The sequence below is a fragment of the Oryza brachyantha genome, chromosome 11, assembly GCF_000231095.2.
Source record: "Oryza brachyantha chromosome 11, ObraRS2, whole genome shotgun sequence".
Taxonomy (NCBI): Eukaryota; Viridiplantae; Streptophyta; class Magnoliopsida; order Poales; family Poaceae; genus Oryza; species Oryza brachyantha.
In genome coordinates, this window is record NC_023173.2 from 554,874 (window position 1) to 610,404 (window position 55,531).

Here is a 55,531-nt window from a genome sequence, read left to right on the forward strand (position 1 = left end):
GAACTGCAGGAGGGTAAACTGAGTAGTAATTAAGAGGCTCTTCAAGATATGTTTGCAAAGCTTTTACTGCGTACCTTTCTTCCTGTGTTGATGTATGCCATACATATATATTGTTCGTTTAAAGTAATGAAAGTATGTGATTTGTTTAATGCAGAATATCTTCTTAATTAGTCTATGTGATGATAAATGATGGAGATTAGGTTTGGACAAAAGCAGGATGGAACTTGTGTGAAAGACTGAAAAGGAGTTTGTAACTAAACAATGAATGGCAGGAGTAACATGAAAGGGAAAAGTACATTAATTAAAAGGAAACATGAAAGGCAAAGTCAATATCAGTGGAAATGCAGTGTACGTTTAACTGGAGTAGGAATTGACAAGCTAACAAAGAGTTTGGACCTTTTCATCATAGATCATATCATCAGATGCGCGTGTGATACTCCATGATGGTCGCAGTCGGGTCATCAAGCTGGGGGAAATTTAATTTACCTACGTAATAAGTAAAACAATGTAGAATTTGACAACAAAAAGGGTCGATATGTCCGAGTGGTTAAGGAGACAGACTTGAAATCTGTTGGGCTTCGCCCGCGCAGGTTCGAACCCTGCTGTCGACGGCTTTTTTTTTTTTTTTTTTGCTTTTTTTCTCTCTTTGAGACTTTACTGTCCTCTATATTGAGATGCTTTATTTGTAAGGGGGCGGTGAAGGGTGGCCGGCTGGGTCACGTCGCCGTCGACCTCCGCTGTTTGGATGGCCCTAACGGCCAAATGCGAGCAGGGAGTGTTAGATCTGGCCGGCTTTGACTGCTCCGCTCGACAACTAGTATGAGCCCGTCCTAGGTGACGTCGACGTTGCGGTGGTGGGGGTGCCAGTAGCGGACGGCGCAGCTGCGGGTTTGGTTGTTGGTTGGTGAAGTAGAAAGTTTGTTTGGGGAGGTTCGTTTTGGGTTTGATGATGTCCGGCAGGTGCACAGGTCAGGTCCGTTGTGTGGGGTTAGGCAGACGATAACGCTAATGCTCTTTAGTTTATTGATAGGGGTGTGGGATCTCTCTAGGTATAGTTTGGAGATCGATAGCTTGGGTTGAAGCATCTCGTAGGAAATCGGTGTTGGTTTTATTTGTCTTGGAGACACCTTGGTAAAGAGGAGGCACATGACGTGGAGTTGGAGCTGCGGTGTCGTGAGGCGACATGCTTGGCAACGATAACATGGGTTGGCGTTCTCAGTTCCTTGGTACCGCCTTACGATGATGTTAGTATCGGTGTCCTACGTTATGCTCTGCCTTGCTGCTCTCAGTTGGCGGTGGAGAGATGGATTGTGTGTGTTGGTCCAGTCATGGGTTTTTTTCTTTTTCCCGTAACCCTTCTAGGACTTCTGTAACCCTTTTAGTTTTTTTTCTCCTTCTTATATGAATATGCATCCCGATGGGGGCTTCAAAAAAGATGTTTTATTTGTATCCCTTATTTATGGGTCAAGTTTCAGGTACAAAACGTTCTCCAGCTAAACACACCAGCCCAAAGTGCGCCCTTAGTGGTTTGGACAATAAATTCCTGCTATATGGCATATACGTGTCATGTTGACTTAATTTTCATCCAATGCGGTGATTACATGGCATCAAAGCCAACAAAAATATTATATGGGCCACACCTTCTCTTCTTCTTCTCTCCTTCGGTCTCTCAAAGATGGCTACGACAAAGGAGTCATCGGTGTAGCGCCCCCTCACTCCAAAGCAGAGCTAATGGCCTCAACCACCGGTGCCAGCAAAAGGTGTGATCACAAATGGCGGAGAGCGATGTAAAAGCCCACATGGTGGCCAGGGTCATGGAGAAGATGCATAGGAGTAGAGCTGGAGTAGGAAGTGTGAGGTTCGAGGTGTCCCCAAGCCTTACCACCACTATGGACGCAACGACGCATGCGAGCGAAGCAAAAGGGTCAGGTTTTATCGGTAGAGAAGACCCTGCATGCATTACTTCGACGAGCTCTGCACTCTAGATTTGGTGCGACGCCAATATGTTCCTGAAGCTTGCGTAGATCAGCCACCTCATCCTCGACTTTCCCCGCCACCACAAAAGAAGGGCGATGTTGTCCATCGAGTTGTGTGAGATTACACTATTAAGCAGATGGTGGGACAGGGTGGAAAGAAGTCGTCGGACTATCGGAGGTGACTACTTATTAAAGGACGGTGGTCCTTGCCAAAAAAAATAGTAAAGGATATGGGTGACCCTCTATAGTCGCGTTCGGCCGTGGCTACGAGGTAACTTATCTCTATCATTTTCCATGCACGCGCTTCCCGAACTGCTAAATGGTATATTTTTTACAAAAAAAAATTCTATAGGAAAGTTGTTTTAAAAAATCATATTAATCTATTTTATTTTTTTAATAATTAATAATCAATTAATCATGTATTAATCTATTATTACGTTTTTTGAACATGCAAGTAGACAGGAGGTTGGGAAAATTTCTGGGCGTTAGGTACGGTGCGAACGCTGACAAGCTACGACTGTCCGTCTCAACTCCCTCCTCTTTGTATCCCTTCCCATGTCCGCTTTTGCCTCCGTGTCTGGTTGTCCCTCTTTCCCGCCAGCCTACTCATCTATCTTGCTCCTCAGTCCCCGCGGGTGATGGGCCATAGGAAGGGGAAACACGTGAAGGCTTAGCCCAGTGAGAAGACGATCGGCCTCCTACTCTTAGCATATGCAATGATTGATTTCTTGCTCCTAGCAAGAACAGCCACCTCGAGCTCAAGCTCGCCGGACGATGTGTTTGCTATGTAGGGTAGAAAGGAGAGAAGGAGAGGTTGGGATTGAGGGGTGATGACATGACAAATGATTCCCGCTAAATTATTTTGGTTATATTTTTAATAGACGTATTGGCATGCGAGCGTCCACATATTTGTTTCTTTTTATTTGTTTAAATTTGTGGTTTCAATGACATAAACACCACGTGAATGTAATATGATAGAAAATCTGAGAAATATCCACTTAGATGCCGCACGAGGTAACACTATTCTAATACCACCAAGACTCGAGTTACACCGTTTTTAGAAGTTAGAGCATCCCCAGATATTTGATCATCCAAACGTCTATATGGATGGTCATCCATAAAAGATTCCTCATTCATATCTCTTTTTACTCCAACAAATCATCTATATTATATCCTTCATATTACACCATCCTATATTCTAGTAATATTTTCCAACTAATCATATTATTAAGGGATATTTTTTGAACAACTAAATTTTAATGCTATTATATATCGCGATAATAATTAGAAATGAGTGAATTTTAACGGATACATGTCTAATGGTTAAAAATGTACTAACATAAATATAATAATGAGCATAAAGTACACCAAAAATTATAGCAACGAAAGAAATCAACAGAAATACAGCCACATGTGTATCTACTCTCCTTTTGTCTGCTCTAACTAAACAAACACCAGGCTCTGCTGGTTTTGGTTGCTGGCGCTGGCAGCCAACAAGCACGGTGGCAGGTCGCAGGCAAGCTAGCAGGAGCGGTGGCGAACGAGCCAGCGGGTGCGACGGCGACCGTGCGGCGTGGAGGCCGTGCGGTGGAGCGACTGGATTTGGGTGGGTGTGCGCCAGAGCGGCGACGACGCGGGGATGAGCCAGGAGACGGCGAGCGGGCGCAGGGCGACGCCGGCAGGGGCGGACGCCGTCCTTCCAGATCTGGTACGCCTCGCACTCTCCACTCTCTCCACGGCTGCACCCTCCTCTACTCACCTTCGCCGGCCGATCACGACGAGACAAAGCCGACCACGACACTTTAGTGGGCTGCATCGTATTTGATTGAGCTGAGCTCAAGCCGAGTTAAGTCCAAATCCGGTTCCAACCGTAGCATCAAACTAAATCAATCACGTAATTAACAAATTTATCCATCCCAATTATTGTCGGCGGGCGGGCGTGCGTGTGTGCTTGAGTTATTAATCTGTTTCTTGTTTCCTCTCCCTCCACGAATCCCAAACCCTCCACGCAACTCACGAATTCCTCTCGTCTCTGCCTCCATCCCTTCTACCCTTACCTTACTATAAACTCAGCAGCAAGATTGTTACTACAAAACAAATCAGAGTAGGAGGAGGAGGGATTGACCGCCCTTGCTCTTACCCGCCGGCTGCCCCCTTGTCGATTGGTGAGTTCTTCCTTCCCTTGATTTCGATTTATGTGGATTGGATTCCCCGTCTTCTCAATTCGCACCCGATTCCCCCATCTCTCGATTCGATTTGGCCGGTCTGTTGTCTGTTAGGAGCTATTAATCCCCAATTGCACATGTCCCCTTTTCTTTCCCTATAAAATTTCTACTACTATGATTTCTGATGAATGATTATTCTCGCGCGCGTCCTAATTTGCTTTGTGACAGGTCGGTCGGTCGATTGCTATTGCTCCGATGCCACGCGCGATGGCCTTCAAAGTTGCTTCCTTTCTCCTACTCTTGCTATTCGTCACCTGCGGAGCTGCTCAACACAATGATTTTGGTACGCCCTCGAATCAACATCTTTCCTTCTATGCTCCTATTCCTGCAGATTGGAACGAACATGTCAAACCATATTCTCAAGAGGGAAAGAAAAAGGGACAGATTTTAATTGTGCATGGCAAACTACTACCGTCATTCTAAAATTTATATGAGCAGCTCCTACTGGAGGGTATTTTATTTGGTCGAAAACTTGTGGTTCAACTGTTACTCATCCTCTTAGCCTGGTTAAGATTGCCTGCAAAATCAATTCCTTCATGCTTGTTCTCCCATTTTGTTGCCATCTCAATGACAAACCATTATGATCACAATAAATTATTGAGGATAGTTATTTTTTTAAAAAAAGAGAGAAACAGGACAAGAAGCATCTCTGATTTCTCTCATATGTTAAAGCTAGGTTTGTTTACTATTTGTTTATGCTAGTTATATGGTATGCATTGAACACCATTACTGCTTTTTTATGCAACACCGAGTACTGATTATGGGTAGCAAGGCTAGAATTGCAATGTCACATAATATGGTGGTAACTTGCTATTTCATCCTCACAGATAGGAGAATGCAAATCCCTATTAGCAAATGTTTTCTTCTTGCCTTTTGAATCTGGACTACAACTTATTTAGACAAACTTGGTTATGTAGCACCAGAAAGTTCACGATTTTAATTTCATTCTATTTTTTTTTATTATTAATTGTTTATTTCTTCCCAGTTGTCCTTGATCTAGAAACAACTGAGGCTGGGGATGCTAGCCCACTGTACAATGAGCGGATTCCTATGATCAAGATACCTGTAAATCTTCTGAGGCAAAGCCCACTATGTTCGGCTTGTGAAAACATGACAAGTGAAGCTATCAACTTTCTTAGTGAGAAACAAATACAAGATAAGATAATGGCAATCCTTCATGACACTTGCTCTCAGACTTTCTCCTTTGAGCAGAAGGTAATCCTTTTGAGCATTTTGACTTGGCTTGTTAGATTTTATATATTGTCTCATATTTTAAAAATATAACCAGTTTGATCAGAAGGTATGACACGTTGGAATTTGATATTTTGATTCCCTTACTAAAATGCCAAGTAGGAAAGATACTCCCGGAACAATAGTAGTTCAACATGGTCACTTTGTATCTCTGCAGTCTCTTGAGATTCTGGACTCCTATGCAACTATTCTCTTTACAAAAATTGCTGAGATCAAGCCAGATGAGTTCTGCAAACAGTATGGTCTCTGCAGGAACATGGCTCTTTTATCCGCTGTGAAAAGTGAAAGCACGTGTGTATTCTGCCATCACATCGTCGATGAAATTGTGTCTAAACTGAAAGACCCTGACGCAGAGGTGATTGCTTTTGCCTTACTTACGCATAATCATTTTGCCCCTAATATATTGTGTGCAATGTTTGCAGTTTGAGATAATTCAACTACTACTCAAGGAATGCAACAAGATTGAAGGTCATCAGCAGCAGGTAAAAGCATTTGAAATACTTGTGAAAATGTGCTTTTTTTTTCATCTGAGCTAACAGTGCTTCTTCGTTTGATGTACATGAGTAGTTACATGGGTTGACGAAATCGTTTTTCTTGTTGACAGTGCAAGAGGATGGTTCTGCAGTACGTCCCACTGGTTCTAGTGAACGGTGAGAAGTTCCTGGAGACGAACGATGTGTGCGCAATGATCCAAGCCTGCGATGCAGGCAAAAGGAGGGCATTCAACTTGTTCTCTGCACGGAAGTTGGTGCGTGACGCATGAAGTGTTAGCAGGAAGGTTACACGAATGAAGTTGGTAGGCTTGGAAAAGACAATGAAGTGTTTGCAGCTTGTACATATATATGAATTAATAGGCGCCACCACTCTGTGAAGAGGATAACCCAACGATAATTCATAACTGTGTGCCTTGTACTGCTATCTGGAAGTTAATTGCTACTGAAGTACTGATTGATCAATTACTTCTGTATACTTGCTGCTGGTGGTATAAGTTTTGCATTGAGCGAACTTGCACTCTACCGGGGGAAATTAAATTTATACCGGTGTCGTATAAGTTCTACTACTGAATGTAGGGTGCGATAGTTTGACTTTGCAAGAGAAAAATCAAAACATATTTGTAAATGAGAAATAATTTATAAATAATACTTATATATATATGTTTTTTAATGATCTAAAAGCAAATACCAAAAAATAAACTAGCACGAAAATGCGCTAAAATTAGCTCTAAATTTAATGTGAAAATTTTAAATTTTGGTTTATAAAATATAAGCAGAAATGAAATAACGAGATTGTTATACTACCAGGGGAGAGGGAAGTGCATCTTTATTATTATATTTAAACAAAATTTGATTTGTTTTTGATAAATTTTACATAGTTTGTTTGTGGTTTGGCGTGGCATGACGGTGCGGGTAGCGTTTGGAGAACTTGGTCATTGTGATGGTCGTAGCAAACACTTGGGGGAGAAAAGATAATATGACACTCAGTTCGTGTGGCTTTGATGAAATGCCACTTAATGTTAATGTCACTTCATAGGTTGTTAGCCAGATATTTTGTCATTCCAACTAATTTAAACCATTTTATTTAGTATTTTATTGTTTTCTTCTGGTCTATCGTACACGAAATGGCTCAAAAGGCCCCTGAGGCAAATCAACAGATCGGGCTCCCTCTCGTAGGCGTTCCTCGGTTCCTCCCGGCTTCCATCGTGCTCTCTCTCCCTCAAGGTCGCTGGAGATCGCCGGTGGCCGGCCCGCCGCCCCGCCATCGGGCCCCGGCGCCGCTCAGCGCCGCCGCCGGCCTCACCTGCGCCGCCGCCAGGAGCCTCCATCGGCCGGCCCCGCCGACGCCCGGCGACGCCGCCTCCATCGCCCGGCCGCAGCTGCTGCCTCCACGCTCTTCCCTGTCCTCTCCACCTGCTCTGCTGGCGGCCGGGCACCTCCACCGTCGGCCGCCGCGGCTCCATCGCCGGCCCCGCCGCCACCGTCCGGCGCCTCCACCTCCATTGCCGGCCGCAGCTACTCGCCTCCCCGCTCGCCCTCCCCCTCTCGACCTGCTAACCGAAGGTACTGGGTTGGTCGCTTGATTCTAGTCGGCGACCTGCTAGAAGGTGAGAAATCAGAACTGGAATATGTGGAGATTATATATTGTTTGTATTGACTAATTGCATTAAACCCTAATTGTTTGTACAGACTAATTGCATATGTTGACCTAGATGCAATGAACTGACAGCATGAGTTCAAATTGCAAAGATGTGTCCTTAGGGTAGGGTAAAATACTTCATCGAGTTAGAAGGAGCCAACTTATGGGGTTTTTTTTTGTTCAATTTGTTTAGGTTTGATTTAGATGAACTATCTAGAGTAGATGCTCAATTGGTGGAGTATGGATCGAGTTCAGCTTCAGCAGTTTCAGCTGTAGCTACTGAACATCTAGATAATTGTACAAGTGTGCCTTTATTTCTTGAGTATGGGTGCAGTCCACAGCAACAATCAATTCAATTTGTTGATTGGGATAACTTGGAGATCGAGGAAAGAGAAGATGACGAGGGAAGGATTCAGGTCATAAGTGATGACCAATTATTTGTGCTTCTAGGCTTAACAAATGAAGATGAAAGGGCAAAGAAGTCTGCACAAGTTGATGAATCAAATGGGGCTGCTGAGACAAGTGGTAATGCATTTATTGAGGGCACTGAGGGTGCAGCCATACCTGTTGATGATGCAATCCCAGGTGAACTTGTTATATTGTATGACAAGAATAACCCTTGTATGGCTAAAGGCACCAAGTACCCCTCAATGAAGGAATTTCAGTTGGCTGTGAGGCAGTTTGCAATCAAGCAGGAATTTGAGCTTCTTATAGAGAAATCTGACCAGAAGAGATTTAGAGTAAAATGTGGAGTTGAGGGATGCCCGTGGAGTCTTGTTGGGCATAGGCAGAGTGATAATGAAACAATAATGGTACTAACTGGTTACTATTTACTATACCATTTACTATTTGCATAGTTCTAATTAGTCACTTTGGGTCCACTACTATTAGACTGAAGATTGGAGTTTGGTGCAGCTCTTATTTTTGGAGATTGGAATTATGTGTTGAAACTTTAGGTCCACTACTATTATGTGTTGAAATTTTGGTGAATGCAATCCAAACTTAAGCTATCAAATTTTGTGTTTGCTGCTTATTTTTTTTGCTAATATTTTGGTGCACTCACTGGTGGCTGAAAAATCTGTTAATTTGGTGGCAGTCTGTTGATTTGGTGCACTCACAACAACATATGAAGTGACATTTTATCCGGTTCTATTGTAGGAGTGGTATTTCATCAAAGCCACGCAAACTGAGTGGCATATTGTCCGTTTTCTCAACACCTTGGTGGGAAAGGAACAAGATTTGCCCGCCGGAGGACGGAGTCAACCGCCTCCGCCTCTGCGCAGGAATGACGACGACGACACCTCACCGCCTCCGCCTCCGGGATGCGGCAGTGGCATCTCTGGTTGCCGTCCTCCCCCACGAGATCCCCCCGCTCATCAGCGCCGCCTCCACCTTCTTCTTCGTAAGCCCAGCTCCATTCCCCCCATCACCTGACCTCTCTTCTCGTTTTGCACCACTTCATCTATGGCCTATGGTTCTGCAGATCCTCAGCGCCTACTTCGCCGTGCTGCCGCTGCGGGATGAGGGGGCCATCTCCCTCGGACTCGCCACCCTCCCAGGCCTCTTCGCTGGCTCCCTCCTCCTCACCCTGCTCGCCGCCCCCGTCGCCTCCCTCGCCTTCTCCCTCCCATCCATCCCCAAGCCCAGGGTCCATACCAAGCTTCCCCATGATTTCCTTCCTCACTTGCAATTTTTTGATTAGTGCCTATGAGCCGACCAGTTAGATTTTTCAGATACAAAAAAAAAAAACAATCTTGGTAATACTTGTATGATGATATCTTTGCAAACTCAGTTCTTACACTTATTCTGGTCAATCACAAAAACCTGCATTAGCTTCTCACAAACATGAAAACTTGGTTTTACTCTAGTTCAAATGCAGCCACATTTCTTAAAGGAATGCAATGCTTGCTCAACTCAGTTATGTTAAGGATTGGATTGGTTCTTGGTTTCAGTACCTAAAGTAGTAGATTTAGTTTTCTACATGTGATAAAGGTGCGCTTTGCCTTCTGTATATTTAAGGATTTACCACTTTTACATGTGGCAATTAACCTATGTGTCTATAGACACATAGGGTGGCAAGTCCTTAAACGTGTTACTGTAGCAGTGGAAATACTCTTTAAATGCCAAATGCTTTCTTCAGAAAATCCCTTTAATTTACAATTGTCTAGCTAGCTTTTCCTTGACTAAATTACCATTTAGGTCTCCATTTTAATAATTCAGAACATTCTGAAGAACATTATGGGCTACAAATCTTCTGGCATTTATTTATTATCCACTGACGCAAACTAATTTTTATCGTCTATATTCTTTAATTTCAGGCTTTGGTTTTCATACACAGGTTCTTCAGTTTATCCCTTCTCATCTTTTTTATTCTTTGGTTTGCCTCTACCCCTGGGCATTCCCCATCCATCTCTCAGGTAATATACATTGTAACATAGTGGTTTATTTTGCAGTCATGTACAAGAAAGCTATTACATTTCCATGAAATTGTGAGGGCAAAAAATGATTTTTCACTCAGCTGCTTTGTATGTCCATCTGAATTTCTTAATGAAAGAGCAATCATTTGTCACACAAAACAACTTATTTTTTCTGTTTCTTGGTGTAACAATCAAGTCAAACGAAGATGCTTCAAATAAATCTCCTGGATGGGGAAACCACAGTTGGTTCTACATATTAGTGAGAATAAGCCTGTTTCTTTGGGTACGACCTTCCTACATGGCCATGTTCATTTTTTTTTTCTAATTCTCAAACCTATTGTTGATTTGAGTAACTATCTCTATTTGAAGGTTTCCTTGCTTAATCTCATTGCAATATCATCGACATGGGCAAGAGTAATTGATGTCATGGATAGTGAGGTATCATTTCCAGCTGGACCAAAAATTATTGGTAATTACTGACACTGATTACTTTTGCTTCTAATGTTCTTATTTCCATTTTAATTCAGTCAGGTTCAAGATTGTTTGGATTTATTGGGGCCGGTGCTACCCTTGGGCAACTTTTTGGTTCATTATTTGCTGCAACTATGGCATGGCTAGGTCCCTGTACGTATTATTTATTTGAATTAGAAAACTAATTCTCGAATTAATATTTCTAGAATGCATTTTCACATCTCCGAAATGTGCTTCAGTTCTGCTCCTATTTTCATCCCTCTTGATGGAACTTGCTGCACTGTCATCGAAAGGAATCCATAGTGATGCTACTCAAGGCTCGACAGAATTGTCATCTAGTACAATGTATGTATCCTTATCCTTCTGGACATGGTTAACAATATACTGATTTATCTCTGATGATAATTATGACATGGGCAAACTGTATTGTCTATATGGACTAAATTCTGGATATACTTTCGCTTTTAAACCTAGGCAACAGTATAGTTTGTGAATTCCTTCTTTTATAATCAACCACAAAACTCTTGAATGGATTTTTTTTTTAGTTTGAATGTCTCATAGAAATACAGATAAATTGTCTGCTGCTTATTTGATGCGACATTTTGGTGATCCGATGTTTTGATTATGATTAGAATATAAGATGTATCCCAATCTGTTACTAACTGCAGAGCAAAACACAGCCAAAATACAGAGGCTGATGATGAAATATCTTCGCTAGTCACTTCACAAGGATCACCGTCCCAAGTGTCCCAATCTCAGAAAACCAAACCTGAAAGTTTTGTGATGTTTGAAGGTTTCTGGCTGATTGCACGCTCTTCCTATCTGATGTATATATCTCTATTTTTATGGCTGAGCGCTGTTGTGTCATCCTTTTTTTACTTCCAGGTATGACTCTTCTACATATACTTGTTGGCGTGAATTAGTCTGCATCACTTTGAGCATGTTGCTTCCTTCGTTACATTGTTGGAAAGATCCACCATTTACCAGTTTTACCGATTGCATTCTACCTGATTTCCAGAAAGTGACAATAGTTGCTACAACAATATCAAGCCCCACTGCCAGAAGACGAACCTTTGCACTCATAAATAGCATTATCGCTGTCTTTATTCTTGTGGGGCAGCTCACTTTGACGGTATTTGTCCTTCTCCAGATTATCCTCAACTTTACTATTAAGTACTACTTTTTCCAGTATGAATAAATGTTGACATGGCAAATGGTCCCTGACAGGGCCAATATGACATACGTCATGGTGCAGTACCTTTATACGTTGCAAACCTGAAAATTTTGACTCATTAGACTCTCCTTTTTTTGGTGGGAGTGCTCATTAGGCTCAATGATAAAGCTCAGCTTCATGTCTGACACTCATATGTAGTTATTATTTTGTGATATCCTATTCTTTTGAAGACAAGAATTTTAAAGATTTCAATAGTTTTCCCTTCTGAATTCTGATGTAATTCTCATGCACTCATATGTTCTTCAGTTTGACATTTTAGAGCTAATTTGCATTGTAGTCAAAGAAGGGAACAATTCATTACATTGTAGTCAAAATGAGATATTGAGTGTCTACAGCACTACATGTCAAATACTGAAGAACTTATTAACATTGACCCAAAAAAAGAGAGAAAAATATGTCCTAGTCAACTCGTTAGAAATCTGCAATGACTGAGGAAGTTGTGCTAATTTTGTTTTCTTTCATTTTGGGATTAGAGCGTTCTCGAAAATTCTTTACTGATTCCTGTTATGAATTAAACAACTATTTCAGGGCCGTATCCTTACTATAGCCGGTGTAACAGTTGCTATCTGTGCATCCCCACTCATTTCGACGTTAAATATGGTTGCCCTTGCTCAATGGCCAACTTGGCTTGCTGTTGCAGTCACTGAAACAATTCGAAAGGTACATACGGACTAGGGAGCTCTAATTGAACTATTTTTTTTTTTAGTGAAAGACTGCTCTAATTGAACTATTATTGTAAAAATTGTTTTTAACCATTAAATGGTAAAGTCACATTCAGATAAATACTGCATATCTAGATGTTAACATTCGTTGCCACCTTGGTATTTATATGTGAGAGTCGAGACACGTAATTTGAATTTAATAGAGTACTTTGCACATGAAGGATATCTAATGTGAGAAATCAGCACCTATAATATATTTTTATGTAAATTTGGATTTTAGTTCTGCTTCATTCATTTAATTTGCTGTTTTGCCAACCTTCTATTCTTTGCAGGTAACTACTTATGTTTTGACAAGACCTGGAAGGGAATTGTTATTCACAGTTGTCTCACAAGATGAGAAGTACAAAGCCAAGGTAAAAGATTATTATGTCCTTACCTAATTTGAGTCTAGTGAAAAATAAGAAACGAAAGAAGACCTTTGTTTGCACGTCATAGATGCAGTTGTATCAGTAGCACACATCATCATGCATCACCAAGAACTAAAAAATTTACTAATCCATGGGTTGCTCGCCAGCTTTCATCAATTTGCATTGATTTGTAGTGTCGTTTATTCTATCTTTCATTCTGTTAACACACATACTGCATAGGTCAGCAAACTTGTATTTCTTGGAAATATAACACCTGGTGCCAAGTGAGCCATGTGAGTGTTCAACGTTGGCTTCATTTGAATTCACTGATGCATGTCAGAGTTAGCCTTGTCTCATAAAATGGAGAGTGGGTGATTAACAGCAAAATTTGAAGTGGAGTTTCCCAAAAAAAACAGTCTCTCATATAAAGAGTCAGTTTTGCAGTTTCCTTCTTAAATCTTACCGTGAATACAAGATTATAATTAAAATCATCTTAAGTACAATTTCAAGAATTTCTGAGTTATTTCTGTTTCAAACTTGATTTTGTAGACTAGTTAACTAATGAATATACTTTCGTATAGGTCTGTATAGATGTTATTGTTCAAAGGCTCGGTGATGCAACTGCCGCTGGAATATACAGTTTGTTGTTCAACAGCTTTGAGAAGAAGACATCCATGGTCACCCTCTATGCATTGCCGGTACAAGTCATGGTTTGAATCATTGTAATTGTATTTTTTAACGACATAGGATTGCTTAGAAAAATGTTTGCTGTCAAGCGTGTTCTTTGCATTTGCTAGATCGGTGGATATATCACTGAAGAATTATCTGTATCCCTTTTGATAACAGCTCTGCTTCATCTGGCTTCTCACAGCACTTCATTTGGGCCGGCTCCAGACAAACCTTGCAAAGGTTCAGGTTACTTCTTTTGCATATTAAATTCCTAGAGGTATCTGATTACCTATAGTAAAGGTCGCTGTAGCTTACATTTTCCCTTGTAGTGTTCTTGAGACAAATGCTCAATATGGCGTACCGCTGCACGTACCCACAGAAATGCATACTGTAACAAGAGTTTAGAAAGAAATATGGCACATCGACTAGTCAGGTTGCCGACATTGCTGATATTCTTTTTGCCTTCTGTAAGTAACAGAAGATTCATGGAGAAATATTTTTGCTTTCAATATAGCATTAGGATTACTACAGGAAGGATACAAGCATATACAGAGAAAGAGGGAATGTTATGTAAATAGATTTAGCAGACGAGTATGTGATCTCTGCATCTATTGTTAGGAAGAGTAGTCCTGCAAACAGCAATGTATGTAACTCGTTTTAGTACTAATGAGAAAACAAGGCTGGATTTGTAATGGGCATTTTGCTTCTTTTGATAACTCAATATATCTGCAGGCAAGTACACTTTACTTTCTTGACTCAAGCATGTACAATTTACTGTTAAATTGATGCTACAACAATGGTCGCAGGGCACCTTCTGATCACTTATTGATCATGTTTACGTTTGTTGTGCTGGAGCTGGACCTGCTTCTAGCTTCATAGTGTGTGCAGCTTAGTTTCTGGAACATACACAATGCAAACTCCTTTTTTTTTTCTTTTGTCTTTTGTATTTGTTTGCAAATTGAACCCAAGATTGAATGGTGAAGAGTAGAGCAGTGTCCTATATGATGAGCATGATCTTTGTGCTATTTCTTTTAAAATTGCGCGCGAAGAATCACCGCGCGTGTTATAAAAATGAAACGCGCACGCCGGATCATCAACTGAGCTTCTCGTCTCGTGCTTGTCTGAAAATACTACTCCTAAGAGATTTTGACAGCAGTAACACTAGCTAGCTTAGCTGATCGCTGATCCTTCGTCAACGAGAAGACGATGAAGCGCGCCCTCGTCGTCGTCTTGCTCGTCATGGCCGCTTCCGTGGCGACGCCGTCGGAAGCGAGGAGGCCGAGGAAGACAGCCATGGCCTCGTCGCTCCGCTTCCCCGGCTTCCCTGGCAGCCGCCAGCGTTTCCCGGGGTTCCCCGGAGCCAGGCCGTCGCCGCGCGCGGCAGCGCCGAAGCCGTCGCCGTCATCGTCGGTCGTCCCCGGGTTGCCATTATCTCCCCCCGCGGCAACCGGCACGCTGCCGCCGCCGTGCGGGAGGTCATCGCAGACGATGCCCGGCAACTTCATCCCTGGCCTGCCGGGCAGCGGCGGCAGCGGCGGCGCGGGGTCGTCGTCGCTGTCGTCGCCGACGGACTGCGTGACGTCGCTGGCGGGGCTGACGACGTGCGCGTCGTTCCTGACGGGGGCGGAGGCGGACACCCCGACGCCGACGAGCGAGTGCTGCGGCGGGCTGGGGATGTTCCTGAACAGCACGGCGGCGGCGGCGGAGGGTGACCGGACGTTGAGGTGCCTGTGCCCGGTGATCCTCGGCGACGTGAACCGGATGCTGCCGAAGCCGGTGGACCCCGTGCGGATGATGTACCTCCCCATCGCCTGCGGCCTCGTCCTCCCGCCTCAAGTCCTCTTCATCTGCTTCAGTGAGTGATGCGATCTGATCGATTAGCTTCTTCTTCACTTGCATGATCATGGTCAGTGATCAGATGCACCCGATCGATCGAATTTCTGATGAAAAAAATGCAATCTTTTTGTGATGGAATTGGCAGCCGGGCAGCCAAACCCACCGGTGCTCACGCGTGTTCCTGACTCGTGGTCGACGCTCTCTTCAGGCAGGCACAATTTGCTCTCTTAGTTTTTCCTGTTCATTTACACATTGCTCATCCTGGTTTTTTGGCATTCTAATGCTGTTGTTTTTCCATGCAGCACTGTCGCCCTGATGTTTCACGATAATCGGATCAAATACTCAAAGGTTACGGATGATTCAGTACTGTCTCAGTTTAAGCTTTCAAAGCTGACATCTGTGTCTACTTCAGAAAAACCAGTTAGCCAGTTACCATACATACTGCTTTATAACTACATAAGGATTGGTTGGTACGTCATGTGTGGTGTAAGAGCATATTTCTTATTTATAGAGAAAAAAATATGTAAGTGCAAGTGTACGTCATTTCATCAAGTATTCTTTCTCCACAAATAAAGAGTGTGAAATCTGGTACAGAATGAAAATTGAGGGATGCAAAAAATAGAGGTCAACCGCACAGCAAACTTCCAGGAGGAATGGGATTTTGCTTTATCTAGACCATTTAATTGCTATAAAGAATCAGGTTATTAGGCAAACATAAATTGCAGGCTGCAGCAGTCTCAAACATTGAAATCCAACTATCCGAACATGCATATAAAACACATCGGGCGATGATATGATGTATTTTCATTTTCAGCAATAGTATCCGACAACAATACTGAAATTACAAGGTACTATGTATGTGTGGGTTTCCCATTTACAGAATTGGTCACCAATAAGAATAAGCAATCTGCAACCAAGAAGCAAGATCATCCAGAGCAATGCCATCTTCTGGCACCTTATTTTACTTATTATTACCAGACACAAACTACATTAGATGTTGTTATTCCGAGGATAGGTGAATCAGAACCTCTTAATCTTCAACATCTAGCAATCTGGCAGCAAAGAAGAATACTACTTGAGGAGCTTGGTTCCGCTTGCCTGTGTTCCATAAGGATTCAATTTGCACACATTTGTTTATTTAGCTCTATCATATGTTTACTGCATTTCCTGTCATGTAATCTTAAATGTAGACTATCAAGAACGCACCACCTGTAGAGAGGATATGTACAAGTTTCCATTTACTTCTCAAGCCTCGCGAAGAGCACGCACCCTTTCTTGAATTAACCTCCTCTCCCAGTCAGCAATGCCCTCAAAAGCACGCTCTGGCAGACTCTCAAAAGATTCTTTATGTGGATCGTTCTTAGCAAGATCATAAGTTGCAGCTCGGATAGCTCTCCTATTGGGTCCGCATGGCCTTTTGGAAGTTAGTTTCTCATAAGCTCTCTTAATCTGCAAGCAACAGATAAATGATAAGAATGTCTGAATGAGGCCTGGGCCTGGCTTATAACCCTGACTTACAAGCAAGCTAAGGATTCAAGAAGATGAAGCCTACATCCATATTCTCGAACCAAAACATGTAAGCAATTGCAACCGCAGGCGCTCTCCCAAGTCCAGCAGTGCAATGGACATAAACTCGTCCTTTCCCTTCCGATATAGCCCATTCTAGTGATGAGACTGCTTTGGGCAATTGAGTCCTCAACGAATCTGGATCAAAGTCCACTGCCTGAAACCAAACAAATACAGATTCTTTAATTTGTACTTTGATAATAACTTGCAACTAAGCTCCATTGGAAGTAATTATTTCCTAGACTTTTTACAGTTTACTTCTGGCTCTCAAAGATGGAGCATGGCATTACGATCTTCTCGTAGTAGGAGGTCAATCTTTTTTTTATATATATAGTTTTCACCTATCTCATCAAATGATGGAAATATGAAGGCTTGATCAATGTAAGTGAATTGTGATTATCTGAAAAGAATTATAAAGTCCAAGGCAAAGGCAAGCCCAACTGTGCTCACTGAAGTCAAAAACAAAGTATTCCTATTTTCTCATCAAAAAACTTCTTACTCATATATGAACAACAAATGCACGAGTGCAAAAGAAAAACAGACACTATTTAGCATGATACTGGTTCAGCACAAAAAAAATGGCGGCTCACCGGTCTTCTGATGTGTTTTATGCCAAATTCTTTGCACCTATTGACAATAGGATGGAAATCAATTTCCCAATATTCAATGTCCCTGTCCTGCTGCAAGCAAAGAATAAAGGCTACTTTATCCTCATCATTTAAGTGATCAATATCTTCCGGCTTCTGAGGTTGCGAGCCAACAATCAAGCTATCACTTATGACAGCATAATTCATACCTACATACCAGGAGTAAGTGCGAATCACACAAACATAAAGTAGGGTCATTTTGTTTTGCTCCAGTTAACTGCCACATCTATTTGTGAATTTTAAAAATAATTAACGCAAGATGTGCCATTTAATTAAGTCAATGACACAGTATGACGTAAATGTTTACGCTCACATCAAATTGTTATGTCCAGAAATCACTATGTCTTAGCAAAAACTTGCCACAGAACTTATCGAATACATGAATACTTCAAAAACATTTGATGTAAAAAGATAAGGATGTACAACATTTCAAAAAGGAGACTATTTCACATTATGGTATAACTTTGTGTAGCAAGTGTTTCTCAAATAGTTGTATTTAAGATAACACATTGAAATTTGCATATGAAGTTGAAATACCAAACCGCTAATTCATCAGTCCAAAAAAGCAGTAGCACTTTTATTTTCAGTTCATGCAGATTCTGAAACCCAAATTTGAGAGAGCCAAGGCATAGGACATAGCTCCAATAAATGATAATTATTAGGACCGATAAACATAAAAATGGTCACAATGGCTGCAAGTTGCTAATTAAAAAATCCTCAAATCAGGAAACTGGGGTTGCTTTTCCTTACCATGGTTTTTGACACTTGTCACAGACTCTTACAAATTCATTACATCGCACTTAGTACTGAACATGAACCATGATGCATTAAAAGCATGTGAACAACATCACATATACGGATACAATAGAGCACCAAATCTAGACTTGTCCTACCTCCCGCGATATTCCCACAATTTCTTACTGATTTAACATTTTCCCAGGTCTGATGTAGGAAAGAACCCAAGATTCCTATGATAGGATTACCATCATAATCACCCATCGGAGCCCGAAGATTGAATCTTTACCCATACTGGGAAAAAAACTTAATGCACCACATATAAAGAAGCCTCAAAATGTACTAACGCAATGCTATAACAACACAATGGACGCAGGAACCAAATCATCCCAAAAATGGTCCCAAAATGGAATCTTTTATCACATTATCTAGGATCAAAAGTTAGCTATGCGCGTATACGAGGGAAAGGAAAATGATTGGTAGAGTAGAGACCGAGATCATGGTGGTACTCATAGGGGTTGCGCATCATTCTCTTCATGGCAGTGTTGTAGTCCTCCATCCGCCTGCTCCCCTCGGCTCCGGCCGTCGTGGAGGAGAGGCACGGGAAAACCCCAGTGCTTCGCGGTCGGCTCCTGCTTCCTCCGGCGGCGACGGCAGCACTCCTGCTCCTAGCCAGGTTGCCGTGCGCTGGGAGTCCCCGGGTAGCCGGGGAACAGGAGACGTTGGCCATGGCCGCCATTTTTGCCGGAGAGAGACAGTGGAGGAGGAGGAGGAGAGTGGGTGGTGGATTTGCCGCGGCTTCTGGATCCGCGCCCGATCGCTTCTCCGAGATGTCGGCGAAGCCCACGAACCCCACGAAATGTGAACATTTTTGTTTGCAAGGAACTGAAATTTATATTAAAAAACATTTCCCCGTAAGTATCCCAGCTACAGTGTTTTTGATTTTGAGGATTAAAATTCCCATGAAAATATATAAAACAGAGACTATATTAAATAATGGTCATGTTTGAAAGTGCTACATGTATTTCTTCTAACCGGACATGCAATGCAGTCAAAGAAGCATTATTGATCAATTGAATGAGGTGTGTTTTTGATTGCAACGATGAATATCATATTTATACAAGTAATTAAAGAGCGTAAATTTCTTTCATTGTATATAAATAATGAAATCTTGACTATTTTTAAAATATAACAATGTAGACTGCCACCTTATATTCTATTGTTTGCTTGTTTCTCTTTGTGCAAATTAGTGAGTGTTAGTTGAATGCCTATGCATTTCAATTGATTAAAGAGAATATTTTATAATATTATCTAAATAAATAAAATATATTCCTATGAAATGTGTTATCCATATTTTTCTATTGATTTTATGTGTGAATCTCCATTCGATTTGATTGGTTTAAATAGTAAGAAATTCAAGAGTGAAATTTAGATTCCCAATATAGGCAGATGGGATGACTCGAGGCATATTTAGCACCAACATCATCTTTACAGCAACTATAACAGACTATAAGCCGGCTAAATGCTAATATGGAGGAGATATGAGAGGAGAGTGAAATGAACTATAAGCTTACAACTGACTCGGACACAAGAACTAAGAAACTCTGTGAGAGAGACAACCGAGTCATATATTAATGATGAAGGCTAACTACTATATGAGTGGGCTAAGAGAAGTCTACAAAGAGTCATATAGCCGGCTTGGTAGCTATATTATATATGAGTGGGCTTAGAAAAGTCTGCAAAAAGTCATATAACCGGCTTGATGGTTATATTATTAGGCTTGCTCTTAAAGAAATATATATAAATACCTCTCCCAAAAACATACATAAATAAACAAGAAATAAATTACAATGTACTTCAACATTAAGAAAGTTTGACCGCAGAGTAGGCCAGGTGGCTGTTTTGACATAAAAATGTTCTCTTTCAAAACCTTGGACAATATTATTCAATAAAACTAAATACTACTCTCTTCCTTTAAAGCAGCCCATAGAATTAGAAGAACACATTGTATAATACCAGAAAGTTAACATCCGGTGTGCTTAGACTTTTTGAAAGCAGTATTCGATTACTCAATGTAATACTTGAGAAGATAATAGAATTAAAAATGCAAGAAATACAGTATAATACACTTAAAAAATGACGATGATAGCAAATACTGCATTTACAAATGAATTTGATCTAACAAACATATTATTTATTTCTTCATGTAGGGAATGAACAATATTTTTATATACTGTTTTACTAACTTGCTATATACTCCCTCCGTTTCATAATGTAAGACGTTTTAGCTATACTTAGATTCATCTATTAACCAATGTATATTGTTTATATATATATGTCTAGATTTATTGATATCAATATAAATTTAGGATACGCTAGAAAGTCTTACATTATGAAATGGATTATGAAACGAATGTAACGGAGGTAGTATATATATATATAATTAGTATATATTACATAAAAGGACAACGATCTCTTTTAGTTGCATGGAAAGAATAAGTACAGTTAAACATTATTTTCTTGCTCTCTTAACAAGGAAGCTCCATAATGGAAGTAAAGCTAAGAATATAAAAATACAATAGTAAATAATTCAAAAGGAAGAATATTAGTTGTATTAAAAAATAATAATTAGAAGCAAACTATTGTGGTACATTAATAGTTAAATAAGGGCCAAGATAAAATTGCATAGAAAATCCTAAGACGAAAACACTTCATATAATTTTGTAAAAGTGTGCTTCATAATATATTTACTTTTCTAAGAATCTCATGTAAAATTCTGTATATCATAAAAACTGGTACAATAGCCTTTTTTATTAGGCAGTAGAATCACTCGAATATAGAAGTAGTAAAATATAGGAGCAACCAAAAATAACTACGGAAAAGATAGGAAAAAAATGCAAAGAAGGAAGAAAAAGAAAGAGAAAAACAAGCTCAAGTATCGTAGATTCATAGGATAGGAAGAAGGCAGGAGCTGCGTCTGGACGCTTTATCCTTTTGCCTCGCGAGAACAGAAAAAAAATTAGGGAAAATAGAAAGGGGAATTGAGACGGGAAGAAGAAGAAGAAGAGGAGAAGGGCAATCCGACGAAAGGAAAGCTAGGGTTTTCGCCATGGCTACCACCTGACCTGACCAACCTCGAGCTCCCCTCCTTCTCCATTCCCATCCCACCCAATCTCTTGTAATCCCGGGCCGGAGGGCAGCATCTCGCATCCGCCTTTATTTGGCTTTCCCCCCTCTCCTTCCCCTCCATTTTAGGGTTTTCTTTCTTTCCGCCGCATCGCATCGTAATCTTCCCGACCGGGCAAGCAAACTGCTTTTTTGGTCTCTCGCTTTTCTAGGGTTTGAGGGTGGAGGCGCTGGCGATCGACCGGGCGATTGCGGAGGCGGAGGCGGAGGCGGCCGGATAATGTGTATACTGTGCGCCGTGCAACGGTGGTCGCGGCGCGTCGCCACCATGCTGCCGTGGCTCGTGCTCCCGCTCATCCTCCTCTGGGCGCTCTCGCAGCTCCTCCCCGCCGCCTACCGCTTCGAGGTCACCTCCCCGCGCCTCGCCTGCGTCTCCGTCCTCCTCCTCACCCTCTTCTGGTACGAGATCCTCCTCCCCCGCCTCTCCCTCTGGCGCGCCCGCCGCTCCGCCCGCCTCCGCGAGGAGCGCCGCGCCCACGCCCTCGAGCTCCAGAAGCTCCGCAAGACCGCCACTCGCCGTTGCCGCAACTGCAACAACCCCTACCGCGACCAGAACCCCGGCGGCGGAAAGTTCATGTGCTCCTACTGCGGCCATGTATCCAAAAGGCCCGTGCTTGACCTCGGCCCTGCCGGGAGGCTCCCCACGGGGTGGCCTTGCACCCAGGATTGGCCAAATGCTGCCGGTGACCCAGCATACTGGCTTGACCTGCGCTGCTCCTCCGATAACCTCTACTCGGGATTCTCATGGCGCTTGTTCTCTTCATTTTGCCTCAGCATGAGGTGGTTCTGGAGGAAAGTGCTCAGATTTGGCTCCTCGGGGGATGGCGAAGGCTTGGGCCGAGATGGTAAAAGATTAGCAAAAGAAGGGGACAATGGAATAAAGGCCGAGGAGAGCAGAGTGGAGAAGGCAAAAAGGAAGGCAGAGGAGAAAAGGTTGGCGAGGCTGGAGAAGGAAATGCTAGAGGAGGAGGAGCGCAAACAGCGGGAGGAGATGGCAAAGCTTGTGGAGGAACGGAGGAGGCTAAGGGATGAGAAAGCAGAAGCTGAAGAGCGATCCAAAGGCGCCACACCTGTTGGGGAGAAGGATCCTCGGAAGGAAGTGGAACGTAGGCGACAGGAGAGGAAGAGGAAGGATGAGAAGGATAAGGGATCGAGCAAGAGCAATTCAGATTGCGAGGATAATGAGAGAAGAGTGGGCAGGGAAGGGGAGAGAAAGCGGGACTCTGATAGAAGAAACGAGCCAGAGAAGCGGGATGCAACAAGAGTTGGAGCTGAGGGTTATAAGCCCCATAACTTTGATGCTAACAACCAGGCTAGCAAGACAGTACAGAGCAAGGCAAAGTACTTTGGCCGTATGACAGGCGGTCTGTTATCTTCTTCAAGAGGTTTCGGTAGCGGTTCCTTTTTTGGCAGAAGTGTTCAGACATCTGTTCCTCAAGCTAACAAGGTGAATAAACCACTTGTTACTATAACTGACCAGAGTAATGTAGTCAAAAGAGATGCCCAGCCTCCTGCAACAGCCGTATCTGCTACTGCTGGAGGGACTACAAATTCTTGGACTAATGCTTATCGACCTGTGAGTAACAAGCTCATTAATGCTGCAGCAGTCTATTCCGTTATCATTAGAGCATATGTCATTAGTTGTTTTCACCCTGACTATCATCTTACAAATACCATTTGCATTTTTATTACGCTTTTATGCAGGTTAGTCCAAATGTGCAGTCACAGCCTACTGGCCTTAAAAAGTCATGGCACCAGCTGTTTAGTCGCTCAGCATCAGTGTCACCTTGTCCTGAAGTTCCTGCTTCAGCCCCTGAAAACAACGGGCAACCAGAACCACATGGAGCTCAAATTAGCAATGCTCAAATCTTCCTATCTCAGTATCCACCTCTGGACAGTAAGCCTAGTTCAAGCCGATCCATGCAATTTCCAGGTTTTCCACCAGTGAATGGAGCACCTGCCAACATGCCACTCTCTCATTTTCCAGCTGGACATATGCCCTTCTATAGCGAGGCAGAACCAACAGTGTTTGAAGAGTTAGAACAATTTGAGGACCCGTGCTATGATCCAGATGCAATCGCGTTGCTTGGGCCAGTTTCAGAGTCCCTAGATAACTTTCCTTTAGACTTGGATAGCGGGTTTATCTCTAGTGACATCACCAAGGAAACACATGTGAAACCTTCACCAATTGAGTCTCCTCTCTCAAGATCACGTACAGTCGAGGAAAATCCTATTGGACACTCAACTGCAAAAGGGCCTAATGCTTCTATTTTGCCTGAGGCTAGCAATGAACAAGGCACATGGCAAATGTGGGGCACACCATTGGTTCAAGACAGTTTAGGCCTACGAGGTCCTCAGACTGAGTGGCTCCTACCGAACACAAATCAATTTAACCATGGCATCAATCATCTGAATGGCAGAACAACAAACCCACTGGGTTCTGGTTTGGATGACAATGGTCCGTGGCTGCAGAAAACACCTTTTCAGCAATTGCCTCTTGATACAAGGAGTTTATTTCTTTCACATGATGTCCCAGAGAAGGCTATACACAATGATTTGGGTTTTGGATCGCCAAACAAATCAGCCCGTTTGCACCCATTTGGTCCACCTGGTCACTCTTGGTCCAAGTAAGTGTGTTGTGACATTCTTCACCATTTTTGAGTATTTTCTGCAGGAATGAAGCATTTCCTTCCATCATAGCCAACTATTTGATAAGCTAGAAATATTGTCATAACTTACAACTTACAAGAGAATCACTATACCTTACACTGAGCATAATTTTCATTTAGGCTGCGAAAGGTCACAACTGAGTGTAGCTTCATGTATTAATACACATACACACCAAAATGACAACAAATTCATATGCTAATCTTACGAGGAATAATCATGACATAGTGGTGATTAAATCTTTCAGTTTTATCATATTGAATAGTAACAGTGATACCTGTTAAGACCAAGAAATACACTATGAGTCTCCAACTTAGAAGGAATAGAGGAAGCAAATACAAAATTTTTCCATAAATAAGTATCAATTAGGTTACATATCGATAGTAATTGTTTTCTTAAAGCTGGAGGTCGTGGCGTAGTTTGGCATGTCCAAAGTCTCATCTCTTGCAGTGGTTGCATCCTTATAAGAAAATGGTCCTTTTGGTTTTATGAGAAAAACGTTACATTTCATGCAGTTATGTGTTTCTGCATATATTGTATGAACTAATTGCTTGAATATTTCTTTTAAATAATGTATTATAGATTTCTATATTTAGTATGGATTCATGATGATTTGACACTAAAATAAGGTATGCTCTGCTAGTGGTTCTTGGTGATATTCCAGTGACATTCTGAAATATTAGCTACCAAGAGTGATATGACTATGCTTTAGAAATAAATGTATTGCCAATCAGGAATCCATTTCAACAGTCCTGATCTGGCTCTTTTTTTGGGGCTGCGGGAGTGGGGAATTGTATGTAAGTCGATCATTGAGACTGGAGTTCCATTAATTGTCTGTCAAAAACAAATGCTACCTCCATCCAGAATTTAAGCAATGTGTCCAGATTAGTAGCCAAAATCCCTTATATTTTGGGATGGATGTAGTTGATAACCGATAAGCACCGTCTGAGTCCAATGTATAAAGGGAAAATTGTGTATGCCCTCCAAATATGGTTGGGTTAGCGAGGACTGGGAACTATTGTTGTTTATGTGAATTGTCAATTGGTTGTGTCTCCTTAGAGCAATCAATAGTCTGTTAGTATAATATCTTTTTTACATTGTAGATGTCTGACGCCCTTTCTTTAGAAATCGTGTTCAACTGTTCATAATAGTGACCAGTCTGCTTACATCTCTTTTGACTTAGTTGTGAATGACACAATGATGCATGTGATGGCCTATTTTATTACTTTATTGGAGAGATTGTTTTATAGATCAAACAAAACCGGGTTGCATGTTTGAAGTATAAGACTTAGCAACTCCAAGATGATGAAAACTTATCAGGTTTCATGTTTATGATTGGACTGTTCATTTGTCAGGTAGGTATCTATCAGAGAGCTGCATACAGAACTTTTGCCATGTAAGAGTTTTGACACATGATAGGCTGATGTAATGTTGGGGTCATGGCATGAAGCCATGAACAATCAGTTATGATTTTACTGTTCAGTATCTCTAGGCATTTGTAACTAATGTTTTGATGCTAGTGTTTATTTTGGGGGGGTGGGTTAACAAGGCAAAACTTTGGAGCACTGTTTTTTTTTGGAAGGTTTATTCTATGGCGAAACCAATTGTACTTACGATCGAAGATAAGGAAATTACTAGGTCAAGCGTGGGTCCTATGAAGTATGCACTGACCAGGTGGTATATGGGGGGTTTCAAATATGCTAACCTGGATTTCTGATTATTGTTGCTTTCACATGACACTGCTAATAAATTCACCATTCATTTTTTTTCCTTGCCCGTGTTGCTGTGGTGGGCTAAATAGCATATGCGATTAGGAGTGATTTCCCTCTCTGTAGATGGACATTCACCTTTGAATGTTTTATTGTAAGCACTGTGGGTAATTTTCTTCTATAGATAATATTCCTTTTGTAAGCACTAAGCACTGTGGGTCTGAAAATGTTACTTGTTAGTCTTTGTGACAGATTACTGCCTTAGACCTTGTGAACTGTTAGTGCTTGCATGGTCTGAAATATAACGACATATATATTCTTGAATATTTGGGTTGCACAATCCTCTAACTTGGGACTAAATACAGGGCCCTGAGGAATTCATGATTGTATAGTCCTTGCTCTTTACCCCTTTTCCACCTTGGTTTGTGCCCTTTGGATTATATGGTTGGCTCTTGGCTATATTGCATTTTCAGAAGTTGCATGGTGAACTGGGTGCATCTAAGCAGTAAGCACCTGAGTTTTGCTGCTTTGTATATCATTCAAAATTTTGTTCTAGGCAACTAATAAGAAAACTTGACCAGCGAGTTAAGACGGCAATGAGCTCAATCTCGCATGGGGAGCATTTTTCCTTTTTGCGAAACCTGGGTTTGAGCCTGGGCCGGTCGCACCCAACTGGGGACTTTGGTGCTCGTTATAAGTGCATTGGCGTTCTAGGCAACTAATAATAACTTGTATGCTGTAACTGTTGGCTTAATTCAATTACATGTTGAATAATCATGCACTATTCAATACAGATATATTTATTTTCCTGGAACTAAAATAATTTGTTTGGTTATGATTTATGCAGGGAGGCACTGGTGCTGAATGGAACTCAGGAAGCTAGTAAGATCTGCTCACCAACTGCGGCACCTGTTGGAAGTGGCTTTTTTTCAACAAATCCTGATGTACAGTCAGTTTGGTCGTTCAATCAAAAAGAGACAACATAGAACATATAGAACACAATGTCGAGCCAAGGCTTCCTTGCCTCCTTTTGAGTTGAGGAAGTTGAGGTGATATGTTGGACTGTATTCCTTTGACGCGAATGATAGTCCCCTTTCATTTAGTATCACTTACCTGTTAACATGCGTTTGCATTAGGCCTCTTACCTGATGTTTTGGCGCATTTGACCTTTTTTTTTGGATTCAATGCAAAATGGGCTGGGAACTCATGGTGCACTATCACTTTGCTCTTATTACTGTGGTGACTTGTGAAATCATCGGTTCAGTCAGTTGGGCAGCTATTGCTAATATTATCCTCAACTCCTCACTGAGTGGATATGGAGTGTCTAGCTTTGCCCTGAGGTTGGCTGGTCGGTGGTTCCACTTTCCACTTTCCAGTGTGACCTTGTTGCTTTATTAATCTGCTTGAGAGGTGGGGTAGAAGAGAAGAGAAGAGGTAATATGAAGGAATTGTTGTGGAGCAAATGCTGTTCCCATTAACTGCATTTTGTGCTTGTTATCCAGCGCGCAATTCATTCATTTGGATAATAAGTTTTAAGTATTGATTCATTTTTTTCAATCTGCATGCTTTATCTTTGGCATCAGTTGGTCCACAAAAGTCAAAGCAAAAAAGCACTGCAAGTGGGTCACTAGCTAGCTGCCTGCCTAACTATTCTGTTCGTGGAAATGATGGATTGGGGAGATGGTTGCGGCATGACGAAAGCTCACTCACTGCCTGTGCAGAAACATTCGGAGTTGGGCTGCGTTCTTGCCCCCCTATGGCTACGAGATTTTTTATAGTTAACTCTTAGTCTATTCATACACTAGTTAACTCTTTATCATTAATGTAGGACCCACATATCACTATCTCAGTTTCTTGGTTCCTGTGTCCAAGCTGACTATAAACTAACAGCCTGCTTACACTCTCTTTCATCCCCTCTCTACTCCATATAAGCTTATAGGCTACTATTATACTTGCTCTAAGTTAATTTATCCGTCCTGTTTTCCACGCACGCTTTCCGAACTGCTAAACGGTATATGTTTTACAAAAAATTTTTATAGGAAAGTTGTTTTAAAAATCATATTAATCTATTTGATATATTTTTTAATAATTTATAATTAATTAATTATGTATTAATCTATTAATACGTTTTTCGTGCTACATATAAGTTAACTAAGACCCTCTTGGTTGAAAGCGGCCTTGTTGGATGTAATCTTCATCAGTCAAAAGAAAAGGAATTGCAGACATGAGATTAGGATATCATCGTGTGTAAAACAAGCATTTGGATAGGATAGGACTGTGCATGAAAATGATTGCCATATCCCCCAGAAAATGAGCAGATGGTATATCCGGGTGTATAGCCGCCGGATTTACCTGCACTGCATGCATCTGCAAGTGGCCTGCTGTCTGTCAGTGAGCCACAAGGAATTGGACTGGTCGTGGAAATATACAGAAGAAAGAAAGGTGGTGTTTAGTTGTCAAAAATATTTTTTAAAAAATATTGAAAGGGGTTTTCGGACACGAATGAAAAAACGAATTTCACGGCTAGCCTAGAAACCACAAGACGAATCTTTTAAGCCTAATTAATCCGTCATTAGCACATGTTGGTTACTGTAGCACTTATGGTTAATCATGGACTATTAGTCTCAAAAGATTCGTCTCAAGATTTCTTCCATAACTATGCAATTAGTTTTTTGGTTCATCTATGTTTATTTAGGTGTCCAAAAATTCGATCTGATGTTTTTGAAATTTTTTTTTGGAATTAAACAAGGCCAAATTCTTGGAAGAAAGAAACCAAGCAAGCTTACAAACTTGATGTGATCGATATAGCATGCATACAAGCTAGACATCATATTTCCTTGATGCTGACGGATCGATGCCTTTCTTTTCTTTCTTCCAAAGAACGATACTTGCTCGATACTAGTAGTCTCAACCGGAAAAAGAAAATATGTGGATAGTTGGGGCGTTCTAGCTTAAGCACATGGCTTACACCGACTCATCCCAACCACCCTGCTTCTACATCATGCATCACCCTAGCCTTCTCTACATCTGCCTCTTCTTTCGTGAGCCAGTCAGCCACAAAGCTGAACTATTTTTTAGACCTTTTTAAAATCTTATTTTATAGATAGAAACGTACAACATTTTATTACAAAAATTAATAGACCCAAAACTAAACACCATAATCTTTGGCGTTGAGTTAAATGTCTCAAGGATAATGCCATCTCACGGCATGTTATCTATTATGGAGTCTCAATTTGTCAAGTGTTAAGTACCCACGTCTATATTGTTAGTGCTGAACTTCTGCCTGTTCAATCTTGCTATCAAGTCTCGTACTAAAAATATATAAAAAAAGGGAAAATGAAATAAATTACCTTGCTTTTTTATATTTTTTGCATGAATTCCAATTTCAAATCAGCATGATTTATAGAGAAGAGGGATGAGGATGGAGGGGGCCATACCCTTATACAAAATTACAAATATAATAGGTATCCCTTCCTAAAATAAAAAATAAATTAGAGAGAACAAATCAAGATGCATTGCATTGTCAATTTTTCCATGAAATTTGAGGCAAAACCAATACAATTCAAAGAGATGGGTGGAGACGATGAAAGGGAAGTGCATTACTCAAGGACACCAGTGTCAATCTCTAGCACAATCTCATCATCCCAGGTCCTGGTTTTTCGGCTCTAGGATTTCTGGGGCCAATCCATTGAACTTTAGCGTGTATGGATTTTTTTAATAAGTTTTATACGGTATATTTGCAAAATAAATTTATAGAAAACTCAGTTTGTTAAAAAAAAGGCCATAAAGACCATCTATACTAATATACACTATACCTAGCTAGAATATATCTGCTTGGCTGTATCCCGGCCTGCCTCGAGGAATTAACAGCTGGCTAATGATGTGCTCGATCTCCATTATTGCGCAAACGAATTCAGACATACTTCTTTCTAGATCAAGTTTAAGAATAGTTGGTAACCACTAATCCAGTGCACATGTTGACTTTCCAAACTAAACAATAGGATAATATGCACTTGTAGACTAGTAATGAATTATGAAATGGATACTAAATTTTTTTGTGGTCTATCTTCTAGAAAACCATATTGCTTCGAAAGGGCTCCTTTGTAGTAACGTACTACCTGCCATGGAAGATCAAAACGTGGAGAGTGGAGACTCTGGCTCATATACTGATTTCTTTTTGAAATACTTAAGGGTGTCCTCTTTACGATCATGGTAATGACTATAATCGTGATAATTAATGAAAAAAATACTTATATTATATTATAAAATTAAATTTTAGAAACATTTATATTTAAAACAAAAGATGTGAATTAGTAGGCAAGATAAAGGGTGTCCTCTTTTTGCTTTTTAAGAAAAAAATCAAACGGCGCATTTACAAATAAAAAATAATTTACGAATACAATATTTAAATACATGTTCGTAGCGACCTAAAAGACAAGACTGAAAAATAAATTATAATAGAAAAACCTCAAAATTAACTCTAAATTTAAGGTTAAAAATCAAACTTTCGATTATAAACATCGGAAAAAATAAAAAGATGGGGTGAAAGTTAAAGAAAGCTTTTTTTTTTTTTTTACTGATACATGGCCAGTATCTGCTACCGGTAACTTTTTGGTTAGAAGCAATGAAGTGTGGTTGAGATATTTATTACCAAGTGGTGCATAGCTTAATAAAAACATGTAATCTGAGTTTTTTGTTAAAAAATAAATGTCATATTAAGTCATAGCAACGTGCTGTGCATAATGCGTCAGAGAAAAACAGAAGAGTTCAACCCAGGGAGGGAGGATTGAAGGTGAAGAAGAGCCCGGTCATACTGTAATAGGAGGATAGACAATGACATGCGGGCCCAGAGTGGCAGAGCGCGTTTTGACGTAGTACTAGCCTCCGCCCGCCTGGCTGTCGGACGCGTTCGCAAAGACATAAATTCTTCTCCTTTTTGCCAATTGCATCTCCATTTTCCTCCTCCTCCTCCTCCTTGCAATCTGAGAATTCATCATCTCCTTCCTCCTCCTCTCGATCTAAGAATTGCTGCAGGTTCTTCTTCTTGTTGTTCTCACCTTCCCTTTGATTTCTTTCTTTGTTTAATATTCCCAAGAGGAGGGGGCAGGGCAAGAAAGAGGGGGTAGGAGAAGAGAGAGAGAGAGAGAGAGAGAGAGAGAGAGAGAGAGCTGGTGGCGTTAGGTGGTGGCCGGCAGCTAGTCAAGGAGAAGGGAGACCCAACCCCAAAAACTGCTCCTCCCTTCCCCAACCCACCGGCTTCGATTTCATTCATTTGAGGAGCTGATTGAGGCAATTCTACACAAGGAATAATGTGCCCGCTCAGGGTCATCCTCATCTTCCTTTCCGCCACCATCGCCGGATTCTTCCTCATCCGGGGCCTCAACGCTGAGCCTGACCTCCAGGACGACGCCGACGGCTCCGATTCCCCAAGGGCCCCCGTTCCTCTCCATTCCAAGGTAAAAAAAAACCCAATCTTTCTTGGCGCCACATTTCTATTCTTACCTTAGGTTACCTCACTCACACGTTTCATCCGCATAAACGCTTTAATCTTACTGCTGCAACGCAAAGCATTGAGTCTTGTCTTTGGGGTTAGCTTGCTGTTGCTGGATACAAAAGTCAGCAATTATAGGAGTTTTTTTTTCTGTTACTGCTGGAAAAAAAATGAAATCTTTTGGCTAATTTGCCTGCGCAAAGTAGAAAAATAAGTAAATGCTGCAGCAATGACTAATTTTCAGATAAACCAGAAGCGTGTTTGTCTTGTCTTTGGTGTGTAGTTAGCTGTTGCTAGATATAAAAGTTCTGCGATTATAGGAAGTTTTTTTTGTTACTGTTGGAAAATATTGAAATCTTTTGGTTAATTTTCTGGCAAAAGTGGAAAAATAAAGTGAAATGCCGAGCAAATCAATGCCTAATTTACCAAAAAATAAAGTTTGCTGATAGTGCACAAAAACACGCTCATTCACCAAAAAGATAGAAAGAAACAAATAAAATCTCGCTATGCTAATTTGTAGGTACACACCTTCATTTTTGTCAGGCTTATATCATTCAGAGTGGATGTTTCAGTACGGTTTTATTGACTCCTGATTGACTAGAGCTTGGAGATTGAAAAGGAACCAACACAGATCATTCCACAAACCTATTCATACATGCTTTTGATCTACCTGTGCAAACTTACCTACTAAAACTGTTGTTTTAATAAAGGATTTTTTTACAGTGCTCCAAGATTGTTTTGGCCATCCATTTTATGTTGATCCAACGCTTGATATTGGTATTACCTCCTAGGAGGTCATAGATCTTTAAAAAGGAAATAAATGATATGTTGTACTTGCTATTTACAAGAATGGGAACTAATTACTGTAATAATCACACCTGCTATTTCTCTATTTCTAATTCAAATCACATTTAGATAATAAATTTCAATTTTAAAATCATATATACATCAAAACTGAGTAGTTCAAAATTATAAGATCAAATCGCATCCGGAAATTTAAATTAATCTGGTATTCTTAATTTTTTTGGTGAAATTTTAATGATAATTTTATAGGAGCACATTTTTCCTTTCTTTTTCAAATATTTGAAATTTCAAATCATTGTTCCTCGTTTGTTCCCATATAAATATATTTTAGATAAATACAACTCATGTTTTCTTGGGTTTACAACAACATTTTATATATGGTTTAAATACAATGCAAAATTTATTGCCTACCGTATAGCTGCCAATTCGGTGGAGCCTAATCTCCTTCATGCATGGCTAAGATGGAAAGGGTAATAATGTGCATTAATGTATCAATAATTTCCTTTTGTGTTATTTATTAATTGAGAGAATAAAACATGTTTTACAAAAAAAATAAGTCATATATTCAAGGGCTGAGATTTACCATTGCCTCTTACCTCCTTGGAGGTAATGTGGAGTACCTTAAAATGACTCATTAATAAAATAGGCAAAGCTTCTGCCTGTTCTTCAAAAAATTAAAATTAAATCATGAGACTTATTAAGAATCATGCTGGATTTGAAGTGTTTCTACAGTTGCAGTATGCTTGATAAGAAATGTTACTTAAACAGCTACATGGAACTAACTCCTAAAACCTATAACCCCAGTTTGTGTTCCAGTGTGCAGCTTTTGTTGTATGTTTTTAAAAAGGGTGTTTGCACCACATTTTCATGTTTTCTAAGTGAGCTTGACTATATTTCCTAACTAGGCCACAGCATAGTCATGGGTCATCTCTTTGCTTTTTACACAATTCTATCTCAATTAAAGTATAATTTTGCATGAAAATGTAGGTTGGGTCGGCTTTGAAAACAGGATTCTGGACAATGGTGGACATGGCAAGCGGGAAGTACCTTTGGCGCACTCTTGTTTCACCACCGACAAAATGTGAATCTGAGAAGGCCCAGTGACGGAGTTGTGATATTGATATCATACTTGGTTGATTCGGGAACAGATGTAACCACTTTGTGGTTGGATTTTGTTGTTGAAGTGTAATACGATGGCAACTGTAACATGAGGACTATATCTTGAAGTGAATATACAGAACAGTTCACGTTTGAGCCTTGTCGTGTAACTTAAACAATTGTGGAGAATTTGGGGACAATGCTGACATATTAATACATGAGATTCGGACTGAAGTTTCTGAATAGAACGGTTGGACTGTAAATTATTTTTGTCGAAAGGATACCTGGACAGTATTTTTTGCTTTGTTGAAACGACACTTCAACATAGTTTTCTTCTTTTCCATGTACAGTATTGTTTGAAGTATCTGGTCCGGAACCGTGTCTCTGAATTGTGCTGTTGGGTACCTGGTGTCTGTGATGCTACTTGTAAAGGAAGGGGCAACAATTTCATGACTGATCTCATCTTGTGGTAAGTTCTTTAGGTAATGTGAGCCAAGAGAGGTTGGTTGAAAGGTTGGTTGAAGGCACAATTGTACTCTTTTAATTATAGTCCACTAGAAATTAAGATAGAAAGCATATTACAAGCCACTTATTTAGAATTCCAACCCTACTTAACTAGGCGTGTTACACATACCACCACTAATTTACTCCCATCAGTAAGTAGTCTCTGTCTTATATAGTCCAGCATAAACATGGACGCCAAATGCATATCAGATGAGATAAAGAAAGCATTGTTTGTTTCATATCTAATATCTGATGCTTCAGAGAAAAATATAAATGGTTGGGCTGAATGACATTGGTTTCAGAGAACCCACTCAATGTTGTAGGCACCGAAGGAAGCGGTAGCATATGGACTTGAGCTTCATCATCTGGACCTCCCCCTGATCTTGTTTATGAGTGCGGCAGGTAGGCCAAGTCAAGACAAGACAGAAAAAGGCATTGGGTAATTGTCAAATGTGTGGTGGCCATTTTCATCACCAGGGACACAAAACTTGGAGGTTGATGCATGCATGAATCCGAGATAAACATCAACCGGGTTGTAGGAGGTCCATACAAGTGTGCTTGCCTTGCAATTTAGGAGGAAATGCCAGCGTCACGCGTGCACCTGGCGAATGGTGGTGGTGCTAGACACGAAAATCGTCACAACATTGGAGCTACTCCAGGACATCACATACAGACCATCCTCCGCCACCTCTTCAGAAATCGTCGCCCCAGAAACCCCTGATCTGTATCTCTCTCTTTGTTACTCCTATGTGCCTTCATTCTTTGTCTTAATCTTTCTTTTCAGGAAGACAAAGAGAAGGAAAGACAAAAACAAAACTCGCACCAGGAGAAGGAGGAGGAGGGCTGGAGCAGGCAAGGCTGGCGGCAGCGGCCGAGGCACGATGTCAAACACAACGAGATCCTTTGACTTTACTTTCCTCCTTAACATAGAGGCTAACATGCAGGCCCCACAACATCATGCCTACATGACAGTCATTAAGTCAGGGGGAAGTTAAGTAAGAGAAACTTCGTCCATGTCAAACAAGACCTCCTGGTCGTGGGACGCAATTGCTTAAGTTGTGGTAGCTTTTATTTATAGGTTATTACAGCTGAATTTGGGCCATACAGGCCGACAAACTTTCTACTACAATGGTGGTCCATTTTCATTCTATGGGTTGCCAATTGCCAACGGACTATCATTCTATACATCCAACCCTTCAAAAATTCCTTTCCTACTCTCCAAATCATATAGATTTTGGACGGCCAATAATGTTAGGGGTGGACGTTCAGTTTCTTCGGTTTAAGTTAAGAGTGGATTGTGTAAAATAGAAAGTTAAGATTGGTTTGTGTAAAATAAAAACTAGATTAACTAAAAAAACAAAACTGAAATAAAAAAATTTAAAGAAAATCGGTTTGGTTTATACCAAACTGGAGAAATCTCATATATACATAGCGCAAGGAGCAATGTGTTGATGCCCCACACCTACTGACCATGTCACACATGCATGGTGCACAACCCAAGATGATTAGTGGGCCCCGCACCTACATGGAAAAAGAAAATTCTACACGCTAATTGCTCAGGACAAGGCGGCTAACCAACTCCTACATGAGTACTTTGGTTTCTTCGGTGTCTTTAGTTTGCAGCGAATATAAACTGATCTCTAAGCAAAAAACCGATCCGTATCAAAACAAAAAATGGACATCCAACCGATAACCGAAAAATCTGCTACTTCGATTCAGTTCGGTTTAGTTCAGTGGCCAATTTATTTTTGCCCACCCCTAAATACCGTTTCGATTTGTGCACTAATACACCTTAACCTTAGTCCCTAACTGTTAATATATTTCATAAGTTGGTTTTGTTGGATAATCTATTTCCATTAAATTCATTATTATACATGCAGGGACACACCATTTTGGGAGCTGCCAGAATTTGTAAAATTTAGCAACACACATGTAACTTACAAACAGGAGTTGTAGATGGCTGGATGAACGCCAGATGTAGCTTCTCTTCTATGGCCGTCTAGTCCAGCTGCACCTGTCTTTTGGCCATGGTCCCATCGACAGTATTTTCCTCCTCAGCAAAAACCCAGAATTTGCTCTTTGCCAAACCCACAGGCCACATCACAGATAAATTCTTCTCCTTTGTAAAGGCTTCTGCAACTGCAGGATGGAATAACAGTTGCAATCACACCTTAAAAGAAAATTTGTTAGTAGCCTCTGTATTATGCATCAGAACCGCTAACAATATTACCTATGTATGGAGCTCAACCTATAAGTTTAGGATTTGACGTGGGTACTATAACCATATAGCGCCCTACCTAAGGTCAGTGTAGCTATCATAGTTACCATTAATATTAAACACTTGATTAAAGTAACTCTACATTATCCTCTTCTCTCCCTCTTTCTCTCTTTCTTGCTCAAACTCGTGCAAATTCCTTCCATTCCCCTTGCACTAACATCATATGCGCTGGTGAGGCCTGCCCAGTTGCCTCCCTCCTTCCACCCTACCCCATCTCCTCCCAAGATATGTGGCAGTGAGCTGTCACGTCTTATTGCCTAAGATACCGCTGTCTCCTAACTCCATGGCCTCCATCGACCCCATATTAATTTCACCATAGACCGCTGATAGTCCGATCACCATCCACGGCTATCCTTCTAAGTCTAGGAAAACATTAAATATACATCTTTATCCTTTCCTAGCCCCCTTCTAGTTGAACCCTAACTAGTCAGGGTCATCTTTGCTTTTCAGGGCACAAATCGCCTTGCCAGAGCCAGAGGTGGAGAGATGCCAACACGGATTTAACATGTAAAGTAAAATTCGATTGGAATCCCCTTAAATTTCTTCCATAACAATTCTATGTTATAGACCAATTTCACGTAGTGTTTTTTACTTTACTAGTCAAAGGCTTACTCAATAACATATTGCCGGCGGCCATCCTTTTATTTCTCTTAACATGTCTTATGAAGACAAAATCACCTTATATAAATTAGCACACTGTGATAGCAAGGCACTCCATAACAAATGTATAGTAATAGAACTATATATTATATGATAGGCGTGTCTTATCTTGAATTTCTCTCTCTCTCTCCAATTTGTGGCTTATCAGGAGCCCATCATGAACTCTCATGGGGTCATTTTTTTGGCTTTTATTAGGAAAAAAAAGCCAAACGTCATATTTGCAAATAGAAAATAAGTTATGAACAAAACTTTTACGTACGTGTTTTTAGCGATATAAAAGTAAAGGCTAAAAATTAAACTATGATGAAAAAACCTTAAAATCAATTTTAAATTTAAAGTTAAAAATTTAAATTTTTGCTTATAAGCATAAGTAGAAGTGAAAACACGAGAATATCAGTATCATTGGCAAAAAAGGAATTTCAATTATTACCGAAGGACAAGAGCATCTAGTTGAGAAGTTCCCAATTTGCAATCTAAAGTGTATAGACTTCTGTCATGTACTGCAGCTTGCCACAGCTGTGGTTGGGTTGTTGAGATTAACCATATCCAGTAGGCATTTGGACCGTCTGACTAATATTATTAACATTATAGAAAGTTGTTGGGTGATAAATACAATTAGGACCATGAAAAATGAGCTCTGGATGTTAGATCTTTCCTGACTGACAGGGACAATTTATTTCGTCACAATTCACAAATGGAGCTTAAATATTTTGTATTCAGATTTATGAACATATGTTCCACATTTTGTTTTGTTCACCAACAACTTCGCTTTCCGTGGCTATGTGGTATACACAAGGAATCCAAATTCTATCCTTGACAAAAAGAACATTCTAATTCTTAAAAATGGTTCTTTTCCTGTAATGAAACTGCTACATTTTTGTAATTTGTTGCCTACCTGTTACTGTCTTGTAGGACTGTGCACTGGTATTATTTTGTAGGTCCGTAGAATGAGGTCACTTCAGTTTATCCTTTTCTTTTCTGAAAGAGAGAACGACATGTCCCTTTTTACCCCCAAAATATGGCAGCTCTCTATAACACCGTTCTTAATATGAAAAAAAAAATCATCACCAATTTGCTAAAGAAAATTTGAGCGCCAGATGAATACCAAGAATTGCACATATACTTCATGCTGGAGCTGACCTGGTAATTGCGTCACAACATTTCACCCAAACAGAGCACGGACACATGACAAGGACGAGAATAGCTGAACAAGGCATCAAAGCCAACTTTGAAGTTGCTGATTCCACCTAATCCATTCGGCATTTTGACCCTCTAAAATATTTACTGTTTAGGATAAGTTTTGATTAAACTTCTAAAATTTCGACATCGATAATTTTTTTCAAATGTTTAGTTTAAATACAAGATTGTTTATTATATTTTATAAATTTATTTAAACATAAAATTGCTTGTCAAAATTTTAAAATTTTAACCAAATCTTATTCTAAATAATAAATATTTTTGACTGAAGGGAGTATTATCAATATCTTGCAAAGTTGTTGGGTGCTCAATTAGACTGTAAAAAATGAGCTCTTGAATGGATGTTGGATCTATCCTTGGTGACAGGGATGAGAGATAGTTTATTTTCCTCACAAAGTCCTCACAAGTCACATGGCTGTGAGGTGCCATATCCCATTGTCAGTGATCAATCTGTCTCTTAACTTCATGGCCTTCCTTGTCGCTGCATTTCATCGCATATGACCATGACCATGAATCTGACCACCATTCCTCTAAGGGCTTATTCCGATCAAAGTATTTTTATAGGAAGTTTGGAGGAATACTGTATCCTTCCACCTGAACCCTAACTAGTCAGGGCCATTGCCGCTTGTCAAGGCACAAATCTCCTTGTTACAAATGGAGATGGAGAGATGCCGATACTAATTTGATAAGGAGATACTATAAAATTCGATTCAAATTCCCCAGTTCAATGTTATATACTAGTTTCGCATAGTAGTTTTCGCTTGACTGGTCAAAGGTTTACTCAATGATCATGACACATTGTCAGTCAGCTTTTTATTTTTTCTTAACAGACAAAATTACTTTATATAAATTAGCACACTCTTGCAACAAACTACTTCATAACAAATGTATAGCAGTAGAACTATATGTATCATGACGGACATGTCTTATCTTAAATTTTTCTGTCTCTAATTTGTGGCGATCTTATCAGGAATCAACTCTCAGTACCATTGGCAAAAAGAAAATTTCAATTATTACCAAGGACAACAGCATATAGGTGAGAAACCAAGTTGCACTCTAAAATAGTAAAATGTATAGACTTCTGTCATGTGCTGCAACCTGCCACAACTGTGATTGGGTTAATGAGATTAACCAAATCCAATCGGCATTTGGACCTATCTGATTAGTACTCCGTATTATTAACATCTTGGAAAGTTGCTCGGTGCTCAATTAGGACCGTGAAAAATGAGTTGTTTGATGTTGGATCTATCCTTAGTGACAGTGGCAGTTTATTTTACGCACAAAGTCATCACAAGTTCAGTTCATTTTATTTATTTATTTTGGTTCAGACTGATCAAGATATGTTTCATATTTTTCTTATATATTAACAACTTCGCTTTCTGTCGCTATATGGCATATACAAGGATATCCTAATTCTTAACCTTTTTTTTTTACCTTCCAATGAAACTGCAATATTTTTTTGCATTTTGTTGTCTAAATGTTACTATCTTGACATCTTGTAGGACTGTACACTCGCATTATCTTGTATGTCTGCAGAATGAGAAGTCTCTTTAGTTTTTCTTTTCTTTTCTTGAAAGAGAGACTTCTCTTTCAAGAAAAAAACATGTATGTTTTTGATAAAATGTGGCAGCCTATGTAGCATTGTTAATATTAAAATCTCAGCAACAATTTGGTATAAAAAAACTCAAGAAATTTTGAGCTCCTGAGGAATACCAAGATCTGCATACCTCATGCTGTAGCAACTTGCTAATGGTGTCAAAACATTTCACCCATACAGAGCAGTGAGATGGCTTACCAAAGCGTCAAAACCAACTTCTATATTGCAGCTCAACTTCTCATAAAACTACTGGCTCAATAGATTCCATCTAAATGTTCCATACATTGCCTCAACATGAACTCTTCAAATACAATTGCATACATTGCCGCAATATGCACTCTCCGAATACAAAAACATATTTGCTAAAAAGAACACAGGCATCCCAAAAAAAATCATTTGAACTAAAACCTAACAAATTTGAGGAGCAGAAACTAAATGCTTGAGATACCCAAAACCTGCTCTTGTGATTTCTGCTGGTGATCTCCATGCCAGGCCAAGACAATTTCCTTCAGAGCTGGCCGGATGCCCTCCTCCAGTAGCTGTTGGTACTCCAGTGAATCACCATTTGTTTGTTTCATCTCTATGATATGGTAGGATGTGGTGACCTCAAATATCTCTATGTCAAACTGAAGAACGCCATTCCTTCCCTCCTTCCTCCCTTGCATCTTCACTACACCATTGTCTTTCTTTCTCACCCTGAGATTAAGCACCTTTGCGACATCTTCCAACTTTGAGATGATGATGGAGGCAGATTTATCTGAAGTGAACCTTGACGTTTCATTTCTGTGTTCCTTTTGGATGAACATGCCAGAGAGATCAAACCCCCTGGAGAAAGAGATAATTTCAAATGCATTCAAATTTGTCACTGACATGGGCTTCAAATCTTCATGACCATTTTTCTTGCGTCTCATACCAACGGTTGGAGCAACATTTCTGGCAGTGTTTTCATTTAAAGTTCTCTCCTTCAAAGCACAATTCTCCTCAGGGCCTCTCCGGAACCAGGTAGACTCCTTTATCTTCTGGATTGAAATCCTTGTGCTGGGGTTGGGGTCCATGATCTTGTACAGCAACTTCTGGAGTTTGCGTGAAAACCAACTGGGGCACCTGAATTGGCCATGCTGTATCTTCTGATACATCTCCATCAAGTTTGGGCCCTGGAAAGGGAGATAGCCAGCAACAAGAACAAACAGAATAACACCACAGGACCAAATATCTGACTTTGCACCATCATAACCTATCTTGCTGATCACCTCTGGAGCTACATAAGCAGGTGTTCCACAGGTGGTATGGAGTAAGCCATCTTGCCTCTTCGACTCTGCAAGAGCGCTTAGTCCAAAGTCCGAGACCTTCAGGTTCTCATTCTCATCCAACAACAGGTTCTCAAGCTTCAGGTCCCTGTGATACACACCTCGGCTGTGGCAGTAATCCATGGCAGCGATGAGCTGCTGGAAGTACTTATGTGCAACAGCCTCTGTAAGCTTTCCACGCTTTTCAACCTTTTGAAAGAGCTCACCACCTTTGACATACTCCATGACAAAGTAGATCTTGTTCCGTGTTGCCATGACCTCATGAAGCTGAACAATGTTCTTGTGAGCCACCAACCGCATGGTTGTGATCTCACGTCTGATCTGCTCAGAAAGCCCCACCTTTAGCACCTTCTGTTTGTCCATCATTTTTATGGCCACACTCTGGTTTGACTCCAGATTCCTTGCATAGTGCACCTTGCCAAATGTTCCTTGCCCCAACAGTCTCCCCAGCTCATACCTCTCCATTAGAGTCTTCCCTCTAGGCTCCATGCCGACAAAGAAATAAATCTCAGGGCTCTATTTGGGTCGCCGATTAGATGGACTATAATGCTCTAGCCATCTTCCCCAAGGTCATGATCCCGGATAGAGAACAACATTCTTATATCCACGTCGTTTCGGAGTCTGGATGGTGTAGAATTTGTGGAGGAAAGGAGATCACTCACATCAAGAGTTGGGCAGATGAGTAGCGCTAGTGAACCAGCAGTCTGCTTTATCTCACAAGAGGAATTCCTTCTATGCAAGCACATCTTTCCGCATTCCCTGAGGTTTTAATTGCTTTTTCTTATGGAGCTCCCTGCTCAAACAAAAAAGCAAACAAATACGGAATTCAGTAATTGAATAATCTATCTAATATTTGCACACAGGTGCTACCAAGTTCTATAAATAAACACATACAAATGCAAGCGTGAAATAGAGAAATTATGAACATATATGGGTGATATTTTTCAAAGCAGTAATATTAGTATTAAATCTGCTCCTTTTCCAGCTTATATTGTCAATCTAACCATCCTTATCCCCAATCCCCCCCTTCTCTCTGTGTGTGGTGTGAGGGCGTCGGCACGAGATCCCGGTCGACGGCGCGGCACGAGGTTGTTGACCAGACGGAGGGCGGCGGCCATGCTCGCCTCTCAATCTCATCTTACGGTGAGGTGAGTGACTGGATGTAAAATTTACTACTACTCTCTCTTCTCAGTTCTAGTATTTCTCGTTTATAAGGATTTGCTTGGGCAAATCACTAAAGCGATAATTCAGAGAAAAATCAGGATAAGGGACAGGTCCACGGGCACATCAGAGTTCTTGATCCATGGAACAAGGAAAAGGTCACACCTTTCTGCATCTAATGATTCGACATCCACATGAACTGATTTCTTTTGTTTTTAATTTCAAAAATATTCAGACGAGATGCAGCCAGAAAATTTGGGCTTCCCAAAACCAAAACACCCTCGCCAACATGACATTGCAAGAGTCCTAGCTAGTCAGATTACGGCGCAAATTCGATTAAAAATCAGAATTTTTTCTGCATCTACTCCAACCAACACAGGCCATATATGCCGTGTAACAAAAAAAGAATTCCGGAAACAAGGATCTGAGAGAACACTAGAAGAAGAAGACATGCATGGGGAGGGGAACCGCATACCTTACTTACGATGCCAGGAAGAGGAGGAGATTATTCAGGTAACAAACACCGAACTTGTTTGGATAGAAAAAAAGTGAACTTTTTTCCGTCGATTTGTTCAAAACTAGGGAGCCTTTTTGCAGTGGTAGAATCTGGAATGCGAGGAGAGCGAGAAGACGCCTCTGTTTATATAGGAGTAGGGGCCAATACCAAGGCAAGCAGCTGGGAGCCTGGACGTTAACATTAGCACAAGTATAAAGAGCATTATTAGCAGTCTGATTTGACGATAATCTCCCTGGTTTGGCTGCGCCGCGTTTCCTGGGCACCGCATCACAACACCCACCAAGAGCATATCCATCTGACTCATCCCTGACTTTTCTTCGTGCAATCATTCTTGTGTTTTTTTGGCTTGGTTTGAGGCAGGTAATTAATTAATTAATTCGGAATTGATGGTACAGCTCATAATTGTGTTTTTGAAATAAGTACAGCACATAATGTGTCACTAATCACCATGCCTAATCCCATTTTCAGATCTAGTATAGGAGCAATATGGTAAGCTGTTACACATGACTAATTGAAGGCCGCGATGCTGTCTCAAAGAAAATGAGCACTTGTTTCCTTGTTTAATCTGATTCCACTAATTGCAACCTTCCTTTTCTTTTTCCTCGTTGAACCAAATGTTAATTCAGGCGGTTGTTGGAGTACTTTTCCATTTGATGGTGTGGTTTTTGGTTAAGATTAACTCAAAATGAATATCCCAAAAATAAATGGAAGGAGAAACAGCACGGTTGGTTCATCTCATGATCTGATCCTTTTGCTGAGTCACTAGCAGGCTAGCTGTTGTTCAGGTATTGGACCACCGCTGGAATGGTGGTGGTGGGTACCAATCCATGTATCCGACCCGTGGGCTAATCTTGCTGTACGTGAATCTTCTACTACCATCGATCTTCTACTACCGGTGTTGCATTAGAGACAGTTTGGTATACAACTTCTGGAACCCAATAAATTGGTTTCAACTCCATTCAAAATATAAAGACTAGGTGGCTGTTTAGATCATATATTTTTTTTAAGTCTATTGTCATATTGAATATTTGAACGTTAATTAGGAGTATTAAATATAGACCGATAACAAAACTAATTGTATGAATAAAGACTATTTCGTTAGATAAATTTTTTAAGACTAATTAATTCATAATTAGCAAATATTTACTGTAGCATCACATTCGCTAATCATGAACTAATTAGGCTCAATAGATTTGTCTCGCGAAATAGTCCAGAGTATGAGATATGTTTTTATTAATAGTCTATATTTAATACTCCAAACATTGATGTGACGAGAAAAAAAAATTAAAGGAAAATAAACAGTGTCTAATTGGAGTGATGTGGAAAAATAAACCGTAGAGGCAAGTAGCTCCACAGCTTCATCTCATTGTCATATATAGTCTATCCGTGGACGTATCCGATCCACGTGTAAAACTACGGAGGCTGCATGTTTTTTTTTTCTGCCTAAATGCTGATAGTTTACAGTAATTTTTGATGGTACACGTAAATAAATTAACTATTATTAAGATATATACTATCTTTGTTTTACAATATAACATCTTTTTAATTACCTAGATTTGTATGGATACCAATAAATCTAGACATATATATATAAATAATATATATTTATTAATAGATAAATTTAAATATAGCTAAAACATCTTATATTACGAAACCAAAAGAGTGCTTAAAATTGTACTGTAAGAAGTCATATCTAGAAATTTTGTTGAAAAAAGGTCGTACGGTTAAAAGCTCATAAAGCATGTGCATTCATCCATTAAATAGAAAAAAAACCTTCGTCTTCATTAAAGACTGACCACTTAAAGACCAAAAATTATGCGGATAATACATGTATATCGCAATTGGCCACAACTAAAGTCTTACATGACAGTGAAAAAAAATCTATAGCACTTCCAAGAAACGTCTTTATCGAAATATTTATTAATTGCCAATGATTTATAGAGTTCATATGTGTGGTGTTGCCAGCATGCGAGGAAGGAACACAATTTGGAATTTGTTGCTTGATTACGGAGAGGGACATTGGGTGAATGTACACCTTATGTTTGCAATGGAAACAGAGTCGTGCTGCCACATACAACACTATAACCACCGTCTCTCATATTCCTTCCCAATAAAATCAAGAAAAATACCAAATGACTTATCAAATTCATCCAATTAAAGCGGCAACCCATCTTATCCAATCACCGATAGTTATAAAGAGAGTAGAGAGATGATCTTTTTCTCCCTTTCCGTTATATAAGATGGAAAAAAGAACTATTGATACTATCTTAATTTTTATCCCTTTCAATTTTACGGCTTTCAAACCTACTTTAAAAATAATTCTGTCATCTTTAAAAATCATGTTGAGATACATTATACCTCCGGGTACAATATTAAGAATGATAAAATTATCCCATAATTAATGGTTATCAGCCATTATACAATGTTTTCTCATAATAAGCATTCGTATCTCTCCAACATTTGATAGGACATGCACAAATGACGTGTGCGAAATCATTTTTTTTTCTAACTTGAGTACAAGTACAGTATCGGTCTATAACAACCTAATAGCAAAAATAATCCTGAAGTTCCAATATTTTTTTTAAAGAGCACATTGAAAGAAAAAAAATCGAAGAATTTATATATGTGATAGCTGATCTCAATATCAGAAAATTAAGAACAATTCATCGTCACTTGAATGGTCCAAGTAGGGACTTTTAAGTACTTATTTTTATCTTATACTACTAGCTAGTTTAACCACGAGCATTTTTGTAATCCTGGACATAAAGCATTGTTGTTCCATGTACACTTTTGTTTTTCCTTTTTTTTAATATGTATGCAGTCGTAAGCACTCTCTCCGTTTCATATTGTAAGACTTTCTATGTTTGACTGAATTCATCCATACATTAATATATAGAGAAAATCTAAAAAATACCACTGACAAACATCTAAGTCTAAGAAATATCATCAAATACGAGTTCTAGAAAGTACCATTGTACAAATGAATTTGTTAAAAAAATGCCATCGTCGTTAGGGTTCCGTTTATTTTTGCCGTTAGATACACTATTCACCTATAGAACTTAACGGAGAGATGCTAATGGAACCCTAACGGCGATGACATTTCTAACACAAATTCATTTTGTACGATGGCATTTTCAAGAACTTGTACTCGTCGATGATATTTCTTAGAATTAAGTGTTTATCAATGATATTTTTTAAATTTTCTCTAATATATATATTTTATATGTGTGTCTAGATTTATTAGCGCATATATAAATCTAAGTAAAATCAGAAAGTCTAATAGTGGGAATATTAACCAGGATCTCTATCGGCACATCTGTTATTGATGGTTGTCCTTTCTGTTGTTTTTTTTGGCTGAACTACATCTCACCCCACATTGAATCTTGTCTAGAATTCTGTCTTGATTCGTTCGGTGATCCCTGGCACGTGAAATAAGTGCATGTGTCTCAAATTCCTAGCTTCATTCATTCTTGGTCATGTTTCTCCGCAAACTGGGAAATGTTAGCCCAAGAACTAATTTAGAGTCAATTCCGTCTTCATTCATTCACGATATGATATTTTTGCGATGATTGTAGACAGAGAAATGTATTATCTGTTGCTCCTTGATACGGTGATACCCTTGAGGCCCCATTATTTTGGCTTTTTCGCCGGGTTATTAAAATGAACCGCTTGATGAAAAACTTCTACTGAAGTAGCATAACTTAACTGGTCTGGTTAATCTCTAGATTAGTCAATCTAGAGGCTGTTTGTTTGAAGGGGCTAATCTATAAGTTTCTCTATTTTAGTTTATTTTAGTCCCTAAAATACTAAACAGGAGGGACTAAAAGAGATTAAAACTATCTAGATCCATAAGTCCCTAGGTGAGGTGCTAAAAGAGACTAAAGGCCTATATTACATCTACGCTACTACTCTAGACATATAGTTATGTGCTCGTATTATGTACTATTGAGTAGGTCATTTAATAAAGTTTTAGTCTCTTTTAGTCCCTCCAAACAAACAGTGTAGGACTAAAAGAGACTTATGTTTTAGTCCTAGTACTAATTTTTAGTTGTAGGACTTATGAAAATAAATAACTCCTTAGTCTTTTGGAGATGTTTATAGGGGTAGGTGTGCGTTCATATATCTATAAGGGTGAGTTTGCATGCATGTGTGAACGTATATGTTAGTTGTGTTTCCCAGCAAAAACTTTCTTGTGTTGAATTACTTAGACCACATGTTTAAAACTAACCCCTCTATTTTAAAATATAAATATTCTTGTAGCCAACTTTTGTATCATAATATAAATATTACTCTCGATTTCCATGGTTGTCACCATTTCACCTATTTCCTAGCCAGATGCTTACCTGATAGTATTGGCGGGTAGAACTCTAATTAATTTCACATGATCAATATCTTAATAAAAAAGTAATTAAACAAAGAGCAACAAAATCAATAAATCATAAAATTATCACCAATGGTTTAAAAGAGCAATGCAAATTATAAATAAGATAGCATAATTTTATTAAAGTTCAAGATTTTAATGAGTCAATGGAAAATAGGTAAGAGATAAACCAAAATCAACCTCTACCTGAATTTCGGGCCAGACATAGATTACTCAAGGGTAAAATATAAAATTCGGTTACTGCCCATTATATTTTTGGATTACGTGCGGGTGTATCCATGGGAAAAAAAAGTTAACCCTATGCTCATAGAAGGTGCAGAGCTCAACGTAGATAGAAGGGGAGGGGTGGTGGTTGAGGCTAGCCTTGCCCGTTATTGCCGTTAAGTTGGTGTTGTTTTGTGGGAAAAAATGTAAAGATAAGTGGATGAGTAAATAACTAACATATGAGCCCACTGATATTAAAATTAATTTCTGCTAACTAGACTGCCTTGTATAACGCAACACAGAACCAAAATTGCTCTGGGTTAAGTCAGGAGATAGTTTGTCTGATTCGAAAAGTTTATGGTGTGAAATGTATAGTTTTGTAGTTTGAGAGGATAATTAGATGATCATTATACTTCAGGAGTTATGACGACTTTTTTCAAAAAGTTATAAACTGGATGATTTCCTATAAAAATTCTATATTTTTTTACGAGCCAGTTTTTTAGGGAGCTAGCAACTAGAGCAGCCTGATTAGAGGAAATGATACGAAGGTACACGAGAACAATTGAGGCTGTGTTTTTCTCCTTATTATTCTTTTTTTCTGTACGTATAGTTACCGGCGGCATACATTTTTAAAAGAATTTATATTGAAGTTGATCATCTTATTTTTTAAAATAGATTTTTAACTTTATTATAATTAATTATCGTCTATTACGGAATAGATATAAAAGATAAAATAATATTTGATCTTCCGCTAGCAAGAATACCACCACGAGAAGGCCGCGTACAGCGACCACACAGCAAAAAAACAGCGAAAAGTGTGGATCGAAGCGTCGCAATAATTGAAATAGAGACAAGGGTTCATCTATCGTTTAGTGGTCACTGCCACATGACATCCTACGCATATACTACCATCTGTCCATGCTTAGCTTAGCTATATTCATTCCTTCCTCCGGCCATATCCATTAATTCATTCACTGTTTGTTTCAGAAAGATATACGTTAACTATGCCATGGTTAGTTTTCAAAAACTTTTATAAAAACATAACATCAAATCTTTAAACACCTAATTGAAGCATTAAATATACATGAATATTAAACTAATTACACAGTTACGGGAGAAATCGTGAGACGAATCTTTTGAGTCTAATTAGTACGTGATTAGCCATAAGTATTATATTAAACAATATGTGTTAATGACGAATTAATTAGACTCAAAACATTCATCTTGTGGGTTTTAGGCGAAATCTAAAATTTATTTTGTAATTAGACTACATTTAATACTTTAAATATGTGTCAAAAGTTCGATTTGATGTTTTTGCAAAAAGTTTTTACAAATTGAACACTGTCTTAATTAATTCCGCACCACGCGCAACCGTTGTTCCTTCATTCATTCTTTCTTGACCGAGTGAAAGACTACATCGTCCACGTACAAACGTATTTGAATTAATATTACACTACTATATAGGAGTATTGTTTTTTATTGTCAGCGTGGATTGTTTGACATTTTTATGAATGACATATTTATAAATAAAAAATAATTTATAAATATAAATTTTATATACGTATTTCTGGCGATCTAAAAGTTAATGCTGAAAATTAAACTTTGTTAAGAAAACCTAAAATTAACTCTAATTTTAATATTAAACAATGTAAATTCTGGTTTATAGTATAACCTAAGCCAAAAGATAGGACAATGGTGAGCGTGAGCTAAACATTCAATTAAGATAAGAATATACTAATGTAGTGCCGACTAGGACAACTCACATGTGCACCATCATCTATATGTTGACCACGATGATGACACAACTACTGGTATAATTAATAATCATATATAGCACCACGTCTATCTTAAAATAAATTTACATTTATCGTATCTTATTTATCTAAAATAAGTTTATTTTTTTAGCAACCATTGCATTGGAGTTGAGAGAACGTATGCAAGGACTAGATAAAATATTACCCCCATCGCAAAACAAAATTAATTTTGTCCTCTTTCATTTGGGCCGAAATAGGTTCATGTATGAACCATCATTGCAATGGCATTTTTTCAAAGGAAAGGTATTATAGTCTTTTATTTATGCAGATGGGTAAAAGATGAAGTTATTTTAGAATGGACGGAGCAGGAAACAATTGCATAATGATTTGGTAAAGTGAGGAATATTTTAATTCTTTAGCTTTTACATTAGTGCGAGTAAGAATCCATCCTCTAGAACCGCGTACCACAGCCAGGAGCGAGCCGACTTACACGCTCATCCTCTTTTGTGTAAAATGGTCCGTCCAGAAGTGAACTTAAAGGAGTGGACGTCACCGTCTAAAATGGCCAACCCACTGTGGAACCCAATCTCAGGTATCGGGATTACCTCGTGCTTAATTATACCGTTCCCTGGATCGAGTAGATAGTACACACGATATCGAGTCGTAGCATCAGTAGTTTATACAGCAGTGCCTCACAGGGCGTATTACTACCAGACACTTGGCCAGATAAAGAGTCTGCAACTAGAGAACAGCAATAAAATAGGGTAGTAGAGATAGCAGCGTCTAGGTGGCAGCACACACACAGGCAACAACTGGAGGGCAAGGCTCCACTAAGCGTCTTCTTCTGTAGGGAAGTCCTCGAAACACTCCTAGGAATCGGCAACTGGTTCTTCCTCGAACAGTGATGATAGTTGAAGCAAGGGTGAGTACAGAGGTACTCAACAAGTCACCACGGAAATATGCACATGCAAGGTTATCACAAGAAAGCTATAGGGTTCTTTTGCATAGAAGCAGTGTTCTCAAAATAATTTCCATAGTATCTAAGTCTAGCAGCAGATTATATAAACATGAATGCAATTACTTAATCAAAATTCTAGATAATTCAACCCCTTGCATCCCAAGGAGTGGATTATCGCACAACCACTTTTATTCTCAACCCAAAATCATCCTTTAGATTTTATGAGTCTAGCCAAGTGTATGCCATGTCCCGGTGCTCATATCCGAGAGCGCGGCTATTCAAATAGATTTAAACATACTGCAGTGGTTGTGCACTTTCCCCGTGCTCCACGATTACCCAACACATGAGCTTCGTCCCAACACATGAGACGATCATGGCAAAGCTTTTCGATAACCTTACTTTGGCAGTGCCCGCTCCATGAACTTTAGTCCCCATTGCACTCTAGACGTTCTTTACTAGCAGTGAGGGGAGTTCTGGCGTTCCCAAGGGAGGAGTACACCACAAGCACAAACACAACACATCACAACTCACTGGGATTGACCTACCCAGTCATCCCCTATGCAATAGGCTTCTTGCCTACTTGCACACTCATAAGAACCACCACGGCTTGGGCACCGCCTCCGCTTGGCTATTTACTAAGCTAGGTCTATACCCACTCGAGAAACACGGTTGTACGGTGGTCGTTTCATGTATAGTTGTATGGCTCGGTCCTTAACTGATCAGAGTGGCTAACCTTTCTTTAGAACCACCCACATTCTCGTCATTCCGCCCTGATCGAAAACAGTTTTTAACTTAAATCATTCACTCTATACATGTGGCTAGGTGGCGCTCATGTCCTCACCTGCCATCATGCAATTACTCCCACCGAGTAATGCCTCCACCTCATCATAAACATCTCATTTGAAATATATTGAATAAAATGCAACTAATAGCATGGCTAAGCAATGCCATAAATTGACTAGATTATAATTGTAACATGAGGTGGCAAGGGTTTCATGGTAATCAAACATATGACATGTTATATCTAACTAAAGTGGGTCTCTACTTGTTCTGTCTGCAATTTCAAGTAAAGAAAACATTTTCGTAATATAGGTACAACATGTTCAATGGGGGTGATGACTTGCCTTGCTCAAAGTCCTGCGAACTCGGCTCCTCGCCTAACTCGTTCGCGGCTACGGAATCTGCTAAAATGGAGGGTCGATAAGTCGTGAGATAAATATAGGCCTCGGGGTGGTCAAGCGATTAATGGGAATTTGTTAGCTAGCCAAAGTATCTCGTAAGTCCGGAATTAATGTGGCCGAGGGAATACGGATACGGATTTCATTCGGGAGGCGAAAGATTTAAACTAGTTTAGCTCTAAGCTTCACGGTAAAATTGCTGGATTAATTGGTATTAAATCAAGGGTTAAAAGGAAGGAAATTCCTAATTTAATTCAGGGAGTAGCTAATTTCCAGGAATAATATTTTTAGAAGAGAGAAAGTAATTAACTGGATTTTTCTATACCCATAGCAGTGGCTAACGTACTACTGCAGTTTGGTTTGTAGGGACGTATAGGAGACTTGCTAATTTTTGTGGTTGCACATGGAGGGAGCAGTGAGGCGAGCAACGGCCCAGCTGTCCCACCACGGCTGGCCTACCAGCCCACGGGCAGGAGGATACAGAGGGGAGGAGGCGTTCGGCTGAGAATAGAGAAGGGGAAAAAAGACTGACCGGCGGTGGCGGTTAGCAGCGTAGCTGGCTCGGCGACGTCCAGCTCCCGGCGGTCGGCGGGGCGCGGCGGAGCGGAGCGGAGGGAGAGGCAAGGCGAGGTGAGGGCGCGACGACGGGAGGTCGCCGCTCTCCCCTTTTTATAGGCTCGCCCGGCGGCGAGAGGTGCCGGCCTGGTCCACGGCGACGAGGGCGAGCTGCGGAGTGGAGAGGGCGGTGCAGCGGCGACGCGACGTGCACGTCGACGGGTGCTGCGGTGGCGCGATGGCGTGGCGGTGGCGCGGTGCGTGGTGGTGGGGTGGCGCGGTGGCGGAGTTATTGCGACGTGCGGCGTTAATGCGAGGCGGCAGCGGCAACGACGTGCGGCGGCAGAGGCTGGCTCGGTGGCGTGCATGCGTTCGACGAAGGCTAGCCCGGAGGCACCTCCTCTGCTCGTCGGCCGGAGTGACAGAGAGAGAGAGATGAACAGGGAGGGGATATGAACCAGGAAGAAGGAAGAACGTGAAAGAGCTGGCTTGAGTTGATTTCGGAATTTGGAAGTTGGAGATTGAAATTTTAATCTGGAATTTGGGGGTTTGCAATTTGGACACTGAGCTCAAGAATTTGGACTGGATGCATTAGGAAATCCTAATTTGGATTAAGTTTTGCAATTAACAGAATGTTACACCCACTTACACATTCATCCTCTTTTGGGTAAAATGATCAACCCGGGAGTGAACTCAAAGGAGTAGACATTATCGTGTAAAATGGTCAATCTGAGAGTGAACTTCAAAGGAGTGGGCGTCACCATCAGCCCAATTTACCCACATAGGCATATGTCTAATTACACACCTCTCTCTTGGAGCATGGCAACCGCGAGAGCCATCCTCTAGAACCGCGTAGCCTAGCTCAACCAACGGGCGTGTCCACATACACATATCACTCTACCTACACTTTTGTTCTCGTTTCGTCTAAAAGGGTCAACCCGGGAGTGATATGGTTAGAGAGGTAATGTCTTATAAGTTTGTTTTACTCTTACTAAACTAGCAAGATGATACTAAACAAGTGTAAACCGAGACACACGGTCCATGTTAAGCCAGAATATCAGTACGTGTAGTATAAGTAAAAAAATAAAGTTATTTTTAGGACGGAGAGTGTACATGCGTGTTAATTTTCACCGATGGAGACTTACATAAGCTTAGCTGCTGCTTCCACGGCCATATGAACAGTAATTAGGTTTGTTTTGTTATGATGATTAACTTCATTAACGTCGACATATCAAACCACACTGACTTGTTTTGTCGATCGACAAAATAATGCGTTTTCGACCAGGCCACGTAATTACCAAATTAAACAATTGGATTAAATTGATCATATGCCCTTGCAGGAAGACTGGAACTGCAGATCGTACTGGAAAAGTGGAAAGCGATCGATGTATCGTGTCGTAGCCAGCCAGAGGAGAATATTGTAATTAGTCTTCCATCAACGGCCTATATATAAATCTATAATTATTATATATACTACGCTAAATGCTACTGTAAATGCTAGTACTTCCTGATCCGTTCTAAAATAATGTCAGTTTTCTATGATAAGGAACAAAATTGTTGTTTTTGACAGTCGAAAGATTATTTGACAAATGACAATAACCAACTGCGTATATGTACGTAGCTGCGTGCCCGTGTATGTGTTATACAGGCCTGGTACAACCTGCAGGTATAATACAATTAATCTGATTAGTAAAATGGAGTTGAGACACATGTGTGCCAAATATATATGCATATAGGCCAGATCTCATTACTTGGTCATCTATCTTCTCTTGTCTTGACGTAGTATTAATATTCACATGCTTATCAGTCTAAGCAAAGTTTGACTCTGATTACAATTAACAGCACCATTAATTAACTGATAGTCGCATGAGATTAGCCACGAGGAAATCATGCGTACTTCAGGTGCATTGACTGTTTTTAGCGCTCACACGACGAGTGGCAGACTATGTGTTTTGTTCATCAATGGTACGTACGTACTCCACTTTCTACGTCTACTCCAGTTCATTCATATCATATTTTGCGCAAGCCATTTGTTTCTGGCTTTCACAGATTTAAGACTAAATTAAAAAGTAAACAAAATCCAAAGAATTCTTCGGACCATATGATCTACACATAAAAGAAGAAAAAGATATGCAAAGAGACATAGTGTGGATTACAAATGTATAATTACAAGTCCATAGAAAAATATATAAGAGTAAAAAAATTATATTTTTAATAACTACTTAGGTGACACGTAAGAAACAACTGAATATCCGTCATCCACAGTTTCCCTACTACACCATATCACCACTAGCAGGTAGTACGTTAGAAGAAGAAGCTGCATCAGCAGCATGATGGTGAGGCGGCGCAGCAGGCGGTGGTCCGGCGCCACCGCCGGCGGATGATGGCGTAGGGACGTCGACGGCCTTGTGGCGGCAGAGAGGGCAGGTGTTGTGGTTGTCGACCCACCGGTAGATGCACTCCTTGTGGAACTCGTGCCGGCACGCCGCCAGCGTGCAGCACCTCTCCCCCTCCTCCAACTCCCCCAGGCATATGCTGCACTCCGGCGACTCCTCATCCTGCCGGCGACGGTGCGCGTGGTCCGGCAGCCACATCTTCACCTTCATCGGATCGGCCGGCGGCACGCCGACATGCCATCGTCGTCGGCGATCCACGCACCAGAGGAGGAGGACGCACACGGCATACATGATGCTTCCGGCGACGGCTCCTGCCACTAGCGAAAACCCGAACGCCTGCCAGATCGCTAGATTTTCGAACACCATTGCCCAACTACAAATCTTTGATATTTGGAGTATTATATTTTGTTTTTCCAAATCTCAGTTGAACTGTGTTCTGCACCCCGGCCGGCCGCTGGTACGTAGCTTGCAATTTTTATGCAGATCCATAACAGTAGCGTCAAGGTATTTTAGGCAGCTACGTACGTATTTTAACCGGGATTCGTGATGCACAATATATCTCTTGTCAGCTAGGACTTCATTTTAATTCCGTGAGATAAAATTGTTAGTTAGGAATATTTGTGATGGTACCAATGAATTAGCAGATATATATGTATAGTCCATGTACGCATGGAAAGAAGGGCCAGCTAAAACGGTAGCCCTTAATTAGATGTTGACACGAGGTCCATTACTGGCCCGATAAAAAGGGATAGATATGATGTGCATGCCTATGGATTGGGATTTGTTCATCAGGAGGAGATTGGTTTGTTTGGCCTGTCACTGCTGGTTGGTGGCACACGAATTGCCTCCGTACGTGGAGTGGAGATTGGACTGGTGGTTTCTCCCACGGCGACGCATATATACTACTATATGGTTGCAATTTGATTTATATTTTTCAAAAAATTCTAATTCGGGCTTGTTTGATTGGATTTTCACTTTTACGTACGGCCGCACGAGGATGTAATTGGCGTTCTTGATGATGGCGATGGCGACTAGTGTACACAGTTGATTGAAGCTTTTCAGGTTTGTTTACAAGCACAATACGTGTACTACTGTATTATGACGTTGCAAGCAGGGTTCAAAATTCAAGAATAAGTTTTTTTTTCTGTTGGAATTAATAAGAGTATAATATTAATGTGTGGGTAAAATATATTCAAAGAACAAAATTTCTCATTTTGTAAGCCGGGGATAGGATTGGTAATGGGTGGGTCGGAGTTGGGTTGGGCAATAACGGCCCTAACCCCAAACACCCCCTGACCCTGACCAGGGCCACACGGAGGCTAGCCATGGTGGCTAGAAGTAGAACCGTGGAGACACGATGGCGGCGGGGCGTGGCGGTGGGCATAGAGGAGAGGCACGACAGTGGGGAAGTGCGGCGGCAATAGCCAGAGAATAGAGAGAGCTGGCGGCTGAGACAGAGAGATAAGGAGGGGAGAAATTTGAGAAATCATGGTTCTCGCTATTATATATATCGCCATAGTTAATGGCTATTCGGTCTATTAGGCTAAAAATATTATCATATCTTCTATTTTGGACCTGTAGATGAGATGATATCTCCTACCCCGTATTGGTCCCCGTCAGGGCCACGGTACTGACAAAAAATTGCCAACCATAATCGAGGGTCCTATACAGGATATGAATTGATTTACACTGGAATAAAG

At 40.3% G+C, this 55,531-nt stretch overlaps 8 protein-coding genes, 1 long non-coding RNA gene and 1 other non-coding gene across 16 annotated transcripts in view; 8 read left to right on the top strand and 2 right to left on the bottom strand.

Annotated features, from left to right (window-relative positions):
- LOC102719991 (peroxidase 4-like) overlaps positions 1-158 on the top strand; it is a 2,483-nt gene extending 2,325 nt beyond the window's left edge. Inside the window, exon 4 of the mRNA XM_006662599.2 lies at positions 1-158. This exon is cut by the window's left edge and continues 370 nt beyond it. Coding sequence (XP_006662662.1) covers positions 1-22 — 22 coding nt within the window. The 3' untranslated portion in view covers positions 23-158.
- A 371-nt stretch (positions 159-529) lies between these two features.
- On the top strand, positions 530-611 carry TRNAS-UGA. Its single transcript has one exon. It is a non-coding gene; the product is annotated as a tRNA-Ser (tRNA).
- Positions 612-3,419: 2,808 nt separating this feature from the next.
- LOC102720274 lies at positions 3,420-6,408 on the top strand. 2 transcript variants are annotated; one of them, XM_006662600.3, is made up of 6 exons: positions 3,420-3,684; positions 4,370-4,484; positions 5,187-5,416; positions 5,610-5,807; positions 5,875-5,934; positions 6,057-6,408. In XM_006662600.3, exons 1-6 carry the CDS (start codon positions 3,616-3,618, stop codon positions 6,213-6,215), a joined length of 831 nt encoding a protein of 276 aa, XP_006662663.2. In that variant the 5' UTR covers positions 3,420-3,615; the 3' UTR covers positions 6,216-6,408. The 2 variants fall into 2 exon arrangements, with proteins under 2 accessions (XP_006662663.2, XP_006662664.1); XM_006662601.3 differs by lacking the exon at positions 3,420-3,684 and adding an exon at positions 3,933-4,141.
- An 861-nt stretch (positions 6,409-7,269) lies between these two features.
- LOC121055822 lies at positions 7,270-14,191 on the top strand. Of its 6 annotated transcripts, none has more exons than XM_040529168.1 (15): positions 7,605-8,397; positions 8,744-8,987; positions 9,069-9,233; positions 9,904-10,002; positions 10,199-10,285; positions 10,372-10,440; positions 10,530-10,626; positions 10,713-10,818; positions 11,142-11,358; positions 11,492-11,605; positions 12,236-12,367; positions 12,702-12,782; positions 13,358-13,474; positions 13,623-13,691; positions 13,775-14,191. In XM_040529168.1, exons 2-15 carry the CDS (start codon positions 8,871-8,873, stop codon positions 13,781-13,783), a joined length of 1,479 nt encoding a protein of 492 aa, XP_040385102.1. In that variant the 5' UTR covers positions 7,605-8,397; positions 8,744-8,870; the 3' UTR covers positions 13,784-14,191. The 6 variants fall into 6 exon arrangements, with proteins under 6 accessions (XP_040385101.1, XP_040385103.1, XP_040385102.1 ...); XM_040529170.1 differs by having other exon boundaries at positions 13,623-13,685; XM_040529167.1 differs by lacking the exon at positions 7,605-8,397 and adding an exon at positions 7,270-7,553 and having other exon boundaries at positions 13,623-14,191.
- Positions 14,192-14,527: 336 nt separating this feature from the next.
- LOC102701599 lies at positions 14,528-15,851 on the top strand. The gene is made up of 3 exons (XM_006664214.3): positions 14,528-15,300; positions 15,427-15,489; positions 15,584-15,851. The coding sequence occupies exons 1-3, from the start codon at positions 14,652-14,654 to the stop codon at positions 15,595-15,597; spliced, it is 726 nt and encodes a 241-aa protein (XP_006664277.3). The 5' UTR covers positions 14,528-14,651; the 3' UTR covers positions 15,598-15,851.
- Positions 15,852-16,017: 166 nt separating this feature from the next.
- On the bottom strand, positions 16,018-19,091 carry LOC102701314 (phosphoglucan phosphatase LSF2, chloroplastic-like). Its single transcript, XM_006663672.3, has 4 exons — positions 18,722-19,091; positions 17,438-17,643; positions 16,834-17,004; positions 16,018-16,730 (listed from the first exon to the last, which is right to left on the bottom strand). Exons 1-4 carry the CDS (start codon positions 18,966-18,968, stop codon positions 16,527-16,529), a joined length of 828 nt encoding a protein of 275 aa, XP_006663735.2. The 5' UTR covers positions 18,969-19,091; the 3' UTR covers positions 16,018-16,526.
- Positions 19,092-21,187: 2,096 nt separating this feature from the next.
- LOC102711842 (stress response protein nst1-like) lies at positions 21,188-27,068 on the top strand. Its single transcript, XM_040528615.1, has 3 exons — positions 21,188-22,991; positions 23,120-24,042; positions 26,639-27,068. Exons 1-3 carry the CDS (start codon positions 21,636-21,638, stop codon positions 26,775-26,777), a joined length of 2,418 nt encoding a protein of 805 aa, XP_040384549.1. The 5' UTR covers positions 21,188-21,635; the 3' UTR covers positions 26,778-27,068.
- Positions 27,069-30,804: 3,736 nt separating this feature from the next.
- Positions 30,805-33,407, top strand: LOC102721025. The gene is made up of 2 exons (XM_006662603.3): positions 30,805-31,247; positions 33,074-33,407. Exons 1-2 carry the CDS (start codon positions 31,101-31,103, stop codon positions 33,188-33,190), a joined length of 264 nt encoding a protein of 87 aa, XP_006662666.1. The 5' UTR covers positions 30,805-31,100; the 3' UTR covers positions 33,191-33,407.
- A 6,200-nt stretch (positions 33,408-39,607) lies between these two features.
- Positions 39,608-42,493, bottom strand: LOC102721312 (CBL-interacting protein kinase 15-like). The gene is made up of 2 exons (XM_006662604.3): positions 42,364-42,493; positions 39,608-41,520 (listed from the first exon to the last, which is right to left on the bottom strand). The coding sequence occupies exon 2, from the start codon at positions 41,214-41,216 to the stop codon at positions 39,852-39,854; it is 1,365 nt and encodes a 454-aa protein (XP_006662667.2). The 5' UTR covers positions 41,217-41,520; positions 42,364-42,493; the 3' UTR covers positions 39,608-39,851.
- LOC121055723 lies at positions 41,778-42,945 on the top strand. Its single transcript, XR_005812718.1, has 3 exons — positions 41,778-42,401; positions 42,486-42,765; positions 42,874-42,945. It is a non-coding gene; the product is annotated as an uncharacterized LOC121055723 (long non-coding RNA).
- Positions 42,946-55,531: the final 12,586 nt, after the last annotated feature.

Bases quoted from the DNA above. Each gene is read 5' to 3' on its own strand.
- LOC102720274 (XM_006662600.3), top strand. From the start codon at position 3,616: ATGAGCCAGGAGACGGCGAGCGGGCGCAGGGCGACGCCGGCAGGGGCG. The intron at 4,485-5,186 runs GTACGCCCTCGA...ATTTCTTCCCAG, and splicing joins TGCTCAACACAATGATTTTG to TTGTCCTTGATCTAGAAACA. The intron at 5,808-5,874 runs GTGATTGCTTTT...CAATGTTTGCAG, and splicing joins TGAAAGACCCTGACGCAGAG to TTTGAGATAATTCAACTACT.
- LOC121055822 (XM_040529167.1), top strand. From the start codon at position 8,871: ATGACGACGACGACACCTCACCGCCTCCGCCTCCGGGATGCGGCAGTG. The intron at 9,234-9,903 runs GTCCATACCAAG...CTTTAATTTCAG, and splicing joins CATCCATCCCCAAGCCCAGG to GCTTTGGTTTTCATACACAG. The intron at 12,783-13,357 runs GTAAAAGATTAT...ACTTTCGTATAG, and splicing joins ATGAGAAGTACAAAGCCAAG to GTCTGTATAGATGTTATTGT.
- LOC102701599 (XM_006664214.3), top strand. From the start codon at position 14,652: ATGAAGCGCGCCCTCGTCGTCGTCTTGCTCGTCATGGCCGCTTCCGTG. The intron at 15,301-15,426 runs GTGAGTGATGCG...TGGAATTGGCAG, and splicing joins AGTCCTCTTCATCTGCTTCA to CCGGGCAGCCAAACCCACCG.
- LOC102701314 (XM_006663672.3), bottom strand. From the start codon at position 18,968: ATGGCGGCCATGGCCAACGTCTCCTGTTCCCCGGCTACCCGGGGACTC. The intron at 17,644-18,721 runs GTCTCTACTCTA...CCTGGTATGTAG, and splicing joins TGAGTACCACCATGATCTCG to GTATGAATTATGCTGTCATA. The intron at 17,005-17,437 runs GTGAGCCGCCAT...GTTTGGTTTCAG, and splicing joins TAAAACACATCAGAAGACCG to GCAGTGGACTTTGATCCAGA.
- LOC102711842 (XM_040528615.1), top strand. From the start codon at position 21,636: ATGTGTATACTGTGCGCCGTGCAACGGTGGTCGCGGCGCGTCGCCACC. The intron at 22,992-23,119 runs GTGAGTAACAAG...GCTTTTATGCAG, and splicing joins GGACTAATGCTTATCGACCT to GTTAGTCCAAATGTGCAGTC. The intron at 24,043-26,638 runs GTAAGTGTGTTG...TGATTTATGCAG, and splicing joins CCTGGTCACTCTTGGTCCAA to GGAGGCACTGGTGCTGAATG.
- LOC102721025 (XM_006662603.3), top strand. From the start codon at position 31,101: ATGTGCCCGCTCAGGGTCATCCTCATCTTCCTTTCCGCCACCATCGCC. The intron at 31,248-33,073 runs GTAAAAAAAAAC...ATGAAAATGTAG, and splicing joins CCGTTCCTCTCCATTCCAAG to GTTGGGTCGGCTTTGAAAAC.
- LOC102721312 (XM_006662604.3), bottom strand. From the start codon at position 41,216: ATGGAGCCTAGAGGGAAGACTCTAATGGAGAGGTATGAGCTGGGGAGA.